The sequence below is a fragment of the Vicia villosa genome, linkage group LG7, assembly GCF_029867415.1.
Source record: "Vicia villosa cultivar HV-30 ecotype Madison, WI linkage group LG7, Vvil1.0, whole genome shotgun sequence".
In the NCBI taxonomy this organism is placed as follows: Eukaryota; Viridiplantae; Streptophyta; class Magnoliopsida; order Fabales; family Fabaceae; genus Vicia; species Vicia villosa.
Genome location: NC_081186.1, coordinates 130,608,626 through 130,680,714, shown reverse-complemented (window position 1 = coordinate 130,680,714; position 72,089 = coordinate 130,608,626). Strand labels below are relative to the sequence as shown.

At 35.8% G+C, this 72,089-nt stretch overlaps 1 long non-coding RNA gene across 1 annotated transcript; it reads right to left on the bottom strand.

The window, feature by feature from the left end:
• Positions 1–40,599: 40,599 nt before the first annotated feature.
• LOC131616815 (uncharacterized) lies at positions 40,600–47,082 on the bottom strand. Its single transcript, XR_009288260.1, has 2 exons — positions 46,257–47,082; positions 40,600–41,471 (listed from the first exon to the last, which is right to left on the bottom strand). It is a non-coding gene; the product is annotated as an uncharacterized LOC131616815 (long non-coding RNA).
• Between the last annotated feature and the right edge of the window lie 25,007 nt (positions 47,083–72,089).

The following is a 72,089-nucleotide window of genomic DNA, read 5'->3' as shown; positions in this document are numbered from 1 at the left end:
ACGGGGGGAGTACATATTAGTCCGTGATAAATAATTATATTTTATAATAATAATGTAATCACTGAAAAAGAAAAACTAAATGGTAAAATGAATTATTGAAAAATAATAATAGAAAAAAACGTTAGTTAACTTCAGGGACTAATCCTTTGATCCGATATTGTAGTAGATGATTAAATTTTCTCAAAAAATTTAACATTGATGTGTGGTTAGGATTTATTTTGAATAAAAAATATACGATTATGTTGAAAGAGATCTTTATTATATCATGCAAGTATTCTTCAATATAACATCCATTTTTTTATAATTCTTTTTTTTTTTTAAATCTATAAAAATTTGTACCTATAAAAAATTATAAGGTAAAATGAATGAGTGAAAAAAAAAACTAAGAGAAAATAATAAGAAAAAATGGGATAATTACAGTGACTAATCCCTCAAATCGATGACATTTCTATTAGATGACAAAAAATTCAAAAAAAAATGAAAATTGTTTCGTGATTATGATTGAATTCGAACCTAAGACCTCTAACTAAGGTGAAAGAGATCATTATCATATCATGTAAGTGCTCTTGAATATAACGTTCATCTTTTAATCCACCATTTTTCACGATTAATTTTTTAAAAAAATTGTCTTCAAAATACGTACCTACAAAAAAAACATAAGTTAACTTCAGGGACTAACCCCTTGATTCAATATTGTAGTCGATGATCAAATTTTTTCAAAAAATTTAACATTGATGTGTGGTTAGGATTGATTTTGAATAAAAAATCTACGATGAAGTTGAAAGAGATTTTTATCATCTCATGCAAGTGCTCTTGAATATAACATTGTTTTTAATCTATAAATTTTGTAACTATAAAAATTATAATGTTAAATGAATGAGTGAAAAAAAAAACTAAGAAAATAATAGGAAAAAAACATGAGATAGCTAGAATTATTAATCCCTCAGATGGATGAGATTTTTATTAGATGACAAAACATTTAAAAAAAATGAAAATTGTTTCGTTGTTATGACTGAATGCAAACCTAAGACCTCAGACTAAGGTGAAAGAGATCATTATCATCTCAAATTTGTACCTATAAAAAATCTTAAGGTAAAATGAATGAGTGGAAAAAACTAAAAGAAAATAATAGAAAAAAACATGAGATAACTACAATGATTAATCCCTCAAATCAATGAGAATTCTAAAAGATAACAAAACTTTCAAAAAAATGAACATTGGTTTGTGGTTATGACTGAATTCGAATCTAAGACCTCTTAATATGGTGAAAGAGATCATTATCATCTCTTTTGAGTGCTCTTGAATATAACATTCATATTTTAATCCACTATTTTTCACAATTCATCTTGTTTTTTAAATTGTCATCAAAATGTGTACCTACAAAAATCATAATAAAAAATTAGCAAACAAAAATAAAATCAAAAAACATAAAAGATGTGAACCCAAATAATTAAGATAGTATACAATAGTAAATAATTACGACTGAGCCAATAACAATAAAATCTACTTAATATAAATATAAAGTTGTCATGATGACAACTTTTGACAAAAACCCTAATATTTGCTTATGTGTCATGTTATCATAGCCTCGTGCTTATGTGTCATCATCACAAAATTCTACCATAAAAAATATATCAATTAAATATAATAATAATAAGAATTATATTTAATTTTTACATTAACTCAAATTCTTCCAAATTACTCATGTAATGATAATAACAATATTTTATTATTTAATATTTTGTAACTCTCAAATATATTTCAATTATAAAGTATAAAATATTAGATAATTATATTTATTATTATTAATTTTATGTATCATAACTAAGTAATGAATTGTGACTAATAATCTACTTAATATAAATGTAAAGTTGTCATGATGACAACTTTTGACAAAAACCCTAATATTTGCTTATGTGTCATGTTATCATAGCCTCGTGCTTATGTGTCATCATCACAAAATTCTACCATAAAAAATATATCAATTAAATATAATAATAATAAGAATTATATTTAATTTTTACATTAACTCAAATTCTTCCAAATTACTCATGTAATGATAATAACAATATTTTATTATTTAATATTTTGTAACTCTCAAATATATTCAATTATAAAGTATAAAAATATTAGATAATTATATTTATTATTATTAATTTTATGTATCATAACTAAGTAATGAATTGTGACTAATAATAATAATAATCATAAAACTATGAATAATAATAATAATAATAATAATAATAATAATAATAATATAATTATAATAATAATTATAATAATAATAATCATATTTCTATTCCAATTCTAACTATAATTTAGAAAAATATAACTTATAAAAATTTGCATTCCTATACCAATTTTAATGGTATCTAATAAAATAGAAATAAAAATTATAAAATCTAAATTTAATATATAAGTTTGGGATATAAATTTATAGTAGACTAATTTTAAGTTTTTCACAATAAAATTAATGAACTTTTAAATAATATTTTATTATTTAATATTTTGTAACTCTCAAATATATTCCAGTTATAAAGTATACAAATATTAGATAATTTTTTTATATGTATGTATTTTTAAATTTATATTTTTAATATTATTTTATTATTTAATAATTTGTAAATCTCAAGTATATTCTAATTATAAAGTATAAAAATACTAGATAAAAAAGCTTTTATATTTATATATTTTTAACCTTTATTTGTAATATACCATTTTTTATTTTTTTCTATAATTCTAATTATATGGCATTACATTACGATTAATTTTAAATAAAAAATAACATTAATTTAATATATATATTATATATATTTATATAAACCACAAATAATAATAAAAAATAAAAAAGAATAAAAAATAAATAATAATAAAAAATAGTAATAAATATATTTATTATTATTAATTTTATGTATCATAACTAAGTAATGAATTATGACTAATAATAATAATAATCATAAAACTATGAATAATAATTATCATATTAATTAAAACAATAATGATAATAATAATAATCATATTTCTATTCCAATTCTAACTTTTATTTAGAAAAATATAACTTATAAAAATATTTGCATTCCTATTCCAATTTTAACGGTATCTAATAAAATAGAAATAAAAATCATAAAATTTAAATTTAATATATAAGTTTGGGATATATTTATTTCTTATTTATAAATTTATAGTAGACTAATTTTAAGATTTTCACAATAAAATTAATGAACTTTTAAATTACATTATATAGTTACATAATTCATTTATCAACATTAATAAATTATTATTCTTTAAACGTTACTTTTTTAAAATATTTTTTCTTAATTATCTATTAAATGGTCCATTTTATAAAATCAATCATTATATAACTTTAATCCCCACCGTTTTTATTCTCCTTTCTTTAATTTTTACCGTTTTTTATTCTATAGTTACATAATTCATTTATCATTATTCTTTAAACGTTACTCTTTTTAAAGTTTTTTCTTAACAATCTATTAAATGGTTCGATTTATTAGATAACCACTCATTTATAACTTTAATTCCCAACATTTTTTATTCTATTTTCATTAATTCTCACCATTTTTTATTTTACTGTCTATAATTCTCATTTTAATGGTTATTGAAATTGTAATTAATATATAGTAATAATGGACAGAAATTAAAAAATTAGTATTAAATATGTTAATAATTATTTTATAAAAAAAATAAAAACAAATAGAATGAAGTAAAAGTGAAATGATTTTCTATTTTGTAGAATTTCTTAATTAATAAAATATATTTTTAGTAGAGTTTTATTTTGAGAATATATAATACTCAATTTTACTTATTCATATTTTTTATAATTATAAATTGTTCAATTTTTTAAATTTTCATTAAAAAATGATTTTTTTTAATATTATTTTATAAATGGAAAATGTTAGATTATATAGCATTACATTACAATTAATTTTAAATAAAAAATAACATTTATTTAATATATATTTTATTTATATAAACAACTTTTTAAATTTCTCTCCAATTTTATATACTTTTTTTTAAATAATCTATTTTTCAATTGAATTAAAATTTTATAATACATAATAATACTCAATTTAATTTATCATATTTTATATAGAAAATGATAGGTCATAACTATAATAACGTTACACCTAAAATACCAATAAATTTTATGTTCCTTTGCATTCTCCCACACCTATAAAATTCTACATAAACTCACATTATTATTTACTCAATATCTTTGATATACATTTCACAAATTCATAATTTTCTATGATTTTCACCATGATAACTTTATTATGTTTTTAGTTTCTTTTTCTTTCTATGGTTTTTTAGATAAGTTTATTTTATTATTAAATCTCATATTCAATTATTCGATTTTCATGTATAATATATTGTATATTTTTTGTTGATCAGATATGATTGAGTTCATAGTTGAAGTGAATCTAATTGAGAAGGTTACAATCAGGTATGTAAATATTGATATGATGTTTCGTTTAAGGAATGAAAGATGAATATTAAAGATCATTAGTCTATTTTTTTTTCCAGATAACACTCTTCATCCCACAAAGTTATATTGGAGACCAAAACATGGTTAAAGGAGCTTGAGATGACCTTGAATAAAGAAATTTCTATTATAATTTTATTTATTTTTAATGTTCTACATGTTTATGCTCATTGTGAGTTTTAAATATGTGACTTTAGTTTTATATTTTCACTTTTTTAGTACTCTTCGAGATTGTAGAATAGTTTTTCTTCTATTTCTTACTTTATACACATGTCTTATTTTTTTTAGCGACGTAAAAGACTATTAATTTATTATCTATGTCGATATAGGAAGCTCAAGTCACTATTACATCGATCAATCAAATATTTAACCTCTATTTTTTTAATGATATTAATATGTATATTACAATTTTTAAATTGAGAAATAAGATAGAATATTTTTATTTTATTTAGTTTATTTTAATGGAAGGATTTTAAGGGATCAATGCCATGGTGTAAAAAGTGGATATTTTTATGTGCAAATATATTAAAGATACATACAATATTCTTTAAAAAATATGTTATAGGTAAAGAAATTATTGATTAATGTTTTAAAATATGTTTATTGTATATATTTATCTTATTTTATTTTTCTTTTTTCTTGATTTATTTTGGGTATGGTAGTTTTTCAGTAATTAAAAAAACTTAGTTTTAAAAATAGGATAATAGAGTAAATAAAATAGGATATGGTATTTTGGGTATGGTATTTTGGGTATGGTAGTTTTACACAAAAGAGGATAATTTTAATGTAAAAAATAAAAAATTATTTAAGAAGTTAAAATATTTAAATGTTTAAGAAACACTTAAATTAATATGGTAAGATATAATATGATTTTAAAATAAAATATCTAGAAAATGTATGATTTTTTTTTTTTAGATTTGACAATGAATAAAAAATTTATTAGATTTTGTAAATTATAGAGTAAACACTAAATGAATAATTAAAATTTAGATTGATATACTCTTATATTATGAATTTAATTTAATGATTAATCATAAATAATCTAAATAAATAATTTAATATAATATTTTTTTTATAATATTGCATTATTCACGTAAATATGATATATCTTTTAAATTTAAAAAGCATAACTGAAATTTTTTTATACATAAATTATTAAAGATTCTCATACCATTAAATAATATTTTTTATATTTAATATGATTAAAACATGTTTAATTATATGATTATAATTTTTATACATAAATTATTTAATTAAAAATTATAATCAAACCCGTGTAACGCACGGGCCATATATCTAGTTTAGAATGAAATAAAAGAATGAGCTTATCCGAAGAATAGTGATAACTTATAAAAAAATGAAGGAGTTTATATGGGTTAGGGGAGATGAAAATATTACTCTAATTATTTATTTATTATTATAATGAATTAATTGAATATCAATTATTTAGGCACTCAGAAAGACCATTTATGGAGCAGTGACCAATTCACCGCTACTAAAAAATAATAATACTCCTTCAAATAAAATATTGATGGCTTGGTATAAATTCACATGAGATATAACTTTTCCAAAAATAACTACAATATAAAAGACATAGTAATATGATAGTTATTACTATAATATTATTGTTAAATAGACCTAATAATATATGAGTTTTGGATGATTAATAAGGTTAGTGGATTATATAAGAATTAATAAATTAAAAAATATTATATAAAAATTAAAAAATGTTTTTATTTTATATTGTTAAAGTATTAAAATAAAATATTTGTAAACTTTAAACTGTCATATCAGTTAATCTATAGTTCTATTTTAAAATTATTATTTTTATAATATTTTTGCTACTTCAATTCTTAAATATATTTTTGTTATCTTGTAAGATGAATGTTATATATTTTTCATATATTTTTAATAATTATTAATATAGTTTCAATTTATTAAATTATATATATATATATATATATATATATATTAAATATTATAATAATTATTATTATTTATCTTAATATAGAGTTTGTATAATTAGAGTTTTATTAATAATTATTAATGTAAAATCAATTTTTTTTTAAAAAGTAGAATTATGATTAATATTAGAGTGACATGTGTGAAAGGTTGTCAAGAGTTATTATCATGATGCCACATGGCTAGGGTTGTCATCATGACAACCTTGCATTTATATATAAGATTTATTAATAATTATTAATGTAAAATCAATTTTTAAAAAAAAGTAGAATTATTATTAATATTAGAGTGACATGTGTGAAAGGTTGCCAATAGTTGTTATCATGATGACACATGGCTAGGATTGCCATCATGACAACCTTGCATTTATATATAAGATTAAAATTAAGATAATAATAATAATAATAATAATAATAATAATAATAATAATAATAATAATAATAATAATAATAATAATAATAATAATAATAATAATAATAATAATAATAATTGTCACAAACTAAGAGAATTTTGTTTCATGAATCAAGCCACGTTGGTAATTATCATTGTCCATTATTTACACTATGAGAAAATAAGAAGCTGACACCAATGGATTAATCTATTTACTTAATTTATTAAAACCACTATTCATTTTTAATTCCAACACTAATAAAAAACCCGTGCTATCGCACGAGTTCCATATGGATTTATATTACACGTCTATCAAATCATCATTTAAAAAGTATAAATACATTCTTCAATTGGTTATAATCCACAAAGTTATAAATATACGTTAATAATATCCACCAACTTTAAAGCATTGATTCGTAATTAAAATAAATTGTACAACCGATTCTCTAACTTCATTTATATAAAACAAAAGTAAAAGAAAGATTTAAAAAATAAGGACCTTCATTACGATGAAAAATATACCGCTGTTATAATGAGAAATTAAAAGAACTCTTAGATTAATATACTCGACTAAGAGAGTATTAAGTCTTTAATGTTAATCAAATTTTGTTAAAAAGATTCTACAATTTAGTCAAAATGAATTCTGTAGTAAATTTATATAAAACATCAAAAAAAATTTTAAAAGATGAACATTAAAATAAACAGTCTATAGTTTGTATCTCAAAGATACGTTCACGTCTACCCGTTTTGTATCTCAGAGATACGTTCACATGTACCCGTAGATCTATGCTTGCAGGAACCTTCATTACGATGAACAATCTACCACTGTTAAATTTCTAAATAAAATTAGAAATAAAAATAATTTTAGATTAATATACTTGACCAATAGAATATTAAGTTTTTAATATTAATGCGATTTTGTTAGAAATATTCTACAATTTAATCAAAAATAACTTATATAGTGACTTAATATAAAGCAACATCAAATTAGTGAACTTATATATAGAATTTTTCCATAGAAATGTTAAAATATATATTGCAATGTAATTTAAAGCTTTGGAATCTGATTTTTTTTATATCGATCAATTTTTATTCATCATCATATTTTTTTCATGATTACCATTTTTAAAATGAGTTATTTCAAACACCAAACATTTATTATTGTTTAAAAAATGTAATAATAATAATAATAATAAAATTTTAATAACATATTTTTTTGTCAATTTTAAAATAAATGGTAATTAATAGTTTTAAGCGTATTTAGAAATATAGTATGTAATATTAAGCATTATATATTAATTTTTTAATTTCTTATAAAAATATCAACTTTTTAAGAGTTTAAGATAAAAGGAAAACTTTATATCTAAAATAATCAAATATTAAACTATGTTTTTTCAGAGATATTTTCCTTAAAAAGTGAGAATAGCAGTGACTATTAATAGTTGTGAGAAATACATTAAATTTAATAATTTATGTATAATAAATAAAATTAAAAATAAAAAGTCTTAGATAAAGAAGGCAACTATAAATTTAATTTATGTAATGAAAATATTTTAGAGAGAAAAACTAAGTTATTCATATGCTTTTGCAACGAAAAACTAAATTATTCATTTTTAAAATGAAAAATAGTGAACTTATTCCATATGTTTTAAAATGAAAAATTAAATTATTCATATTTTTAGTAGTTGATTATGACTCATCAAAATAGTGAACTTATATATAGAATTTTTCCATCTTAATTAAAAATGTTAAAATATATATATTCCAATGTAATTAAAAGCTTTGGAATTTGATTTTTTTTATATAGATCAATTTTTATCCATCATCATATTTTTTCATAATTACATTTTTTTAATATGAATTATTTCAAACACTAAACATTTATTATTGTTTAAAAATGTAATAATATTAATAAAGTTTTAATAGCATATTTTTTCTTAAATTTTAAAAGAAATGGTAATTAATAGTTTTAAACCTATTTAGAAATATAGTATGTAAAATTATGAATTATATATTAATTTTTTAATTTCTTACAAAATATCAACCTTTTAAAAGTTTAAGATATAAGGAAAATTTTATATCTAAAACAATCAAATATTAAAATATGTTTTTACAGAAATAGTTTCTTTAAAAAGTGAGAATAGTGACTATTAATAGTTGTGGGAAATACATTAAATATAATAATTTAATAATTTATGTATAATAAATAAGTATGGTAACAAATTGTAAATTTTAAGCAAACAATTAAGTTAATTTAATGCATTTTATTACTTTATATGTATCAGGTTCAAAAATGAGTCTTGTTCCATAAGATATAGAGATCAATATTCTAAGCCTTGTTTTACAATATATGGACACAAATAAAATGGAATTTATAGCTAACTCTTCATATATGCAAAAAGAAATTAGCTACTCAGATTCTCCAATCATTGATTTAATATGCCGACTACATCCATTTACAGAATTGAATATGTAACAACCTTAGAGAATTTTCATCCTTGATTCCTTTAAATATTGAATGTTCATAAGTAATTACCCACTTCTATACAAATATATTACTTCAATTACTTCAAATCTTCTATGGAGTTAGAGATTGTCATTTTTTCACCACTATAAGGAATACCAAGAAAATCAATATCAGTAAATTAACCAATCTTCTCATGGACAAATCATATGGCTTGAATTCTTTTTCCCAGTGTATACAAACTTGGAAGCATGCTTGTAAAACTAAAGATATATAACTTGGAAGCATGCTAAAGTCTCACCAAGTCATCCAAAACCCATGATGTATAGATCAATCAACGACAATATTACTTAAGAATGAACAGCAAAAAAGCAAACTCACCAAATAATTGAGACTATTTGAACTAAAGTTGAACTAATAAAAAACACATTTCTTGATAAATAGTATGAATGCAATGCATAAATATTGATTTGTCATTTACAAAATATGATGTTGTCAAAACACTACTAAATTCCATCTATTTTCAAAACAAAAGTATCATTTACATTAGAAAGATGAAAGGCTTTGTTGTTGTTAGGTTACACTAAGCTACCAAGATCTAAATTGCATAAGAAGATAAAGCATAAGAAATAACTTTTCAGATTTTCATTGATTGCCTCCAACAAGAGGAAACATACAATATATAGTTAGGGTTTAACCTAAGGATTGGGCCATGGGCCAGCATAAGACATAATAAAATACTGAATAGTAATAATAAAATACTACAAAGCATCCCCTAAATTAATAATAAAAGTCTTTGAGCAAAATAGAAGGCTTTTTGTTTCTAATGGGCCGGTTCCTAACAATACTCAATGGGTCCAAAAGAACCTTGTCCTCAAGGTTCATAGTGGGCTGATCCATAATACATTTTTGAACTGGGCCGCCTGGAAATTGTTTTGAGGATGGGGAACCCAAATCCATGGAATTAGTAGCCGTTGGAACTTGTTGGGGAGCTGGGAACGGTAACATCTTGGCTGGTGGCTTGTTGGTGGGGCACGTGTCGCCTAGGGATACGGGGCAAGTGGGGTGCCGTGAAGGAGTGTGGGTTACAGCTGTAGATTCGGTGGATTGTGGAAGCAAAGTAGATTGTGCAGCAGAAGTTAAGTCACGTGAAGACCTAGCGTGTTGGGATGGAGGAAAAGTCTTGATGGCGTGGGGCCGCAGGACACGTGTCGCGCCAGAATGTGTTGTAGGTGCGGCTACAGCTGTACCAGTGTTGGAACTCACAACTTTCAAACTTGCTTTAGCACGTGAAACTGCAGAGTGGTTGGGGAGTTTCAAAGTATCACTTAAAGCCTCATGAGTTAAGTCTGTAGACTTAGATAAATTATTTCTCCTTGTACCGAATGTATCCAAACTCCTCTCTTCTCTCTCTTTTTGTTTCTCTAAACTCTTATCTTCTGCATTCAAAGCAACTTCGTATTCTGCTTCTTGAAAACGCAGATCAGCATCACAAGGCAATGGCCGGAACGTTGAGCTTCCTTCCTCACTAAAGTATGGTCTGAGAAGAGAAACGTGTACAACGGGGTGGATCCTCGAAGATGAAGGAAGATCTAACATGTAAGCAACTTCACCAATTTTTTTTATGATTTTGTATGGCCCAAAAAAACGCTTGGCAAGTTTTTGTGAACTCCTTCGACTAACAGTTTGCTGTCTGTAGGGATGTAAACGTAACAACACCAAGTCGCCGGGATGAAAGGTGAAATCTCTTCTTTTCATATTAGCTTGTTTCTCCATTTGGACTTGGCTTTTCTTTATGTTAGCTTTTAACTGTGTCACGATGGTGTTACGTTCTTGCAGAGATTCCCTCAAGGAGGTGTCATCCACTGTTTCGCACAAATAGTCCGGAATGTTCGGTGGTTCGCGACCATACAAGGCTTTAAAAGGTGTCATCTGGATAGCTGAGTGAAAAGACGTGTTGAACCAGTATTCCGCGAGGTGGAGAAACTTATACCATTTGCGTGGTTGATCACTCGTAAAGCACCGAAGGTAAGTCCCCACTGATCTATTCACTACTTCTGTTTGACCATCGGTCTCGGGGTGATATGCTGTGCTGTATTTCAGGGTAGTCCCTTGGATTTTGAAGAACTCTCTCCAGAAATTACTGAGAAATAAAGGGTCGCGGTCAGAGATGATGGATTTCGGGGTTCCATGAAGACGTGCTACTTCTACCGAGAAACGCATCGCAAGATCTTTGGCTGTAAACTTGGTGGGGAGAGCAAGGAAATGAGAAAACTTCGAGAGACGATCACAGATGACCCATATAACCGTGTGTCCAAAAGAGTTGGGTAAGTGCGTTATAAAATCCATTGTGAGTTCTTCCCAAACTTGATTAGGTGTTGGAAGTGGTTGTAGCAACCCTGTTTTTTTCTGAGTTTGATATTTGTTATGCTGACAAACTGTGCAATACTTGATGAGGTTTTTCACGGCTATTGAGATGCCTGGCCACGAGAAAGCTGCGGAGATGCGAGCAAGGGTTGCCTTAACTCCAGAATGTCCCGCTGCAGGTGTGATATGGTACTCCTTGAGGATGTTAAGTCGCAGCTGAGCAATGTCAGGTATGAAAAGTTTATCCTTGTAGTATAATAAACCATTGGAAAACTTGTAAAGTCCGTGAGCTTCTTTGTCATCTGTTAACTCTGATACTAATGCTTGACCTGCACTATCAGTCCTGTAGAAGTTTCGAAGTGTGTTGATGAAGTTCGGGATTGGGGAAGACAGACTCAGCAACAAGGACTCATCTGAGTGAAATTTCCGGCTCAAAGCATCAGCAACTAAATTGGATTTTCCAGGTTTGTAAAATATGTCAAAATTAAAGCCTTGTAATTTGGATGCCCACTTCTGTTGCTCAGGTGTTTGAATCCTTTGAAGCAACAGATTTCTTAAGCTCTTTTGATCTGTATAGATATGAAATTTTTGTCCTATGAGATATTGACGCCACTTCTTTACTGCTTCTGTAACAGCGAACATTTCCCGCACATAAACGGAAGCCGCTTGCATGCGAGGGCACATTTTTCTGCTGAAGAAAGCAATTGGATGACCATCCTGGGAAAGCACCGCGCCAATAGCAACGCCAGAAGCATCCGTCTCTATAATGAATGTTTTTGTAAAATCTGGTAACGCCAGGACCGGCATGTCGGTCATCTTCTTCTGTAACTGTGTAAAGGCTTCGGCCGCCTCTGTACTCCATAAAAATTTAGTGGAACGTAGCAAATCGGTGAGAGGAGCGGCGAGTGTGGCGTAGTTCTTGACAAATCGTCGATAGAAACCGGTGAGGCCTAAAAAACCCCGGAGAGCCGTGAGAGAACGTGGTGTAGGCCAATCCAACATAGCCTGCACCTTATCTGGATCTGGAGCAACACCTCCCACTGAAATAACATGGCCTAAGTAATGAACTTGATTAACTGCAAAAACACACTTGGGTAACTTAACAACAAAAGTATGTGACTGCAACAAGTCAAAAACAACCTGTAAATGATGTAGATGATCACTGAAATTAGGACTGTAAATTAGAATATCATCAAAGAAAACTAAAACAAATTTACGTAGGTAAGGTCTAAGTAAATCGTTCATAGCTGATTGAAACGTTGAAGGGGCATTAGTGAGCCCAAAGGGCATTACGAGAAACTCGTAATGACCGTCGAAAGTCCGAAAAGCAGTCTTATGCGTGTCCTCCGATGCAACGCGGATCTGATGGTAGCCAGAGCGTAAGTCTAACTTGGAAAAGAATTTTGCATTGCCTAACTCATCGAGTAGTTCATCAATAGTTGGGATGGGAAAACGGTCTTTGATAGTCACTGCGTTTAAGGCACGATAGTCAACACAAAATCTCCAAGTACCATCTTTTTTTTTTACTAGTAAAACAGGTGATGAGAAGGGGCTGTGGCTGGGTATAATGATTCCCTCTTTCAACATATCTTTTATAATAGATGTCATGGCTGTTTTTTGTGAGTGTGGGTATCTATATGGCTTAACATTGATGGGTGGTGTATTTGGGATAAGGGGAATGTGGTGGTCGTGGGGTCTGGCTGGGGGAAGGCCATCAATGGGCTGAAAGATGGAATTGTATTTGTTCAATAAGGTTTGAATTTTCGGGTGGATTCTGGGAATTGTTAGGTCTGAGGGAGGGTTAGATGTGGAGGGACGTGTTGTGACAGAAGTTGGCTGGAAAAGCATAAGGTGGAATGAAGCTACTGAATTAGTGTGAATGAGTTGTTTAAGCTGATGGAAGGTTGTGGGAATAGGGTGGGTGTTGGAATCACCTTTTAGTGTAATATGGTTTGTATCATGGGTAAAAGTTAAGGATGGGATAGAGAAATCGGCTTGTATAGGACCCAAAGTTCTTAACCAAGCCATGCCGAGGACGACGTCAGCTCCTTCTATAGGCAAAAGGTAAAAGGGTAATTTGAAAGTTGTCTTTTGAAGCACAAGTGGAACGTTATTGCAAATTCCCTCGCAATGTATGTGAGAACCATTGCCCACCATGACAGAAAATTGAGTGATTGGAGTGGAAGGGAGGGTTAAGTGTTGTGCTATTCTGGGCTGCATGATGTTATGTGTACTGCCCGTGTCGACGAGGACCATTACAGAAAGTCCATTGATTGACCCTTTAAATTTGAGAGTTTGGGGGGAAAATTGCCCTGTCACTGCCTGAGTTGAAAGTTGGAAATAAGTATCATGTAGGTTCTGTTCAACTGCTGGTTCAACATTTCCATCCTCAAGAAGAGGATCAACCATAGAATCTTCCTCAGCCATAAGTATCAAAAATCTACTAGGAGAGCATTTATGTCCAATCACAAACTTTTCATCACAATTAAAACATAAACCTTGGGCTCTACGCTCTTGAATTTGGGCTTGGGAAAGTTTTTTGATGGGTAGTTTTGATGTAGATGGGGCTGGCTGTGGTTTGGATTGTGGGGTAGGTTGATGGGCAGCAACTTTAGGGTAGGTATTGGTGAAGGGTTTAATGAACTTTGATTTTGCCTCTTTCAATTTAGACTCTATAAGTTTGGCTAAGCCAATAGCTTGTGATATGTTGGTGGGTTTATGAATGGCCATTTCATTGCGGATGTCCGTTGCCAAACCAGAAATGAAACAGTTTAATATGGCATCCGGAGATAGACCAACAACTTGATTTCCTAGCTTCTCAAATTTAGTTTGATAGTCTACTACTGAACCTTCCTGTTTTAATTTGAATAATTCAGCCTGATGGTTCTCAAAAGTAGAAGGCCCAAAACGTAATTCCAAGGCTTTGATGAAAGAGAACCAATCACTTAATAAATGACTTTGGTACATCCATTTAAACCAAGACAAAGCATCACCCTTCATATAAAATGAAATTAATGACAACCTATTTTCAGGGGGTAAATTGTAAAAATTAAAATATTGCTCCGCTTGAAATAACCAATCAAGTGGTTCCGAACCATCAAACATGGGGAGTTCAAGTTTGGGACTACGAGGGGGTGGTAAGGGAGGGATATTGGACAGATTTGGGTAAGAAAGTTGTTGGGGATTGTGGGAAAAAGGAATCTGATGTGAAAAAGGGATGGTATAGGGTTGGGTGGTTGTTAAAACAGTTGGGATGGGTGGGTAGGAAGGGAAAGGTTGAGGCTGATACTGTCTCATGGGTGTAGGTTGAGGGTTTGTGGTAGAGAAATGGGCAGAGTTACGAATGGGGGTGGCTGATGGGGAGGAATTAAAAGGGAAAGGGGCTGTTACTCTAGGGTTAAAAGATGGATTAACAACCATACCTGAGTGACTGGCTGTTCCGTGAACAGTAACGCTAGGGCTGGCTGACGCGTGAACAGTAACGCTAGGGCTGGCTGACGCGTGAACAGTAGCAGAAGTTGCAGCAGCTGTTTGTTGTAACTCCCTTTGTAATTCTCTTTGAAGAGAGATTTTGGTGATGGCAGCCATTAGAGATTCAAACCGAGAATCCTCAAGAGATTTATCATTGTCGAATCGTGTTTGAAGGGTAGATAGCTCGGAAGAGATCCGAGCAAATCGTTCGTCCATTTGTTCTTGAGTTTCTTGCATTGCATTGTTGAGGTGTTGTGTGGAAATTTGAATAGCTTCCTCTAAAATTTCTTTAGAAGAAGGGTTAGGAGGTTTGGGGGGAGCCATGGGAGGGATGAGAGGCAAAAGATGAAAGCACCAATGTTAGGTTACACTAAGCTACCAAGATCTAAATTGCATAAGAAGATAAAGCATAAGAAATAACTTTTCAGATTTTCATTGATTGCCTCCAACAAGAGGAAACATACAATATATAGTTAGGGTTTAACCTAAGGATTGGGCCATGGGCCAGCATAAGACATAATAAAATACTGAATAGTAATAATAAAATACTACAAAGCATCCCCTAAATTAATAATAAAAGTCTTTGAGCAAAATAGAAGGCTTTTTGTTTCTAATGGGCCGGTTCCTAACAGTTGTCTTGAGTAATTTCATCTCATTTGGGATTAAGAGCATCATAATTAGCCTTAAGAACACCATAATCTCTTTCCTATTGTTTTGTCCTGATTTCAATACTGAGAGGAATGTTCTGTCGCTAGACTCTCCCAATCATGCACCTGCTTCGCTTAAGTATTCTCAAAAGTTACGGATTTGGATACAAAAGTCGGAGCAAAAGGACCAAATTAATATGAAGTCTGATTTTTGTCTTCAGGACCAAGCCCACTATCGTTTTCCATCATCTTTTGCTTCTTAAGATTATGGCTGAAGTCTCCGCCGATGAACAAACCGATTCTATTCCTCGTGAAGCTAATGTTTGTCACATCATTTCCAAATGCCCGCTTTTTACAACTAACATTGTAACAACCATATATCTATTTATTTTTTGGTAGTTATATACAGTAACAAATCCAACATGAGGTTATAAAGACAACATTTAATAAGTTGAATATCAAACAAAGCAAACAACGAAATAAGGTATATATAAGTTAAAGTAATCAATGCATCAAAATATAGGGAAAGAATGAACTTCAGCTTGAGGAAAAAAATGTCATCACACTGCATGCATACATGGGTAAAATATTTGAGCGGCCGTCAATTCATCTTGCACCGCCCCATAATTTGACTACACCTAAAATTTGGAAAAGCCAAACATAAAACAACATCTCAAATTATTCAGTGGATCGTATTTGCTATCCTTCATAGCTAAAAACCTGATAATCCTTTTAAGATTGTTCTTCTGGGATATATCTAACAAAAAAGGCCAATACTCATCAGCTATAGCATTAATCTCTTTTGAGGACCACAAAAAATCATCTTTTTCTCCTTCCAGATCCATTTCAACCACTTTCCAAATTTCAATCAAGTAGTGGGCAATAACCTCAATTTTTTTAAATCTCCACCCATTTTTTTTATTAAGCTTAGCAAATTAGTTCGCACTCCGTACAATGCGATACCAAAAGGGGGCTTTCCAGTAGCCTTCCGGCGAGCTGCCGTGCGTGCGATTTTGTGTTCTCGGAGGATCTCGAAGGCGCCTAGAAAGGTATCTTGTACTCTCTCAATTTCGGTTTAAACTCCTGGCTTTAGGGCTCAGGGACCTTGTTGAGAAGGTACTGTTCGATATCATTTTAGGGCTTTTTGGGTCTGCCGGTTGTAGCGCTCTGCACGGTTTTCTCCTTCTTTCGTTTGCTTCATCTGGGTTAGATTGCTTCGTTTTTTTGGCTTCTTTTGGATTCATTGCTCTGTCGGATACTTGCTGGGAGTTTACTGGGTTAGCTTGCTTCGTTTTGTTAGCTTGCTTTGTCTGATGAGGGATCGAAGGTTTGTTCAGCAAGAGAATGGGTGGATGAAGGTTTCGCGTTTTCGACAAGCTGGGGGGATTTACTCAGATGGGATGTCTTTCCGTTGGGTGGATGGAATCGAAACCGGCCCAATTTTGCTAAGGCTGTGACGTCGTTTTATGTTTCAGAATTCCCAGACGTCTCTTGCGCGAAAGATTTGTTTGATCTTTTTGGTTGTATTGGGAACGTCGTGGAGGTGGCGATTTCGTCTAGAAGGAACAAATTTGGTAAACGATTTGGGTTTGCCAGATTTGTGGAGGTAGAATACGGTCGGATACTCGCGGTGAGATTGGATAATGTGGTGATTGGGGATAAGAAAATTCACGTTAATCTCCCTCATTTTGAGAGGAACCAAGGGGGTTTCGTGAGACACCCTGTTGGACTTTTTCACTCTAAAAGAGTTGATATCCAGCAGCCTCCCGTAAAGAAGGTTAATAGTTGTTTTGGAGCTAGGAAACCACTCAATCGTTCGTTCGCCAATGTTGTCGAGGGAGTCTCTACGAAGGATTCATCTGTGCAAGATCACATGAACTCAATTGACGGGTCTGCTGTGGCGAGGGAAGTTTGCTTCAATACTTCGGATTTGCACAGGAGAAAGTTTGAAAAAGCTTTTATAGGGAGAGTGGCTATTTCGGGAACGGCGTGATCAGTGGTTTTCACACGTATTTTTACCGCTATTTTTAGTTGTCTTTGAAGTATTTTATTTTATGTTTTAATTCATTATTCGTCATTTTATGCTTTGGTTGTGTGTTATAGTGTTTGTAGGCTCAGGTAAATGAAATGGGAGAAATCGAGGTGGAAAAGTGAAAAATTGAAGAAAAGTGAATAAACTGGCAAAACGCGTTCCCAGACGCGTGTGGAAGAAGAAAAATGCAATTTGCTGCCAAAACGCGTCCCCACACGCGTGTGGAAGTGAAAAGTGCCATCTGCTGCCCAGACGCGTCCCGGGACGCGTCCCGTCTGCCCCAAACGCGTCCCCACACGCGTCCCAGAAGCCAGAAATACAAAGGAAAATGCCTGTCTGCCCAAACGCGTCCCGGGACGCGTCCCGTCTGCCCCAAACGCATTCCCACACGCGTCCCGGAAGCCAGAAATACAAAGGAAAATGCCTGTCTGCCCAAACGCGTTCCGGGACGCGTCCCGTCTGCCCAAACGCGTTCCGGGACGCGTCCCGTCTGCCCAAACGCGTCCCCACACGCGTTTGCACGTGATTTTTGGGCCGGTTTTGCTGAAAAGCCCAGAATGACAGTAATAAAAGAAGGAGATTGCGTTTGGACAGGGGTTCGACGAATTTGGGAGCGAAAATACACTGTAGAAGGCTGGAGAACTCAGATTCTATGCAAGGATTGAAGATTTCTATGAGCTTTTGCCATTGAAGATTGGATTTCCTTCATTTATCTGTAATGTCTACAATTTACACTATGGTTTTTGTTATTTTCATGAGTAGCTAAACCCCCCATTGCTAGGGGGGTGACCCTGATTCTGATTGTGATGAATTTATTCAATTGATGCAATAACTATTTTACTTTTCATATTTGTTAATTTGTTCTTCATCCGTTAATAATGCTTTATCCGTCGGAAAAACGGATTCTGAATATGAATGAATAGTGTAGCTGGACGGCATATTATTTGTGGACACGATTAAGAACATATAATATTTATATCACCTAGGACTAGGGATATCATATTGTAACCGGAATTTCTTGTTATTGGAATGCTTGATCATAACCGTAATTGTCTATGGACATAGTAATTAGGTTGTGAGGTCAAAGATCTTTTCACTAAGGCCTTAGGATTAGATACTCTAAAGAACCGGTAATTAACTATGAAAAGCATGTTATTGTATTAAGACAGAAAATTCGTTGCATGAAGAATCATTCACCGTCCCTAGCAATCTACTCATCTCTGTTCATCGTTCTATTATTCTGTTTATTTACTTTATTTGCAAAACCAATCAAAACAACCTTTTGAACTTTTGTTTAATTGAAACACTGATAAAACTCTATATCGTCAAGCGGTCCTTGAGATTCGATACTTGGGATTTTCCCATTACTACTACATCGGCAAAAATAGTACACTTGCTATTTTCCTATCAAGTTTTTGGCGCCGTTGCCGGGGACTGCCGAAGATTATAGAGTTCTAGATTTATTTCAATTAAATTTTTGTTGCTCTGCGACTAAAATTTTATTTTCTGCACTTTTTATTTATTTTTCCTAATTCTAATATTTGTCTAATCTGTGTATGCGAGGTAAGGCCTCAGCTGAATTTCTTTTTGACGCAGAAATCGAAAGAACTTTGCACGCAAGGCGAAGACAAGCTCGGTTGGCTAAACTGGAACCTGAAGAGGAAATTGTGTCAATTCATTCCGATTCAGAGTCTGAAAGTGAAGAAGAAACCATGGGTGAAAATCCTCCTCCTCCTGAGAGACTCCTTGGTGACTATGGTGCTGCAAACACACCGGGGGGAAGACAAACAATTGTCAACCAACCGGTAAATGCTGCAAATTTTCAACTACATCCAAGCACAATCAATCAGCTTGAAAGGAAACCTTTCACCGGAAAGGTAAATGAAGATGCAAACAAGCACCTGCAGAGATTTCTGACCATGAGCACAACTCTAAAAATTGAAGGGCATACAGAAGAAGCAAAGAAGCTGAGAATGTTCCCGTTCACTTTAGCCGAAGAAGCAGAAGAGTGGTTTTATTCTCTTCCAGCAGGCAGTATCACATCATGGGAAGAAATGGAGAAGGCTTTCTTGAATGAGTATTTCCCCGCCTCGGTCTTTATAAGAAAGAGGTATGACATTTTGAACTTCAAGCAGAAGGAGGGTGAGCCCTTAGGAGATGCTTACAAAAGATTCAAAAGAATTCTAGTAGCATGTCCCACTCATAATATGGACAAGACTGAACAGATGCAAGTATTTGTCAATGGGCTCAGAATGAAAACAAAGCAGTTAATCGACACAGCAGCTGGAGGCTCAACAAATTTCACAACAGCCTCTGGTATCATCAAGATCATTGAAGCTATAGCTGCAAATGAGCATTTGGAGCTGTATGATAGGTGTGCCAGTAAACCAGAAGGAATCATTGACCTCAAGCTGGAAACCTCAAAAATTCGAGTTGAAGATGCGATATCGGCTGAAGTTGAAAAAAGATTGAAGGCTATGAATATAGGTATACAACGGGTGGCTCAAGTGCAACAAGCTCAACCTGTAATATGTGAAATTTGCAATGGTCCTCATCAAACTGTATGTTGTGTTGCAACTCCCAAGCAAATTGAAGAAATCAAATTCCTGAGGCAAAATAATCCTTATTCTAACACCTATAATCCTGGGTGGAAGAATCATCCCAACTTCGCTTGGAAAGATCAACAACAACAACAACAAGGCCCTCAGAAGGCGGAGTGGGAAGTAGCTATCGAGAGATTGGCTGGACAATGCTCTCAGTTTCAAGAAGAGACAAGAAACAACCATAGGAACACCACAGCTTCAATAAAAAATCTAGAGGTTCAGGTGGGTCAAATAGCACAGCATATCACTCTACAGGCACAAGGTAACTTTCCGAGTGCAACTGTGAAAAATCTGAAAGATCAAGAGAAGATTAATGCTGTTACAACAAGGAGCAAAAGGGTGGCTGAATCAGAAAAAGAGAAAGAGGAAATAGATGACCCTATGGTAATAGAGGTGGATCTAGAAATAAGAGAGAATTCGAAAGAGCCAGAAGTTGTGATACCACCGGTTAAACCAGTTGAAGAAAAAAAGAAAGATGCTGAACCGGCGATCAAACTACCTTTCCCTTCCAGAGTGACAAAGAAGAAGTCAAAAGAGAAAGACTTCGAGAAGTTCACTAAATTGTTCAAAAGGCTAGAGGTAAATCTACCATTCTTTGAAGCACTTGAGCACATGCCCTTGTATAGGAAATTTATGAAGGAGGTGATGGCGAAAAAGAGATCAGTGGAAGGAGAACAAAAGATTGCAACTGAGAAGTGCGGTTTAGTCTCGTCAGCAAGAAAGATCCCAATAAAGAGGAAAGACCCGGGAGCGGTGGCAATACCATGCACTATCAATAACATAACTTTTAAAAAGGTACTCCTCGATTCTGGTTCTAGTGTGAGTTTAATGCCTTTGTCAATCTTTAAAAAGCTTGAGTTGCAAAAGATTAGTGAGAGTAAGACACAGTTAAGGTTCGCCGACCACACCATCAAGAAATCATATGGGGTAGCAGAAGATGTATTGGTGGAAGTGGATAAGTTTGTATTCCCCGTGGACTTCCACGTCATGGACATTCCGGAAGACGAAGAAACTCCTATCCTTCTTGGGAGGCCATTTTTGTCGACAGGTCGCTGCAACCTCGACATTGAAAAGGGGACACTAACGCTGAGATCTTTTGATGAAGAAGTAACCTTGAAGATGTTAGGAGTTAAGAAACATAGGGCGGTTGTGAATGATCAAAATTCTGGTGGTATGACAGAAAGTGAAAAAAAAGACAAAAAGCCTGAGCAGCTCCAAGAAAAAGTTTCAAGCATAGCATCTCGGGTAGAAACAACTCATGAAGCTATCAAAAGTCCGAAGAAGGCTAAGAAAGTCAAGAAGAATGTGGTAAGTGAATTGAAGGGAAAAGTTGTCCATGCCTTTCATCTTCATGAGTTTTTGGTTGCGGAGGTGAAAAGCAACCAGGTGTGGAATAGAAAATACCCTCCATAATAAAGGGTAATGGACCGTCGAGCCATGCGACGTTAAACGAAGCGCTTCGTGGGAGGCAACCCACAGTTTTAATAATTAATTTCTCTGTTTGTTTGTTTTATTTTCAGGAAATAAAAGGGGCATTTCAAGTGGAAGCTATGGAGTGCAGTACCCTCTGGGAGACACCTCTCTCGGGCTTGTTCTAAAACATTGAGGTCAATGTTTTGTTCAAGTTTGGGGGAGGTTTTACTCTTTGCATTTTTAATTTATTTTGCTGCTATAATATGTGTAAGACTTACAAAATCATTCTCCCAAATTTTAACCGAAATTTTTAAATTTTGAAGAGTTTGGATCTTAAAGAGCGATCGGGAATAGTATATAGAGATGAAGGGAGGATTGGTTGAGGACAGGAAGTTCGGAATAATGTGACAAGAAGAGGTTTGGTTAAACACCCTTGGTTCCTTAAATGAAATACGAGTCCAACGTGTAGATTTGCACCATAGTACTTGTATCCTGAGAAGTACTCCTCGAGTAGTTTATTGATACAGTCTGGCATAATTCAGATTCACATGCATGATGATTGGTTGAAAAAAAATAAAGGATATAAGGTTGGCACCAAATGATGAAAAGGCGGTAAAAGGCAACCGGCTCGCTAAGTTGGGTAACCCTTACCCGGTTATTCAATCCAAAGGAGGTTGATCCCCAAACGTCGTCCAAAAGGACAATATACAACTGTAAAGTTTGAAAATTTCATCGGTAATAAGAAAGTAGCAAATGCTGCTCGTTTGGTGCCAGAGAAAAGAAAATATAAAGTCTTGATCTGTCTCATGCATGTGATGATTATTATGAGAAATACAGTGCCGTAATGTGATTGTCCGAATGAAAGAGGAGGAAAATCGGAAAGAGACTTAAGTGCAAAGCATAGTTGGAGAGGTATCGAAAAGGGGAACTTAAGGTTTAAAGTGGGAGCAGAAACTCGTCGCGTCATGTGAATGCCGGACCAACTGTTTCTTGATCAATAAAACTGGATATCTCACGTATGAATACCGAGGTGCCTTGAAGGTCATTAACTCTTGTAATTGTCGCTTGAGGTCAAGCAACGGTTTAAGTTTGGGGGAGTTTGATCAGTGGTTTTCACACGTATTTTTACCGCTATTTTTAGTTGTCTTTGAAGTATTTTATTTTATGTTTTAATTCATTATTCGTCATTTTATGCTTTGGTTGTGTGTTATAGTGTTTGTAGGCTCAGGTAAATGAAATGGGAGAAATCGAGGTGGAAAAGTGAAAAATTGAAGAAAAGTGAATAAACTGGCAAAACGCGTTCCCAGACGCGTGTGGAAGAAGAAAAATGCAATTTGCTGCCAAAACGCGTCCCCACACGCGTGTGGAAGTGAAAAGTGCCATCTGCTGCCCAGACGCGTCCCGGGACGCGTCCCGTCTGCCCCAAACGCGTCCCCACACGCGTCCCAGAAGCCAGAAATACAAAGGAAAATGCCTGTCTGCCCAAACGCGTCCCGGGACGCGTCCCGTCTGCCCCAAACGCATTCCCACACGCGTCCCGGAAGCCAGAAATACAAAGGAAAATGCCTGTCTGCCCAAACGCGTTCCGGGACGCGTCCCGTCTGCCCAAACGCGTTCCGGGACGCGTCCCGTCTGCCCAAACGCGTCCCCACACGCGTTTGCACGTGATTTTTGGGCCGGTTTTGCTGAAAAGCCCAGAATGACAGTAATAAAAGAAGGAGATTGCGTTTGGACAGGGGTTCGACGAATTTGGGAGCGAAAATACACTGTAGAAGGCTGGAGAACTCAGATTCTATGCAAGGATTGAAGATTTCTATGAGCTTTTGCCATTGAAGATTGGATTTCCTTCATTTATCTGTAATGTCTACAATTTACACTATGGTTTTTGTTATTTTCATGAGTAGCTAAACCCCCCATTGCTAGGGGGGTGACCCTGATTCTGATTGTGATGAATTTATTCAATTGATGCAATAACTATTTTACTTTTCATATTTGTTAATTTGTTCTTCATCCGTTAATAATGCTTTATCCGTCGGAAAAACGGATTCTGAATATGAATGAATAGTGTAGCTGGACGGCATATTATTTGTGGACACGATTAAGAACATATAATATTTATATCACCTAGGACTAGGGATATCATATTGTAACCGGAATTTCTTGTTATTGGAATGCTTGATCATAACCGTAATTGTCTATGGACATAGTAATTAGGTTGTGAGGTCAAAGATCTTTTCACTAAGGCCTTAGGATTAGATACTCTAAAGAACCGGTAATTAACTATGAAAAGCATGTTATTGTATTAAGACAGAAAATTCGTTGCATGAAGAATCATTCACCGTCCCTAGCAATCTACTCATCTCTGTTCATCGTTCTATTATTCTGTTTATTTACTTTATTTGCAAAACCAATCAAAACAACCTTTTGAACTTTTGTTTAATTGAAACACTGATAAAACTCTATATCGTCAAGCGGTCCTTGAGATTCGATACTTGGGATTTTCCCATTACTACTACATAGGCAAAAATAGTACACTTGCTATTTTCCTATCACGGCGTACAACATTCAAACTTATATGGAGATGGAAGGTGTGTTTGCCGTAAAAGCAACGCCGATGGGAGGTAATACTTGTCTTCTCGAGGAATCGGAAGAAGGCTTTATTCTGGATCTAATAGGGGAGGGACATGATTGGTGGCGGAGTTGGTTCAGCGATGTCAGGAAGTGGGAGGAGGGCTTGATCGAGGAATACAGGGAGGTGTGGCTGAGAGTTTACGGCATACCTGTTCATGCTTGGCACTTAGATTTTTTCGTGGCTTTGGCTGAGTCGTGGGGCTCTTTCGTGTGTATAGACGAGAGAACGGCTAAGGGTTGCGCTTTCGACGTAGCCAGGATATTAGTTAAGGTGCAGTTGTCATTTCTCACACCTAATGTTGTCAGCGTTATCATCGATGGGAAGAAATTCTGCTTAACGATTAGGGAGGACCAGTGGGGCATTTCGTTTGAATCCGCAGGTATTTCTAAAAAACCTTCTTCTGCTGATCCTTCCTCGGATTCGGAGGATTTATGGAATGATGATATTAGCCTTAGGAATTTTGACCGAAACACTGATATTTCTGATGATAGTATTGAAAATTTCTCGGACAACGTGGTTAGGGGGAAATTCTGAGGAACTCTTCAGCTCCAGGTTCTGTGGCTGCCGAGCCTCCCAAGACGCAGAAGGTCGTTGTAGATCGCGTGGCTGGGAATTCGGGTTGCAGCGAAGCTGGGGAGTTTGACAATACCCTGTTGAAGGTTCGAAAAAGTAGCGATTTTTCCGGACAGGAGATGGAAAAAGCAGTACCGCAACATCTAACACCGGTTTCCGTTGATACTGGATCAGCACCAGAACAACATCGGATTTTGTCTGCTCCGATTCTGTCTTCACCCGTCTCTGTTTGTTCAGGAACAGACGCCGCTGTGTCCAGCAAGCACGGAGGTTCGGGCTCAGACGGTTTGCCCAGCAAGGTTGGATGTTCGCTTGCACTGGCTGAGTCAATCCCTGGGGCGATGTTCTGCAAGAGATTGAGACTGAAACTGTTAAACGGCATGGTAGGAAAAAATAAAGGAAGAAAAAAAATCAAAACTGAGCCGGTTTGTGTGAGTTCTACTCCGGACATGAAGGGTTCTGTTTTGAGTCCCACCAAAAGACTTGTTGCGTGTAATTCCTTGGAGGTGAACAGTAGCTTTAATAGTGGTTATAATTCGGTGTGTTATGGCGATCAATACAATGAATCCGATATATGTAGAAACAACGGAAGACAATGTAGATTAATGGGCGTGGATATTGGGGGGAAATTATGCTCGGCTATTGTTGCGCTTGGTGTTGTGAATGCGGAGGGAAGGAATAATCTCATTGATAGGATCGAAACATTGGAGATGGGGGGAGTTAAAAAAGGGGAGGTAAGGAAGGAGAATAAGGAATGTGTCCAATGATTATAGGATCTATGAATATTAGGGGGGTGAATGCTCTTAAAAGAAGGAGGATTAGCTCGTTGATTAAAAAAGGTAATGCGGATTTGTTTTTAATTCAAGAAATTAAGGTTGTTAACATGGATAGTAATTTGGCCAAGTCTTTTTGGTATTCTCCGGAGGTGGGATTTTCCTACTCTAATTCCTTAGGTAGGTCGGGAGGATTAATCATCTTATGGAACAACAAAGTGGAGGTTGTTAATAGCTTTAAAGGAGAGGGTTACTTGGGAATTAAAGCGCGTTGGGAAAATAACTATTATTATGTGGTTAATGTTTATTCGCCTTGTTTGTTGATCAAAAAAATAGAATTATGGAAGAAGTTGCTCGAGTTGAAGGAGACATTCAAGGATGGGGAGTGGATCATGGGAGGGGATTTCAATGCGATTAAAAACACTAGAGAAAGAAAGGGGCGAGCGGTGAACGTGAATAAAAGAGAAGTGGAGCTTTTTTCGGAGTTTATTGATAAAAGTGCTTTGGTGGACATTCCTTGCAATGGAAAAAAAGTTCTCTTGGTTTAGCGGTGACGGGAAGTCGATGAGTAGAATCGATCGCTTTGTTGTTTCTAACGAAGTGGTGTCTAGATGGGAGGTTACGGGACAATTCCTTGGTGATAGGGATATTTCGGATCATTGCCCGATTTGGATTTTGAAGGATCAACGGAATTGGGGACCAAAACCATTTAAATTCAACAACGAATGGTTTAGTTTTGATTCCTTTATTCCTTTTGTGGAGAACGAGTGGAAAAGTATGACGGTGGAAGGAAGAGGTGATTATGTGTGTCATACCCCAAAATTTGCCCATACTATTTCTCTTATACAAATTCAAATCAATACATAAAGCTCCAAGACACATTCTCCTATACAAGGCTCAGAAACTAGGGTTTGGTTTGTTCAAAGGAAAATCAATGAATCAATGGCTCCGAGGCATCCCATATGGCTCAAAGTATCTTACATTACCTCTATGACAAGTATCAAGTCTCAGCTTAAAAGATTGATCACTCAAATGTTCAGAAAGTCAACAATCGACTAGGTTGACCTAAAAGTCAACTGTGGTCAAAGTACAGTCAAAACTCCTGACTTTTTGTCAAGATCCTAATATTGAAGTATCATTCACCATCTGATCAAGTATTGATCATGGTTCATCAAGGAAAGATCAAAAATCAACAAATCAAAAGGTTTCTAAATTAGGGTTTGTATAGGAGAAAGTCAATTGAACTTTGACCAGCCATAACTCTCACATGGAACATCAGAAATTTTCCATCCAAAGCTTATTTTTAAGGAAATTTGATTCTCTACAACTTTGTCTCTCACATACCAAGTCTAAAAATGCTTCATTTGAGAGATATGGACCAAAACATTATAGGTCCTTTTCAAAAGTCAACCAAAAGTCATTTTTTTCAAAAGAACACACAAGGAGCATGGAAAACTATTTTGATATGAGACCAAAAACACTAGTTAGAGGACTCTTTAAGGGAAAAAATGTGAAGCAAAAGGCTTCAAAATGGATTTCTTTGCAAATGGGCCCAATATTTCATGATCCAATCTTGCTATACAAGTCATCTAGAAGCTTCAATCTTTATGCCACGAATTTTTTATTATTATTTGATTTTTTAGTGAATTTTATTCATTAAAAATTAATGAAAATCAAAGATTTAAAGAAATTATGGAGAGATTTGATTTAATCTTAGTTTCCAATCTTATTTAATCATCAATTGGGCAATATATTTGAATCAAATTCGTGGAAACAAGATTGGTGAAATTGAATGGAGATTGGACATATTTAGAAAGATTTACAAATCAATTTCTCTACAAATTTTAATTTTGGATTCAAGGAAGATCCAATCAAAATCTGTAACCTAAAGCCATCACATATATATATATATATATATATATATATATGGATGCTACTCAGACCTAAAGGAGGGATTTTGACAAGGTTTTGCAGCAAAAAAAACACCAAGAACAAAGCTTGTTTTTTGCATAAAAAACTCAATTCGGTTTCAAAGATTGGTGGAGATTCAAAGAGTTTTAAGCACTACTACACGTTCCTTAGACGTTTGTGAAGCTGTATCAATCATCATTAAGCCTTGAAGCCTCGAGAATCACGTGTACATAGCCACGGTTTGTGATGAAATTTTTGATTTCGGACTCACGCATATACGTATCACGAATGGTAACGAGTGTGTGGAGCCGAGAATGAGAACGTGGGATCGATTCTCACCCACGACAATACAATTTTTATCAACTAAACTTGCTATTCAGAGATAGATCCAACGCGCCTCATGCGCAGGTCTCCACCGTGCACCCTCAGACGTGGACCATCAGATCTCTCCAAGATTGGATCCTACGCATCTGAAGAGAGAGGCTCACCATACACCCTCAAGATTAAACCACACATGATTCCAACTAAGTCCCCTTAATTTTATTTTATTTTCTTTTGATTTTCACATATTTTCTTTTTTTTTTTTTGTTTAAAATTTAAATACTTTTATTCCTTTTTTAAACTTAACCTTTTTCTTATATACATGAATAAATTTATATTAATGTTTTAATTAACTAATATTTGATTTTAGTAAATACTTAATGTAATTTTAGTTAATTGAAAACTAATTTAATTGATTAAAAAAACTAGGATTAATTAATTTAGGTTAAATTCAAATCAATTTAGGGTTCATAAAATTATTCCAATTGGATTATCCGATTTTTAGGTAAGTGACGTTTGTCATACCCCAATTTTTGACCTAAGATACCACCTCATATCATCTGCATATGCATCATTTGCATCACTAACAAATTGCATAACTTGTGTTTTCTACTTGTGACTCAACAAGGTTTAAACAAGAAATCACTCATCAGTACAAATAACAATTAGGGTTTTGCTCTCCCTTCATCTAAAGTGAATCATCTTCATCAACAATCAACATTTGGTCCTCAAAGATTCATTCAACAAGCTCGGAGACTTTGAATCAACCAGATTAGGGTTTTGACTGAAGATAGCACACCCCTGACTTTTGCTCAGGATTTGACCTAATGACTTGGGACATGACCTCAAGACCCCAAGTACATCATTTTGACCTAATCTATTGGCTCAAGACATCCCCTACACAGGGACTGATCAACAGTGAAATTTCAAATCATCATATTAGGGTTTTTGAACTATCAGGGACTGAAATCAGGGATTACATTTGAGAAACCCTAAAAAGCTCCAAGGTATCATTCAAAGGTTTCCATCATCTTCAAATAATCCCTATGACAATATCCAATGGAAATTGTACCTCAATTCAAGATCCACAGTCATCAATCTCATCAGGTCGACAATTAGGGTTTTTGACCTAATTCACCTGAACCACTGACTTTCTAATCAGAACATGGTGCCACAACTTAAACTATGGCTCAAGGTCCTCCAATAACTCAACATGATCCATTCATACCATTCACTTGGTGAGGATAGTTTGGTTCATTTGAAATCTCCAGAAACGCGATTCGTCTGAAAAAAGTCAACTGTACAAGATCACCATTGACTTTTTGGAAATTTTGGTCAACCATAACTTTTGAAGTTTCAAATCATCAATATATGATATATGAAGTCATTTGATCAAGGAAAATCAAGAAAATCAATCAAGAATCAAAAAGTCAAAAGTTTGACTTTCATACTTAGAAAATTTTCTAAGTGTTTTTCAATGGTTTTTTCCAAACTTTGGAAGGGAATAACTCAAAATTTCACCTACAAACTGAAAAAAAACTTCCAACATGAAAGTTGTAGATTTTGATCCAATAAACAACTTTGTCACATAAAATGTTTTTCCAAAAGATCAACCATTTAAGAGATATGGAGCTTCAAAGTTGGTATCTTTTGAAAAATACACTTAAAATCTCACTTTCTTCAAAGTTCATGGCTCTTTTTCACCCATTTCCTTAAAGGTCTTGAAGAAACTTTCAACTAGGGCTTTGAAGTACATAACATGAGCTTTCCAAAATGTCCAAGAGCATGAAAAAATATTGAGTGGAGCCATGGTTTTGAATTTTGTCATTAGAGGTCATTATGCATGAAATTTCAAACCATTTTCACTAAGTTTCAACACTATATGACCTATAATGCAAGTAATGATGCATCAATGCAATAATTGAGAGATATTTTCTGATTTGAAGATCAGAATGGAAGGAGATAAGAAGCTTGGAAGTTTAACCATGGTTAAGTCATTTTAACCATTTGCATTTAATGTAAAAGATTCCATTCTATCTCTTAAGCCAAATCATCACTCTTGGATCCACTTGCAAAGGCTTTGTATTCAGAAAGCTTGGCCTATAAATAGAGGTTATTTCCACTCTTCAAATCACACCAAAACCTCACAAATCATAGGTTTTCTCTCTTCTTTCTTAATTTGCAAGTTTCATGAGTTTCAAAGAGGAGAAAGTGCAATTTCCATCTCTTGCAAGTTTTGAGCAAAGTGTTGCTTCTAACACTTCCTAAACATCATATGGAAGTTGTTTGATCCACTCATACACCCCAAAATACCCCAAAACTCAGAATCACTCTTCAACCTCCAAATATGCATAACACTAGCCTTATCATGCCAAAATCAGTTCCAGGCCAATTCTGTCCAAGCTAATCATCCAAACACATTCCATATACCATATGTGAGCTATCCCAACCATCATCCATGACCTGTAACCTCTGAATCTTCAAATTCGATTCACTCTTGAAGCTATTGCAGATCGGGTACCATGACTATGCTCAGATGAATTCAGGTTGTTCCAAGCATCCAGACACCTTCCATAATCATCATTGAAGCTATCCAGATCATTACAAAGCATCTGTAACACCTCCAGCTCAAAATTCAATTCTCAGTTTGGTCGTTTTTGAGGTAGGTGCACTTGAACTTCAAACTCTATCATACATGCATCATAAATGAAATATTGCTTTGCCATCTTGTTTCTGCATGTGTATGGATCATTAACCCTCAATCAATTGCTAATTATCTTGCACATATACGATTTCATGATCAATCTCAGAATTAGGGTTCTTCGTGTTCATCAGAAAATCAATGGCCTTAGAGTGAAAATAAATGAAATTAAATGGTACCATCATGTTCCTTGTGAAAAACCGAGTGAGTTAGACTATCCACTTGATCAAAACAATCCAGTTTCAGAAATTTTCAAAATCAAATAGGGTTGGTGTTCTTGGCGCGTTTTTTGTTCAGAAAATTCAAATTCTTGTTTTTTTATATAATTAAATGGACGCGTGTATATTACAAGCCACAAGCGTGGCTCAGTTGGCTTTTGTTTTGAGAAACAACCTCCAGGTCGTGGGTTCAACACCCTTAGGGACCAAAACCTCTTTTTTTATCACTTATTTCTTTCATTTTTTTAACAACTTCACTTAATTAATTAACCAATCAAATAAATTCCTTTTCACTTCATTTTTTACACACTTCTCTATTTAATATATATATATATATATATTTTATGAATATCCAAAAAAATCACAAAAGAAATATTTATTTAATGTGTTTTTATTAAGTTTAAAGTGACTTGTTTTTAAATGTTTTTAATACTTTAAAAATATTTTCTTTCACTTAATTTTCAAAACTTAATCACTTGTAAATATTTTGTGATCAAAACCTAATCACTTAGGTCTTAATTAAGCATAAAATTTGTTTTTATCTTAATTAAGTTGACTTTTGTCAAAATTCAAACTGTTTTAAAACAAACGATCAAAGTTTTTCAAAACAATAAACCATTTCTTTTTGGTTTTCTTTTCAAGAAACTCTTGATCAAATCTTTTTGGATTGATCAATTGATTTTCAAAACAATGGGCCTCTCGAATATTAGAGAGTATAAGTCCCATTCCTTTTTCTTTGTACAGTTTTTCTTTAAACAGAAAACTTCTTTCAAAACTTTTCAAACTATTTTCAAAACAACAAACTTAACAAATCAATCAACCATGTTTTATAAAATAAAACATGGGCCTCCATGTAGGTATAAGTCCCAAGCCCCTTTGTAAATACTTGTTTACATGTATACAAGAGGATCATCCTTACAGGTATATTTCCTTCATAAACCCCATTGTATACACACACCTTGTTATATATAAATGTTCATACTTGTTCATATTTGTTCATGTACTTGTTCATATTTGTTCGTACTTGTTCATATTTGTGATCGTGTTATATATACTTGTTCAACTTAGTACAACACTAGGTTCCCCATAGCCTCCTATTGGGCTTCGTGCAAAGAATCTCCCTTAGTTTAGGTTAGGACATAGAGTATGGTTTCCCGGTGAAATCGCTCTAAGAGCTCAAACCAACTATACCACGCCTCCTCTTGGGCTTCGTACAAACGACTTGTCCCTCCCATAGCCTCCTCTTGGGCTTACAATGCAAGGACCCTCGATTGTCCCTCCCATAGCCTCCTCTTGGGCTTACAATGCAAGGACCCTCGGATAGCCTCCTCTTGGGCTTCGTACAAGGACCCACGGGCTTCTTATAAGCATCCCCAACATCCAAAACATATACCCTAGGAGATTAGACATTTATCATCTCTATGATAGGAGTATCTCATCTATATCATCACAAACAATCAATCAATCAAATTTCTCTTTTGCCACAAGGCTGGCTAATCAATCAAACCTTTTGCCACCAGGATGGCTGATTAATCAAAGTTTTTGCCACAAGGCTGGCTTCTTCGAAACTTTTGCCACAAGGCTGGCTGATTAATCAAAACTTTTTGTCACAAGGCTGACTTCATTAAAAGTTTTTGCCACAAGGCTGGCTAATCAAACTTGTTTTTGCCACAAGACTGGCTAAACAAAAAAACATCTTTATCATTCTAAGCGCCATAAGTGGCACAGCCCAAGGCTTATAATGAAAAGATTTCAAAAAAAACAAACAGATGTATGTGATGATATAGATTAGATACATCGAACATTTAGATGACATTTGTCTCTTATCCTTTTCTTCCACTAGCATAAGTGGGAACTACGATTGCTCTGACTTTCTCAACATCCCTTTGAGAATACATAGGCACAAGGTCGTATCCTTGGCGAGCAAAACTTCTCCCTCAAACCACTCAAACCTTAGCACCCGTAGACCCCGAGCTACAGATGCTCTGATTCCCTCTAAGGGATATGTATGCAGAGGATCGCGATGATCTTTGCGAGCATAATCAAACAAACACCTTAGTTTCCCACCTATCTCACAACAGAACCTCTCAATAACATAGAATGAAAAACATAACAAAGAAGCCTATAGAGTACTATAGATACGTTGGGTGCTAATACCTTCCCTTCGTATAACCAACCCTCTTACCCAAGATCTCTCCCCCACTTTTAAGGTTATTGCAGCTTTTTTCCTTTTCCTACTTTGGAAATAATAAAAAGTTTGGTCGTGACAAAAACAAAGAAAAATCTTTTTCTTGAGCACTCGAGCCCAAAGAAGGCATCAGGTGTCTCATCCCACAAACGATGATTTTTCCCCGCGACAACGTTCATTAACTTAATATCTTTTTCCATAAAACCTCATTCCCTAAAAATCCTAAAAAATCAGGGTTTACGAAGATCACACCTACACTAAAAATTTGTGCATTTTTTCAGGGTTAACCAAGATCTTCCGATTACGTGCCACGTCAATTGACAAGCTAAGTTCTGATTCTTTATTGATTAAAATTTATTCATTTATTTTTGCCTTATAACTTAAATTAGGATTTGATTCTAACTGTTAATGAACTCCTCCTACACTTACCCTTCTGTTTATTCTTCCTTTGCCAATTTTCAGGGTTAATCAACCGGTCAAAGCTCAAATGTTCGGTAACCTTAAAACTCATTCTGTTTTTTATTTTTCTTCTTTTAATTATTACTTATGTCAAACCCACTGGATTCTTATTCCCTTCCCCTATTATTATGTACCTGCTTCTAGTCTGTATTGATTGGCCTTGAAGGCACTTAAACTGCTTTATACTTTCTGCTATGGTTAGTAATTCTAGGGAGTGCAAGCCTGTAATTAACCTAGAATAACTAATTATAAGATAAATTTCTGAATCAAATCACGTGATTGGTGCACACACGCACACTCTTGGGGTAACCTCCCTGTTGCCCGTTGCTTGTTGCCTGTTGCCTTGTGTATTTTTTGCAGAATAGCCATGTCCCTCGAATATGAGGATACCTCAGCCATGTTGCCTCGATAAATACAAAGGTCATAAGACCCTAATGATGCTGCCTTCGATACACCAATATGACCTCGACCCTCGGAAGTTGCCTACGAAAAGGCTGAGGTATCCTCTGGCTGCCTACGAAAGGCTATTCTGGTTCTTCCCTCAGACTACCTGCCTCTCTATGGCATGGGACAGTCTTATGGCGAACGAACTCTTGATGACCCTTCAACCTCCAAATGAAAGGCTTCCTGCCCTCTTATGGCATGGATAGACCCTTTCACCCTGAAAGGCTAAAAGAACATTTTTCATCCAACCAGGTAATTTCCCCTAATTGCTTTGCCTTGCTCTAAAACCTTTTTCATATTCTTTCTCATAAACCTTCAAAATGGCTATGCTCATTTACGAGCTAAAGTCCATATTCTTTTCTTCTACATTTCTGAAAACAAAGAGCAAAGCAATTAAGAGCCCATGGAAAACCATGGATGCAAAGGGTGCCTTAAACCTTCCCTTTGCATAATTACCCCCCGAACCCTATTTTTATTTAAAAGGTTTTTCCTGTTCTTTTAGCCTTTCTGATTTAATTTGGATAAAATAAAAGTCGGTGGCGACTCATGCTTAACCGCGACATTTCGATATAGTCAGTTCACCGTATTACAATGTGTTAAAGGAAAAACTTAGGCTTCTAAAAGATAAGTTAAGAATTTGGAACAAGGAAGTGTTTGGTAGAATTAACTTGGAGATGGAGGATGGATCTTGCATGATGAACTTGGCCGATGACAAACTCGTCTCCGATTATTTTATTAACTTCGATAGCACTATGGAGTTTAGAAAGGAAGCTTGTAGTAAGTTTTGGAGGAATTTAAGGATAAAAGAGAACATGTTATTACAAAATTCTAGATTGAGTTGGATTAAGGAAGGAGACTCCAATAGCGGTTTCTTCCATAAGGTGATGAAACAAAGAAGAAGGAACAATCATTTAGGTCCGATCCTTTCCACAGAAGGAATGGAGGAGTCGGTAGAGGAGGTTAGGGAGGCGGTGTTCAATCGCTTCGAGGAAAAATTTGTTGAAACGGAGGATAGTAGACCTTTTTTGGAGGGCATTCCGTTCAAATCTTTAAGTAAGGAAGAGGCGGATGATTTGGAGAGACCTTTTCTACACGATGAGATTAAAGAGGCGGTGTGGGAGTGTGGAGGAGATAAAAGTCCGGGGCCGGATGGGTATTCCTTTCTCTTCATTAAAAGATGTTGGCACTTTATTAAAGAAGATTTCTTCAATTTCTTCAATTATTTTTTTGGAGGGAGTTCTTTATCAAAGGTAATCACTTCATCTTTCTTGACTTTAATTCCAAAGAAGCATAATCCTTTGGGATTGGATGACTATAGGCCCATTTGCTTGGTGGGATGCATTTATAAAGTGGCGACCAAACTTTTGGCGGGAAGACTAAAAAAGGTGCTAAACTCCATCATATCTTCTTGTCAAACCGCTTTTGTCCCCGGTAGACAATTGCTTGATGGGGTGATAGTGGCGAACGAGGTGGTTGATTATGCTAGGAAGACGGGTAATAATTGTTCTCTTTTCAAAGTTGACTTCGAAAAGGCGTACGATAAGGTGAGTTGGTCTTTCTTAAAATTTATGTTCAAAGCGATGGGGTTCGGTATGAGATGGATGAAGTGGATGGATTTATTGGTGTTTAAGAGCGATATGTCGGTTCTTGTGAATGGTAGTCCCTCGAAAGAGTTTGGTGTTTATAGAGGGTTGAGACAAGGATACCCCCTTTCTCCTTTTCTTTTCGTTTTGGTGGCGGAAGCTCTCACGGGTTTGGTGAGAAAATCTATGGAGATAGGGGAGTTCCAAAGTTTTGTTATCGAAGGTTCGTGTAGCGTGGATATCCTTCAATTTGCGGACGACACTTTATTGGTGGGGGATGGTAGTTGGAAGCATATTCGGGCGGTTAAGGCGGTTCTTAGAGCGTTTGAACTTGTGTCGGGCCTTGGAATAAATTATAATAAGAGTAAATTGATAGGTATCAATTCTAACTATCAATTCTTGGAAGCGGCGTCTTTCTTTTTGTCTTGTAAAGTTGAGGAAAACAAGTTCATCTTCTTAGGCATTCCCATTGGTCACAATCCTAGGTTGGATTCTACTTGGGATCCTCTTTTGAACAAGACGAAGGCTAGATTGGAGGGTTGGACTAATCGTTTCTTGAATTTTGGAGGTAGGATTACTCTCTTGAAGTAGGTTCTTAGCTCTCTCTCCATTTTCACTATGTTTTTCTATAAAATGCCGTTGAAAGTGGTGAAAAAATTCAATATTTTGCAAAGTAAGTTTCTTTGGGGAGGTTTGGAGGAGAAAAGAAAGATTCATTGGGTTCGGTGGAAAGATTTATCGCTTCCCATGGAGAAAGGGGGTTTAGGAGTGAAGGATATCGCTTTGTTCAATATTTCTCTTCTAAACAAGTGGAGGTGGCGAATATTACAAGGTCGAAATTCTCTTTGGCTAGATGTTTTGAAAGCTCGTTATGGTGATTTATCGTCCATTATGTTGGTTGATGGTAAGGTTAGTGATCGGTAAAATAGCAAGTGTACTATTTTGCCTCTGTATTAATAATAGGGAAATTCCCCGAATGTCGATCTCAAGGACTACACGTTAATATCGAGTTTCAGTAGTGGTTCAATTAAACAAAAACTATATTTGGAGTTTTGATTTGCAATTATAAATTAACAATAAATAAAAATGACTAAGTGGTTTTAACAAATATGAGAGCATGCTAGGGTAAAGTGTATGTTTTGCCCTGTAATAACCTTGGATTTAGATCTCTTCAACAAGTTCATAACCTTTAATTACCGCCCTTTAGATTATTTTCCCCTAAGTCCTTAGTGGGAAAACCTTTGAACATTCATCCTAAATCCTAAGTCCTAAGAGAATTATGATGAAATCAAGCCTTTATGTTATCAAGAGTTAACCGGTAACTATAGGGTATCCCTAGTCCTAGGTGATATCTACTATAGTCTAATCGTACAAAAACCTTAACAACCGCTGTCCAGCTGGTTGTTAACCGTAAATCAATCTTGTTGGTCCGACAAAGAAAGCATAAAAATCTTGTACAATTAAATTAAATAAGAAAATAAGTCTATTGATGAACTCAGGAATTCAAAATCATTGCATAATCAAATCAGGGACACCCCCTAGCATTAGGGTTTAGTTACTCATATTGTTCAAAGAAAACAAAATATAAAATAGAGACATTACAAGAATTGAGATGAAAGTTGATCTTGAATCGCTTCCATTCATGAAAACCTTCTTCTCTCCCAAACCCTTGTTTTCTCCAATCTTCAATCGTGTCTTCTCCTCGCCAAAAAGTCCTCTAATTCATCGTTAAAACTCTTCGAAATAGTGCATACTCACTTAGGTTGGTTGGAAGTACCCAAAACGCCCCCATAGCTTAACCCATGGAAAAAATATGAAAAAATAATAAAATCAGCGTCACATGCTGACACGGGCCATGTCAGACAACACGGGCACCCGTGTCAGACTTCTGTCATCTTATAACTTGTTTTTTTTCTCCCAGGCCTCCGGAGACGGGCACCCGTGTCAGGTAACACGGCCCGTATCAGACCATAACTTCAGAATTTGGCTTTGAGTTCTTCATCAAAGTTGTAGCCCTTTTCGTTAGCAAAATTCTGCCACTGGAACCGCGTCAATCGGAGTTACGAAGCTCTAGTTATGATCAAAATACTACACGCCTGTCACAATGAGAAACATGCTGAAAATTTCTAGATCTCACACTTGCTAACACGGGCCGTATCAGCCCCCTGACTTTCAGCTCTGTTGCATTTTCTTGGCCACACTTCATCCTAACACGGCCAGTTTCAGGTGACATAGGTGGTTGTGTCAAGCCTCATGTAGCATGATTTTTCACTTCCTTCGAAACTCCCCTTTTTGTACTTTTTTGCATTGATTTGGCTCGATTTATTCCTTTGAGCCTGCAAACAGTAAAATACACAACCAAAGCATAAAATATAGAAGAATGAAGTAAAACACTTGACAATATAAAGCAAAGACGACTAAAATCAACGGTAAATAAACGTATAAAAACCACTGATCAAACTCCCCTAAACTTAAACTGTTGCTTGACCTCAAGCGACAATTACAAGAGAAAATGACCTTCCAGGCACACCGGTGTTCATACGTGAGATATCCGTTTGTATTGATCAAGAAACAATTGGTCCGATATTCACATGACGCGATGAGTTTTCTACTAGAACATTAAACCTTAAGCTCCCCTTTCGGATACCTCTCCAACTATGCTTTGCACTTAAGTCTCTTTCCGATTTTTCTCCTCTTTCATTCGGACAATCACATTAAGGCACTGCATTTCTTATAATGATCATCACATGCATGAGACGAATCAAGGCTTTTTATTTTCTTTTTCTGGCACCAAACGAGCAACATTTGCTACTTTTAATTACCGATGAAATTTTCAAACTTTGCAGTTATATATTGTCCTTTTTGGACGACGTTTGGGGATCAACCTCCTTTGGGCTGAATAACCGGGTGAGGGTTACCCAACTTAGCGAGTCGGTTGCCTTTTACCGCCTTTTCATCATCTGGTGCCAACTTTATCAATTTTTTTCTCAACCAGTCATCATGCATGTGAATCTCAATTATACCAGACTGTATCAATAAACTACTCGAGGAGTACTTCTCAGGAGACAAGTACTATGGTGCAAATCTACATGTTAGACTCGTATTTCTTTTAGAGAACCAAGGGTGTTTAAACAAACCTCTTCTTGTCACATTATTCCGAACTTCCTGTCCTCAAACAATCCTCCCTTCATCTCTATATATTTTTCCCGACCGCTCTTTAAGATCAAAACTTTTCAACAAAAATTAAAATTTCGGTCAAAATTTGGGAAGAACTCAATGTTTGGTTTTACACATCATAACAAAAACGTAAAAAGAAAAATGCAAGAGTAAATCCTCCCCCAAACTTGAACTAAACATTGGCCCCAATGTTTCAGAACAAGCCCGAGAGGGGTGACTCACAGAGGGTAGTGCAACTCTAACTGCAGCTTCCTAGCATTCACCAGAAAGTCCCCCTTTTTATTTCCTGAAACAAAAACAAGCAAACACAAAAAGAAAACTAAGTTGTTAAAAGCATGGGTTGCCTCCCACGAAGCGCTTCGTTTAACGTCGCATGTCTCGACGATCCATTCCACTTGTTAGGGTGGCATATATGACACCAAGAACACATCATCTTTTTTCTTTCTTTTGTTTGGTAGCAATCCCATGAACTTAAAGTATTGATGATGTTGTTGCCAAATCCATTTTAGCTTGATTTTATTGAAAAAGGCATAAATGTCTTCCAGTACTTTGTTAATTTCTTGTCTTTCATCTGCCTTGTTGTAAAAATAGTTTTTGGGGATACTCTCTTGTTGAAGATTTTCTTGTTGGGTGACCACATCTTCACAAATTGTTAAATTTGTGGTTTTATCCAAAACTCGATCATCTTCAAGTTTCCTTATTTCTTCTTCCCCATATTTCTTTTTTACTTCAAATTCTTCTATTCTTACTACATCCTCTTCATTTGATATTATGCATTTTTCTTCTGGTTCCACATATTCTTCTTCCAACTCTAACTTTCTCCAAATAAACCTATCTGGAAAAAAGTTAGCTTCCTTACATTCATTCATAAGGATTCTTACCTCTCTCTTATATGCTTTAAAAATTTTAGTCGCCTCTTCCAAGGTGACTCCTGAATCAGGCGACCAACATGCAGGAGATACAGGTGGCAATGTATCAAAACAATACATAGCTACAAAACTCAGACAATTTGTTAGTAGCAAAGTATAGAAGAATTCATGAAGCAAAAATAATCAGATTTTTTTTTTCTTTTCTTTTTTTTTATAATAAAATCAAATTCAAATAAACAAAAACTGAAAAAAAAAAATTTAAGTTGACAAGCAACAAAATTTCAATTGAACTGAAATTAAAACTCTATATTTTGGCAATCCCCGGCAACGGCGCCAAAAACTTGATCGGTAAAATAGCAAGTGTACTATTTTGCCTCTGTAGTAATAATAGGGAAATTCCCCGAATGTCGATCTCAAGGACTACAAGTTAATATCGAGTTTCAATAGTGGTTCAATTAAACAAAAACTATATTTGGAGTTTTGATTTGCAATTATAAATTAACAATAAATAAAAATGACAGAAAATTGACTAAGTGGTTTTAACAAATATGAGAGCATGCTAGGGTAAAGTTTATGTTTTGCCCTGTAATAACCTTGGATTTAGATCTCTTCAACAAGTTCATAACCTTTAATTACCGCCTTTAGATTATTTTCCCCTAAGTCCTTAGTGGGAAAACCTTTGAACATTCATCCTAAATCCTAAGTCCTTAGAGAATTATGATGAAATCAAGCCTTTATGTTATCAAGAGTTAACCGGTAACTATAGGGTATCCCTAGTCCTAGGTGATATCTACTATAGTCTAATCGTGCAAAAACATTAACAACCACTGTCCAGCTGGTTGTTAACCGTAAATCAATCTTGTTGGTCCGACAAAGAAAGCATACAAATCTTGTACAATTAAATTAAATAAGAAAATAAGTCTATTGTTGAACTCAGGAACTCAAAATCATTACATAATCAAATCAGGGACACCCCCTAGCATTAGGGTTTAGTTACTCATATTGTTCAAAGAAAACAAAATATAAAATAGAGACATTACAAGAAATGAGATGAAAGTTGATCTTGAATCGCTTCCATTCATGAAAACCTTCTTCTCTCCCAAACCCTTGTTTTCTCCAATCTTCAATCGTGTCTTCTCCTCGCCAAAAAGTCCTCTAATTCATCGTTAAAACTCTTCTAAATAGTGCATACTCACTTAGGTTGGTTGGAAGTACCCAAAACGCCCCCATAGCTTAACCCATGGAAAAAATATGAAAAAATCATAAAATCAGCATCACATGCTGACACGGGCTGTGTCAGACAACACGGGCACCCGTGTCAGACTTTTGTCATCTTAACACTTGATTTTTTTTCTCCCAGGCCTCTTGACACGTGTGCCCGTGTCAGGTAACACGGCCCGTGTCAGACCATAACTTCATAATTTGGCTTTGAGTTCTTCATCAAAGTTGTAGCCCTTTTCGTTAGCGAAATTTTGCCACCGGAACCGCGTCAATCGGAGTTACAAAGCTCTAGTTATGATCAAAATACTACACGCCTGTCACAATGAGAAACATGCTGAAAATTTCTAGATCTCACACTTGCTAACACGGGCCGTATCAGCCCCCTGACTTTCAACTCTGTTGCATTTTCTTGGCCACACTTCATCCTAACACGGCCAGTTTCAGGTGACACAGGTGGTTGTGTCAAGCCTCATGTAGCATGATTTTTCAATTCCTTAGAAACTCCCCTTTTTGTACTTTTTTGCATTGATTTTTCTCGATTTATTCCTTTGAGCCTGCAAACAGTAAAATACACAACCAAAGCATAAAATATAGAAGAATGAAGTAAAACACTTGACAATATAAAGCAAAGACGACTAAAATCAACGGTAAATAAACGTATAAAAACCACTGATCAAACTCCCCCAAACTTAAACTATTGCTTGACCTCAAGCGACATCTACAAGAGAAAATGACCTTCCAGGCACACCGGTGTTCATACGTGAGATATCCATTTGTATTGATCAAGAAATAATTGTTCCGGTATTCACATGACGCCATGAGTTTCTGCTAGAACATTAAACCTTAAGCTCCCCTTTCGGATACCTCTCCAACTATGCTTTGCACTTAAGTCTCTTTCCGATTTTCCTCCTCTTTCATTCGGACAATCACATTAAGGCACTGCATTTCTTATAATGATCATCACATGCATGAGACAAATCAAGGCTTTTTATTTTCTTTTTCTGGCACCAAACGAGCAACATTTGCTACTTTTAATTACCGATGAAATTTTCAAACTTTGCAGTTATATATTGTCCTTTTTCTACGACGTTTGGGGATCAACCTCCTTTGGGCTGAATAACCGGGTGAGGGTTACCCAACTTAGCGAGCCGGTTGCCTTTTACCGCCTTTTCATCATCTGGTGCCAACTTTATCAACTTTTTTTCTCATCCAGTCATCATGCATGTGAATCTCAATTATACCAGACTGTATCAATAAACTACTCGAGGAGTACTTCTCAGGAGACAAGTACTATGGTGCAAATCTACATGTTAGACTCGTATTTCTTTTAGGGAACTGTCATACCCCAAAATTTGCCCACTATATTTCAAGATAATTGGGATCAGATAGTCTCCACAGGCTCATACAATCTTTGGCTGAAGGCATGATTACTTCTCTCCTAAGCAATTAACCCACAACTAGGGTTTTGCTTCTCTCCAAGTAAAATCAACTTCTGATGCCTCAAGTGGACTTCATAGCATCTCATATGATTCAAAGCATCCTCATACCAAGTCTCGGGCCTCGATTCATAAGATTGCTCAGACAACTGCTCGAATGATCAATAGTCGACTATTTTGATCTGAAAAAGGTCCAAAATCATCAAAAGAGGAAGTTACTTTTAAGGTGAAAGTCGACTGAACTTTGACTGATCATAACTCTCACATGGTTCATCAAAAATTGCCCGACCAAAGCCTATTCTCAAGGAAATTCAATTTTCTACAACTTTGATGTTGGGCCTAAGGTCAAGAAATGCTTCCGCATAAGAGATATAGGCCAAAACATTACAGGTCCTCCTAGAAACTCGCAAAAAGCAGTTTTCTCGCACGAGCCATATCATCAATATAAAATCTCCAAATGCAAAAAAGCTTCCAAAGTAGCTTGTAGAGGACATCCTGAGCTTTCTAAAAAGTACAAGAACACATTCGTATGATAAAAAATGAGGGAGATATGATCGGTACAAGTTGGTCGATTTTCAAGAAGAGTGTGAAAACCTAAATGGCCAAATTCAAAGTTTTGAGTAATGGGCCATATTTTTTCAATCATCCACGAAAATACAAACTTATTAAAAGCCCAAGAACCATTTGATAAGCTTTTTTTTATGTTTATTACATTTATTTTGATTTTATTTATTTAAAATCAATATAAATCAAATAAAATCAAAATAAATTAAAATCAAATCATGTAAAAGGTTTCTATTCACAAAAACATGTCCAAATACATTCCATAACCCCAATGACACGTGAAAAACTATGGAAAATAGATTGGAGCTTGATATAGAAAGTTTTCATATATTTTCAAATAAAAATCTTTTTCAATGAATCCAATTCTTTTCTTTCCAAATGTTTTAACCCTAATGCATCTCATATATATATAGATAACAATTGCAGCCCCTGTAGGGACAAAAACCCTAGCCACCACAAGTGCTACACGTTTTCAAAAACTTCAAGAAACTAATTTTTTTTTGCACTCATAGTTGCAGCCTTCTCCAAAAGCAAATAGCCGGCACAATCTCTTTATCAGGTAATTTAGGTCGATAATAGACCATTACCAAAAGTCCCTAACGTACGGAATGGTGTTCCCATGTTCATATTATTCCATGCATTCTTATTTTCGTTTATATTGTTTTTGTGCATATGAACCAAATCTAACATCTCCTATGAGTTTGTGATGATGTTTAAGAGGACATGGAATCATTGAAACCAAGCTTTCTCGTAAGAATATGAAGGTGCCATGGTTAGGGCACGTTTACCATTCACGTGCGTTTTCCATGTTAGAGACCGGGCCATGCAAAAATAACGCCACCATTGTGTTTTTCGGCCCTCTTTCAGTAATTCTGGATTGCCTTTTTGTTTTGATTGGTTGAATTTCGCAGGTTTGAGAAATTGTAAGCATTTGCTACGAAATATATATGCAGGATTCGTAGCAAATCTACATGTATTCTGTAGCTAAATTATACGCAGGTTTTAAAAGGGAAAGGGTTGAAGAAGGTATGCGTGTCATTAGGTGGTTGGCCGGTCAAAAAGTCAGCGCGTGAGAGCCCTTTGATTCGCGTGTTTAATATTTAATTTTCTGTGTCCATTTGATATACAACTTGACATTATAGCAGGCTTGGTAATGAACCAAGGACATGGACAGCTAAAGCGTGGGTTCGATCCTCACGCTGGTCATTTTTTCTCTTATTTTCTTAATACATAGAAAATTCTAGATCGTGTGCACTTCGGTCCATGCGCAGCCTTGATGCACCTGCAGATCTAACCCTTAAATTGCAATGGACACGGATCTGACGAGCTGAAACAGAGACCCACCGTAGGCACACTGAGAGGAGACGCAGGGGATCCGGCTCCTGTTTCTTCATTTGTTTTGTTGTTCTTTTATTCTTTTTTCTTTCTTGTTTGTTTTTTTGTTTTTGTTTGTTCTTTTTTTTATCAATTAATTTATTAACCCATAATTAAAAATCATAAAAAAGGTTTAATTAATATCTAGAATTTAAAATAAATTAGTAAATTAGGTTTGATAATTTTAAATATAGCTTTTATTTTCTTTATAATTTAATTAAATAGGTTTAAGTTAGTTAAGAATTTAAATAACTTAGTGTTGACAACCGGATCGAACATCAACTAGATTTAAAAAATCAATGAAGTCGCCATCGATTGTTTATTTATCCCAAGAGACGGGAAAGGAAAACATCGAGTAAAACCTATAAGAGAAAACAAAAGAAAGGTCTTACGACCAAGAGAAAAGGGTAAGGATGTCGGTTACGCAAGGAGAAGGGATTAGCACTCCTCACGTCCGTCGTACTCGACGGGATCCGCTCTTGTTAGTCTAAATCTAAGGGTGTTATCTAAAAGCTAAAGGGAACGCACAAAGAAAGAAAAGAAAATAAACACGGGGAAAGAAAGAAATATTTACAAAGATGTGCTCGTTTGGGCCCCGCGACCCAATGCCTACGTATCCCTTTAAGGAATCAGAGCGGCCGTAGTTCAGCTTACAAGTTTTTATATGTTTTTGTGTTTTTTAAACGAACAATGTTAAACGTCGCATTCCACTGCTGCTCGACCTTTGGAGACTTATACAATTGTCGTGGAAAGAAATTAACATGTTCTTAAAGAGAAAAGAAAATGAGATTGGTTGGTGTTTTTTGATGTAGATAATGGTGAATTAAATCCCAATGAAAGGATACTCACCCTTCTCTACTTTTTTATAGTCTGAAATTATTAAGTAAATTAGGTGTTTTTTGGTTGGGTATTTTTTAAAGGGAAATGTGGATAGTGGTGAATTAAATCCCAATGCAAGGATACTCACCCTTCTCCACTTTTGATAATTATTAAGTATTTTAAAGGTTGAAAAGAAAAAAAGAAAACTAAAACTAAACGAAAAGGGAATTCTAAATCCTAAAATTATACTAATTCTACCTAATATTGAAATTAAAAGACTAAACTAATATTTTTGAATTTTAATAATAAGAAGTAAAATCTAACAAACCTAAATTCTAACACATATTTTTATATTTTATAATTAAGTGAAAGTAAAAGAGACAAATATTAAAACAATTTATAAAAAAAAACACAAACATATAAATGGGATGAAGAAATAGTAAACAGGCGGTGCAGCTCAATAGCATCATACAAACAAAAAACGTTGGGCCTAGAATCTCTTCAGCCCAAGACATCGAAAAAGAACCACCAGTCTGAGGGGAGGTTTCACGCAGGATTAGGGTGTGAACATGAAAATTGGTTGGGCCAAGTAATGCTGGTTCGGCCTAACTAAAATACCAATAACAATTGAGAAGAGAAAAGTGGGGTGAATGAGTAAAAACGTGAACCGGGCTGGTGAATTTACTTAAGCCCAAATTGATTATTTGGGAGAAAACCCTAGAACTAATGAAGGAACAAAATTGCCTCCCTCAAACTCTCAAACGGCAGCCCCTTCTTCCTCTCTCCCCTGTTTCACGTTGAAAATTATACTCCCTCCCCTGCACTTTCAAATCGAAAATCTCTCTCTCGATCAACAACAACCATTAAAACAACACTCAAAGAAAACTCTCCTCACAAAAGGCTCTATTCTTTCTAATTTCAACCTCTCAATCTCAAATCAAATACCACAAATATGTTTCAACTATGGTCTCAAATAGATTTCACGCTCAACACACCAAACAAAATCGTGACAAGAACAGAAATAAACTCTCATCTCTCAAGCTCAGATTCAAACAACCACAACAATTTAAATATATTCAAATAACAAGATGTCAAGGCAACATACGGATTCAGTCAAACATGAATGCAAAAATAAGATATAGTTACCAATCCGAAAGTTATCGGAGGCCCAAAATCCAAAGGGTAAGCTTCACTTCTTCTTGTGACTTGTTATTCGGTTGTCTCGGTCAGTGTTGTTGCTGAGCGTAGTGATTCTGAATGATGGTATTCGCGATGAAATTGTTGCTGTGAAGGATCAGAAGCTGTTGTTGTATTGATGACTATGAGCGTGATACCGATGTTATGGAGTCGCGATGTTACGCTTGAATGAAGGATGGTAGCTCGGTTTTGAGCAAGCGCGTCGGTGTTTGATCAGTGGAAAGTTATGGTAGAATTTTTGTAAGTTGGAAAAAAACTGTGTATGGAGACATGAAGCTGAAGGAATTTTACGGTTATGATTCAACTTTTGCAGCTTCTGTTTGAGTCATTTGCAGGTGAATGGTTTGAAAGTTTATGAAGGATTCATGTTTCTGGACCGTGAATGAAGGTAAGTTGGATGAATCATTGTGAATGGTTTCTAAAAACTTGGGAGGAAGATTGATTTGGATAAATTTCTTGCAGAGCTTTTTTACTTCGTTTCTTCCTCCCCTTGCTTGTGTATGAGTGTGTTCTTTTATAGCACAATGAGAGTGAGGGTAAATAAGAAATTTGAGTGAGGATTGGGATAAGATCAAAGGGGACAAGAGCTGTTATATTGTACAATTTGGTGGCTGATTCAGTGTAGTGGAATTGGTTCTTTGCAGAATTTTTGAAAATGGTAGTGAGGAAGGACAAGGTGGTGGAGAAACCGTGTACCATTGGGTGTGCTAGCTGCAGGTTTTGTCAAATTTTGTCATGTAGTGTGAACTTGTGTATTTTTGTAAGGAAAGCGTGTACTGTGTTGGAGAGGAAGAGAAGATGATTTATTTTTGTCTCTTGTGAGCTACTAAAAGTGTGATGAAAATGGGCTCTCCAAATTGACTTTTGACCATGGGCCTTTTTGTTGTTTGCATCTATTAATAAAAAATAACATAGAAACAACAACATAACAACAATAGTATGATAAAAAAAAAAAAAGAATTTATTAACTTTAATTTAAAATTCAACTTATTAAAAAAATTGAATTAAAGATTAAAATTATAAAATCATGCAAAGTTAATAAAAAAAAATACTATTAATTCTAAAATGATGTATGAAATGAATGTATATATTTTTCTTTGAGTTTTCTTGAATGAGATGCAAATATGTTAATGCAAATGATTATGAAGCAATAAATTAGTAAAAATATGATATAATCCGATGAAATGCAATGATGCGAATGAAATGGAATCGTAGGGTAAAAATCAGGGTGCAACACTTAGTAATTAATTTTTTTCAATTTAGGAATTAATCAAGTAATTTTAATTTAATTTAATTAAACCAATAGTTTTATTTTCTCTCGATTTCTCCTCTCATCTCGAAATCCCTTGTATGACGCGTGTTTGTTTATTTTATTGTTCTTTTTGAGTATTAGAATGTATATAGGTGAAAAAATGTAAATATGATAGTGAATCTCTTTACTTTCCCGCACTTTTAATTTCTGTATTTTTATTATATTATGTTAGATGTATGCGTGAATTAGGGTTTATATTATAAGATTGAAAAACAACACGATAGATCACCTTAAAAACAAAATAAATCGAATCCACACACTTGCACGCACTCACCCTTAGGGTACGCCCCTCTTGGTTGCCTTACGAATAAAGGTCGTGTCCCTCGAATATAGAGGTATCTTAGCAAAACGACGACCCTCGAGTAAAAACATCATAAAAGATCATAGTCCCTCGATGTCCCTCAAGGTTGCCTTCGGTAAATGATCTTGTCCCTCAAAAAATGATGATAGTCCCGCTAAAGTGCTAAGGTACCTCTACTTGTTGCCTTCAAACGACCTCGATGACCCTTTGATGACCCGCACGTCCAATATAACAAGGATTTCCTACTTCTATATAGTATGGATAATCCTGGGAATCGTAAAAAGTATAGAAAAGGACCAATTAGTTAGGGTAGTGCTCTTAACCTGCCTAGCTCAATAAAAAATATATTTTCACTACTATTTCAAAAAACTAAGGCTACGCATTTACGCTAAAGTCCTTATGCCCCTTTTCAACTCAAAACAAACAAACACGAGCTAAGCAAGTTAAGAGCCCGTAGATAACTACGGATGAAAAGGGTGCTTGCACCTTCCCTTTTCATAACTTACCCCCCGAGCCCGTTTTCTTTCAAATAAGGTCTTTTTCTGTACTTTTTACCTTTCCTAACATTGGACAAAATAAAAGTCGATGGCGACTCATGCTCACCGCAACATTGTTGCATATAAAAAATAAAAGTCAGTTCACCGAGTTACAGAACTGGCGACTCTGCTGGGGAGTCTTTAAAGAGGGGTTTACCTTAGGGCTTAGATCACTAATGTTTGTTTTGTTTGTTTTACTTTTCATGGTTTCTTGGGAATTAAATGAAGGACGAATCCTATACCCGGATTCAAGTACACTTAAGATAGGAGTGGCATAGTGTCATACCCCAAAATTTGCCCTCCCATATTCCATTCACAATGATGCAAAGCTCAGGGTTCAGTCCCAAAGACCACTCACTCCAAAGTCCAGAAGATCCATAGTCAACTGGTTTGACCTAAAAAGTCAACCACCACCAGAGCATAGTCAAAGCTTCCCAATTTTGGTCAACATCTAATATGTGAAGTACAACCATCATTTGATCAAAGATTGATCATGATTCCATTAATAGAAACTCAGAGATGAACAAATACACAAAGGTTCAAATTAGGGTTTCTTAGGAGAAAGTCAACCCAACTTTGACTGGGCATAACTTTCACATGGAACATCAAAAATTCCCCACTCAAAGCCTATGTTGAAGGAAATTGGATTATCTACAAATTTGTCTCTCACAAGCCAGGGCTAGAAATGATTCATTTGAGAGATACAGTGCAAAAGATTACAGGTCCTTTTCAGGCATCCTCCAAAAGCAGTTTTTTGTCAAAGAGGATATGATCGAGATAAAAGCTCCAAATGAAAAATATGTTCCAAAGTGGCTTATAGAGGACCTCTTGAGGTTTCCAAAAAGTATTAGAACTCCTTCATAGCTCAAAAATTGAGTGAGATATGATGGATCAAAGTTGGTGGATTTTGGGGGACCAAATGTGAAAAAGGAGGTTCAAATTAAGAAATCTTGCAAATGGGCCTATGGTTTTATAGTACAAACTTGGTTCACAAGTTACTAGCATGCCCAAAATGAAATGCCACGAAATTAAACATATTATTTGAATTTTTAGGATTTTTATTTTCATTTTTTAATGATTAAATTAAATGGAAAATCAAATAAATTGGTAGAAGATGTATTTTGAGTGATTTCTATCAACATTAAATGGCAAAAATATATTCAATTTTCGTGCACCACATGATTGGAAGGAGAAGATTGAAATAAGGCCAAAATAGAAAGTTTCCATTTGAAAATAAAATCAATTTTCTCAAGTTGGCAAGATTTGATTCAAAGGGCTTTGGGATAGTTTTGTTGACCTAATTTGATCCCCTATAAGTACATGACACAAGGCATATGAATAAGGGGACGAATTTCTGCAGAGAGAGCCATCATCAAGGACACAAAAAACTCCATATAAACTCGAATTCGGTTTTGGGGAATCAGGGCACTTCAAGAGGTTTTAAGGATTGCAAAAGCTTTCTCAGGAGATTCTGAAGGTGTTTGGATCCCCACGCTTCATCAACACTCCCAGAATAACCTCCAATTGGCCAAGGTACGTTGCTCTGAAACTTGGATCGACTAGGGCAATACATGCGTTATCATAATGTTTTGATGGTATATTTTGAATCATGTTAGTGTTATGATCGTTTCTGGGTGATTCTATGTGAGTTTGCGTGCTGTAATCGTGGTCCTCCATTAGAGGTCGTTTTCGAGTTTTAGGGTTTTGAATTAGGGGTTTCCATTAGGGATAAAATTAGGTTAAACTGAATGCATGGTTGAATTCGCATGACTCTAACGAACGGAATAAGGGTGTCACGAAAAATTTATATGCAAACCTGGGCTATTCGCTATTTTCCATTGATATTTGCTACGAACGAATGCATAGCAAATTCGTAGCTATTCTTGCAGGTTTGTTTGCAGCCTTAATGGGGACGACGATGAGCTGTCGTCACGTGGTTCGCTGGTTTTTGAATCGCGCGCGCTTTTTTTCCCTTGACTGCGTTGTTTTCTTATTTGTTAATCTGAGCGCGTATACTAAACAAGAAGCGTGTTTGATTGAGTTGGTAAACGGAAACGTGTTTGAGCAAAGGGACGAGGGTTCGATCCCTCGCTCCCATATATTTTTATGAAATACCTGTTTAAGAATCCAGTGCATGTACCCTGTGTTAGGATATCATGAACCCTCAAGATCCTACCTTAGATCTCCACTCAGCCTAATCTAGCGCCCCTAATCTGATGGTTTATACCATGTACCCTCAAAGCTGCCATATAGAATCTAAATCCTAATATTCTTAATTAATTTCTATTATTTATTTTGTTTTAATTAAAATATCTTTTAATATATTAATTGTATAATAATTATTTTTTTTAAAAATAAATTATTATATGATATTTATATTAAAAGTTCTAATTTGTTGTTCGCGCCGATTAAATCGATTCATCGCTATGGGCAATAATAATTTTAATTAAAATATTATTTAAATAAATTACAAATCAAATTATATTCGATTAAATGGTTGCAATCATCTTATTGATTGTGATGATTAATCCTCCCTTGTTCTAAATTTAATTTGTTATTATTTGTAATCGAATCAATCGGTTATGAGGGGTAACAATACAAAACAAAATTCACAGAAATAATAAAATACAATAATCCGTTATTAGTGATAATCGAATCAATCGATTTGAATTGGTAATGGTGCAAAACCCCTAATCTTTTGACTATGGTGATCAAACCTATTGATCATTGCGGTTAATAGTGCCATACTAAATCAGGGTTGTACGCCCATATTTCAAAACACTTTTCAAACATCTTTCAAACTTCAAGTTCAAAATACAGATTTTTATCTACGATAGGCTATTCAAAGCCTCCAAACCTTCAAATCAAATTTCAAACCTTAAGGCGTACAACCCTGCCCGAACTACGTAGACTCTGATCCTCCCTAAGGAGGTACGTAGGCACTTGGCAACAAGGCGAGTCCCCCTCTTCAAAATTCTAATCATATCAATACGATTCTGTTTGCCACCTTTCTTTATGAACCCTGCCATGAAACCCCGATCTTTGAAATATTAGCCTTTAGGAAAGGGTTGAGGGTGCCTAACACCTTTCCTCAACCCGATTATAATAACTTACCCTGAATCTCGTATCTGCGTAGGGTTTCCTATTCGCCCTTCAGAATAGGTGGCGACTCGAAGTTTAAATTTTTAGGCAGGTTGCTACAGCTGGCGACTCTGCTGGGGACAACACTATTAGGTTAATTATTATGCTCCTAAGGCTTGAGTGGGTTTAGGTTTGTGGTTTGTGGTTTGTGGTTTAGGGTTTGTGGCGCATTTTAGGGTTGGCAAATTTGCCACATTTAGGGTTTGGGGGAGGTTTATCTTTTAATAACATTAAATCATTTAATTATTTATCTGTTTTATGTTTGTTTATCTGCCTGAAAATATTTGCCTTTATTATTATATATTTGCTCTATTTTTATGTCGGTTAAACCTTAAGTGTGGGGGTTAACTTTGAGACCAAAAGGGGACATGAATCGCCTTACGAGTCTCACTGATAACTCCACTCGGAGTGGGTTAGGTATTTGGAAAGGTCCGAAACGAAGCTTGACTTTGTGGAGGGCTGGACTGGATACTTAGCTGATCTCTCCGGGAACCTACCCCAAAAATTCGAACCTCATGGATAAAATGAGTTGTTCTAAAATCCGAAGAGACAAAAAGTCTCGGAGGCTACGAACGACCCCATGAGACCTTCTAGAATCCCCTATAAAAAGGTTGGCTCCCAAGAGCCGCTACGTCGAACCTATGAACTTATGTGATTGTGTGCTGTATGTATATATATGTGTTGATCATTATTTTTATTATTTCTTTTTCATTCATCATTTATCATGAGCATTCTTGCATCATATTTTATTCAAAAAAAAAGGGGAAAGAAAAAATATCATACATATCATGCATGGCATACACATCATCTTCATGACATTAAGAGAAGATTTCTCTTCTATCTCCAGAGCAAGGGACCATTAGGAAGGATAACCTAACATCCCGACCATATTATCAAACAAGATTTCAGCATAAGAAATCAATGGACCAGCTAGAGCAGAATCAAGCCGCTCTTCGTGAGGAAGTGGATCAACTGAAGGTTAGCATGGAAGAAGTTAAAGGAGGTATGGCTCAGATGCTAGCATTCATGAAGGCCCTCCTGGATAAACAAGAAAAGCAAAAGAGGTTCAGTCTGGGGATACCCTAGTTCAGGATGAGATCCCTAACGACAAAAACCCGCTGCTAGGATTTGTTTCAGGCTTTGGCCCGACTAAGGACAAACCTCAGGCCCGCTCTGTTAGGAGAGCTATCCAATTCCAAGAGGAAGGAGAGACCTCCCAAGAAGGATTTGTCCCCACTCCACAAACGAAAGGGACAACCTGCACAGTTCGCATTCCTGCTAGCAATGTCCCTAGGGATGATGATTACCTGGATCTACAATACGGAGTGCAAGAGGTGGACAATACAAACCAAGCACCTCAGACATAACAGTCTATCCCTAACTCTGGGGAAGACTCCAAGGACAGTGAACAAATCAAGGTGGCTAGAAGAAGGATTTCTTAGATCATTAGTTTTGTTTTCATTCACAATTTCTTTCCGTTTGTTTAAACATTAGTCTTATGACATATGCTATGTTCTTTACAACAATCATTAATGCATTGCTTACGTTTGTCTTGATTCATTCCTAGTGTTCTCACTATATTTAAAACTGTGTTTTTACTCGGTTTTCTTCTTTGTGATATTCAACTCTCGATTAAAGTCGTACACCTTTTGAGGGAGAATGACGAAAACGATACCACAATTTCATACACTACGCTTTCGAACAGACCGTGTTGACGATGTACAGGCATTGTTTCAATTCCTAAATAACGGAGATATAAGGATGTTAATCCCTTGTCAACCCCTTTGAGCCTAAAGAAGTAGGAGTTTTCCTTCGTATAAAATAAAACCCTTAATATATAACCTGGGGTAGGGTAGCTGCTCAGTTAACTTAATTATTCCAAACTGTTCCTTTGAACATAACCACCGATGGTTCTCCGTCATGATTAAACCTGGCAGTCAATATCCGCAAAGAAAAAAAGAGAAAGCAATGCAAAAGCCTGCTGAGTCAAAACCTATTAAGGAGACTTAGGCAACATTGGGGCATCCCGCTGACTGCAGTTTTAAAACGAACAGTTCAGGCAAAAGTTAGGGACAACAAAGTCAAAAAGAGGTCATTACATACCCTCACAAAAGAAAAGAAAGGAGGATGACTGCCTTTGCAGATAAACCTTTGGTTTTTGAACCATCATAAATGCTAATGTCACAATTCCCAAATTCTTTTGGAGACTAAACGCATAGCCAACTGAGCATAGGACTGGAGAACATCACGAAGATGGGGATGGGTACAAATAAACTTTGAGCCTCTATCCTTTGTTTCTTTAAACCGTGAACCAGGCCACGTTACAACCCTTAAAAGTCCTAACTGAAGCATGGTTAGCTCGAAAAGCATGCCGTTACCAAAGGTATCCCGACTCCTTAAGGTCTACTATAAATCTTGAGTTGATATCACTTTCTTACAAAAAAAAACTTTGTTTTATTCAAAAATGTTTTTAAACTTTCAAGACAGACATATGCATTTGCATCTTATGAATTTCATTACAAAGTACAATTGCCTATGCGGATTCAGATGTTTAAACATCAGGGAGAAGTTGCATGGGGCATGGCCAATGGCTAAAAATCCTACTGACTGACGAAGTAGCTTTTAAAAGCTTGTCAAAAGAAGAAACGTCTCTTACGCATGACTGGGATGGCTAATGTGTACACATGGCATAACTCGTCATTATCCCATTTACATGGGGCAATCTAATCAAGATCCTTGGAGTCTCTCAAGGACGCTGAATAGCCCATGGGGCAAGTCCATTACCTGGGGCATGTTGCAAGGGTCACTCAGTATCAGATGGTGTCAATACCACTCTCACATCCTTTCCAGGAACCTGTATAGGATATTTCTCAATCTGTCCATATAGTCTTCTTTAAAACATGTTCAAATACTTTTCACCCTTTCTAGGAGCCTTTTTCAGACAGTCTTTTAAAGACCCACCTTCTTATCCTTTCTATTTTTTCAAACCCTTTCAGACAGTCTTTTCTAAGACATATTCCTTTCCAAGAACCTTTTCTAGGTAGTCTTCTGTAAGACATCTCTTAACTTTTTCAGTTAGTCTTTTAAGACATATTCAAACTTCTCTTACGCTTCCAAAAAACCTTGTCAAACTTTGTTTAAAGTACAGAGTCTTTTCTAAGACAGTTCACCATTATTTCTAGAGTAGTCTTCTTCAAGATGTTTTCCCTGAGTTTTGTTTAAAACCTCGCGTTCTTAAAAACAGTCTTTATCCTCTATAGGAATATTTCTGACCCTTTGCACAACACATCCCTTCGAGCTTTTGTTTAAAGCTCAGTCTTATTTAAGACAAGTTCCCGTTTCTTTCCAAGGACCTCTTCAGGTAATCTTATAAAAGACATCGTCTCATTCTGAGTACTCAGCAAATCGCTATCCGTCAGGCGCTACCGAAACGCGTGACTCACTCTGAAAAGCATCTGCTTCACATCCAACACTTACAATCAAGAATCCTATTGACTAGGGGCATTCTCTTTCAAGAATTCAAACACCGGGGCAATACATATTCAGGCAAGACATGGTGAAATTTGAGTTCTCTCTAAAGGTCCTTCCTTCAGGTTAAAGGGCACGTCTCTCAAAATTTTTGATATTCGGGGAGTCACACTAGTATCATACAAGGAGCATTGTTGCATAATTGATCTTCCCACGCCTATACTATTTACATCCCGCAGTGTGGGATCGGCATACATGCATAATTCTCATTTATTTTGAGAATCTCATTACATGACACATGCATCATAACATTGCATAAAACTAACACTGCCTTTTCAGGGTCACTTCATAATCAAGAGGATATTATCATCAAATTACAGCGCAAATACGATCGTATCAACGATTCAATCTCAACATATACAAGTCTAGTACCTCATTCCAAGTCTTTCTTCAAAGACAATCCAGAAGCAACCAAAGAATTTCTTACCTCTCCAGGTAGTCTTGTCCAAGACAATTATCCTAATCTTTCCAAGCAGTCTTGTTTGAGACATATCCTAAACCTTTCTAGGTAGTTTTGTTTAAAACGTATCATATCCTTTATATGAACCTTTCTAGGCAGTTTTGTTTAAAACGTTTCACGACCTTTATAGGAACCTCTCTAGGTAGTTTTGTTTAAAACGCTTCATGTCCTTTATAGGAACCTTTCCAGGTAGTTTTGTTTAAAACGTATCGTACCCTTTATAGGAACCTTTCTAGGTAGTTTTGTTTAAAACGTATCGTACCCTTTATAGGAATCTTTCTAGATAGTTTTGTTTAAAACACATCGTTCACTTTATAGGAATCTTTCTAGATAGTTTTGTTTAAAACGTATCGCTCCCTTTATAGGAACCTCTCTAGGTAAATCTTGTTTAAGATATATCGTATCCTATCTAGGAGCCTTTCCAAGTGAGTCTTGTGTAAGACGTATTACATCCTTTTCAAAAAAAACCTTTTCTAGGTTAGTCTTGTGTAGGACATATCATACCTTTCTAGGTAATACTGTTTAAGACGTTTTCATTTCCTTTCCAGGAACCTCTTTAGGTTAATCTTGTTTAAGACATCCCATCTCCGTCTAAAAACCTCTCCAAGTGAATCTTGTTTAAGACACATCTCAGCCTATCTAGGACAGTCTTGTTAAAGACACACCATGCCTTTCTAGGTAGCTTTCTTAAAATATTTATCCAATCTTTTCTAAGATACACCTAGTTCTTTTATAGAACTCCTCAGTTAGTCTTCTCCAAGGCATTCTTCCTAAGCATTGTTCAAAGCCTAAGCTTCTCCGCGTCAACCTTCAATACACCCTATTCAGGAATCTCTTCAGGTAGTCTTATGTAAGACATTACTCTCTCTCCTCAAGATACAGTCAAATAATCCAGGGCTGAAAAGCATATGCTTCAGACAAGTACCTTACCAGGCGAATGGATGGCATCTATAAGCCCATCTCCCACAGATCTCCTTCCCTACGCAAGCAAATTTCAGGGCATTTTAGTGTCCAATCGTCTTCTACCTCTTCAGGTTCAAGAAGATTGAACAGGGGCAGCTGTCATACCCCAAAATTTGCCCTCCCATATTCCATTCACAATGATGCAAAGCTCAGGGTTCAGTCCCAAAGACCACTCACTCCAAAGTCCAGAAGATCCATAGTCAACTGGTTTGACCTAAAAAGTCAACCACCACCAGAGCATAGTCAAAGCTTCCCAATTTTGGTCAACATCTAGTATGTGAAGTACAACCATCATTTGATCAAAGATTGATCATGATTCCATTAATAGAAACTCAGAGATGAACAAATACACAAAGGTTCAAATTAGGGTTTCTTAGGAGAAAGTCAACCCAACTTTGACTGGGCATAACTTTCACATGGAACATCAAAAATTCCCCACTCAAAGCCTATGTTGAAGGAAATTGGATTATCTACAAATTTGTCTCTCACAAGCCAGGGCTAGAAATGATTCATTTGAGAGATACAGTGCAAAAGATTACAGGTCCTTTTCAGGCATCCTCCAAAAGCAGTTTTTTGTCAAAGAGGATATGATCGAGATAAAAGCTCCAAATGAAAAATATGTTCCAAAGTGACTTATAGAGGACCTCTTGAGGTTTCCAAAAAGTATTAGAACTCCTTCATAGCTCAAAAATTGAGTGAGATATGATGGATCAAAGTTGGTGGATTTTGGGGGACCAAATGTGAAAAAAGAGGTTCAAATTAAGAAATCTTGCAAATGGGCCTATGGTTTTATAGTACAAACTTGGTTCACAAGTTACTAGCATGCCCAAAATGAAATGCCATGAAATTAAACATATTATTTGAATTTTTAGGATTTTTATTTTCATTTTTTAATGATTAAATTAAATGGAAAATCAAATAAATTGGTAGAAGATGTATTTTGAGTGATTTCTATCAACATTAAATGGAAAAAATATATTAAATTTTCGTGCACCACATGATTGGAAGGAGAAGATTGAAATAAGGCCAAAATAGAAAGTTTCCATTTGAAAATAAAATCAATTTTCTCAAGTTGGCAAGATTTGATTCAAAGGGCTTTGGGATAGTTTTGTTGACCTAATTTGATCCCCTATAAGTACATGACACAAGGCATATGAATAAGGGGACGAATTTCTGCAGAGAGAGCCATCATCAAGGACACAAAAAACTCCATATAAACTCGAATTCGGTTTTGGGGAATCAGGGCACTTCAAGAGGTTTTAAGGATTGCAAAAGCTTTCTCAGGAGATTCTGAAGGTGTTTGGATCCCCCACGCTTCATCAACACTCCCAGAATAACCTCCAATTGGCCAAGGTACGTTGCTCTGAAACTTGGATCGACTAGGGCAATACATGCGTTATCATAATGTTTTGATGGTATATTTTGAATCATGTTAGTGTTATGATCGTTTCTGGGTGATTCTATGTGAGTTTGCGTGCTGTAATCGTGGTCCTCCATTAGAGGTCGTTTTCGAGTTTTAGGGTTTTGAATTAGGGGTTTCCATTAGGGATAAAATTAGGTTAAACTGAATGCATGGTTGAATTCGCATGACTCTAACGAACGGAATAAGGGTGTCACGAAAAATTTATATGCAAACCTGGGCTATTCGCTATTTTCCATTGATATTTGCTACGAACGAATGCATAGCAAATTCGTAGCTATTCTTGCAGGTTTGTTTGCAGCCTTAATGGGGACGACGATGAGCTGTCGTCACGTGGTTCGCTGGTTTTTGAATCGCGCGCGCTTTTTTTCCCTTGACTGCGTTGTTTTCTTATTTGTTAATCTGAGCGCGTATACTAAACAAGAAGCGCGTTTGATTGAGTTGGTAAACGGAAACGTGTTTGAGCAAAGGGACGAGGGTTCGATCCCTCGCTCCCATATACTTTTATGAAATACCTGTTTAAGAATCCAGTGCATGTACCCTGCGTTAGGATATCATGAACCCTCAAGATCCTACCTTAGATCTCCACTCAGCCTAATCTAGCGCCCCTAATCTGATGGTTTATACCATGTACCCTCAAAGCTGCCATATAGAATCTAAATCCTAATATTCTTAATTAATTTCTATTATTTATTTTGTTTTAATTAAAATATCTTTTAATATATTAATTGTATAATAATTATTTTTTTTTTAAAAATAAATTATTATATGATATTTATATTAAAAGTTCTAATTTGTTGTTCGCGCCGATTAAATCGATTCATCGCTATGGGCAATGATAATTTTAATTAAAATATTATTTAAATAAATTACAAATCAAATTATATTCGATTAAATGGTTGCAATCATCTTATTGATTGTGATGATTAATCCTCCCTTGTTCTAAATTTAATTTGTTATTATTTGTAATCGAATCAATCGGTTATGAGGGGTAACAATACAAAACAAAATTCACAGAAATAATAAAATACAATAATCCGTTATTAGTGATAATCGAATCAATCGATTTGAATTGGTAATGGTGCAAAACCCCTAATCTTTTGACTATGGTGATCAAACCTATTGATCATTGCGGTTAATAGTGCCATACTAAATCAGGGTTGTACGCCCATATTTCAAAACACTTTTCAAACATCTTTCAAACTTCAAGTTCAAAATACAGATTTTTATCTACGATAGGCTATTCAAAGCCTCCAAACCTTCAAATCAAATTTCAAACCTTAAGGCGTACAACCCTGCCCGAACTACGTAGACTCTGATCCTCCCTAAGGAGGTACGTAGGCACTTGGCAACAAGGCGAGTCCCCCTCTTCAAAATTCTAATCATATCAATACGATTCTGTTTGCCACCTTTCTTTATGAACCCTGCCATGAAACCCTGATCTTTGAAATATTAGCCTTTAGGAAAGGGTTGAGGGTGCCTAACACCTTCCCTCAACCCGATTATAATAACTTACCCTGAATCTCGTATCTGCGTAGGGTTTCCTATTCGCCCTTCGGAATAGGTGGCGACTCGAAGTTTAAATTTTTAGGCAGGTTGCTACACATAGTCATGGCGACCTCTTTCACATATGTGGAAGATGAGTCAATATGAAGTTCACGCTTGAGTTAGGACTCCATAGATATATGCACACTTTTCTCAAATGAGGGAGGTCTATGTATGTAACTTTGGGTGCGCCGGAGCTCAAGGACCTTTAGTTACCCTTTAACCCATCTTGGCCTTTAGGAACATAGTGGGGGGACTACTCTTGACAAATGTTGAGAACTAGTCGCTACCCGATGCCACAATTCAGATAGGTCCTCTCTCAAAGTATCATTGCATGGTACAAATGCATCATGTCCGAGGGTGCTTTAGAAGGGTTGACAATTCTGAGTAACTGGTAGAACCCGTTGCTGAAATCTCTTTATCCATAGAAGTACCTTTGGGGAAGGGTAGTCACCTGGTCATACTTCATAAAAGCCTTTAAACTTAAGGACTCTTGTGTGACTTGTTTGTTATCTAACCCTTCGATCTCCTTGCAGGTTTTTTAGGACTCCTTTGTCCTTACTATCTGACGCTTTGCCTGATGCATTGCATCCGCATAACATCATGACATCATAACATTGCATGTTTACTAACTCTTTCAAGGATCTTAGGGATTTAGGGCGCACAATTTCAGGTGCTCTTATCAAGGACTCAATTCCTATCTAGGGGCAAGAGGATTTATTTTCCTCTGGCCACACGTCTTCCAATTCAAAGACACAGTACCTATCAAAGGGCAAGAGGATTTATTTTCCTCTAGCCATACGCCTTCAAATTCAGAGGTATCCCGAATCAGAGGCTATGACCCACTAGACATGGTGAGCTTGATTCTCATAGAAGGACGTCCAAAACGAAAATTCTTCAGACGAAGATGCAACTACATTTAAATATTGCTAACTAAACTCCTAAAGATCCTTGAAAACATTGCATATGCATTCATAACATTGCATCACAGGTTTCCGTCACAGGTTTCTCACCTCCTCGCTGTTTATTTCAGCATCATGAATCTTGAACAATCAGTCAAAGACCTTCAAGCTCAGAATGCCCAGTTCCAAGATCTGATCCTGAACTTGTCCAAGGGGCAAGATGAATTGAAAGCGCTCCTGAACAAGAAGAAGAAAGGCAAGAAGACTCTGAGGAAAAAGCTTAGACCGATATTGCAACTCAGGGAAGCCGAAGACTCTGGAGACAGTGACGAAGATGAGCAAGATAATGATGCTAGTATTAAAACTGAGGCAAAAAGTAACCATGATTCTGCCAAGCCCTCTAAAGCAAAAGAGGACTATCACCGTGAGGATGAACATCCTGATGACAAACACTACGCCAAATTTGGCTTTTAGCAGCACCCCTACGAAAGCGCTTTTAGGAAAAGCGCTGGCATAGGCTTCGCTAAAGACAAAATTAAAAAACACGCTAAAAAAGCGCTCTAATAGTGGGGGGGTATGAAAGCGCTTTTAAGAAGCGCTCTGGTAGGGGGGGGGTTATGAGAGCGCTTTTCAAAAGCGCTCTGGTAGGGGGGGGGGGTACGAAAGCGCTTTACGAAAGCGCTCTGGTAGGTGGGGGGAACGTGGGGGGAACGAAAGCGCTTTTCAAAAGCGCTCTGGTAGGGGTGTTTAATGAGAGCGCTTTTTGTCAAAAGCGCTGGTATAGCCCAGGCTATGAGAGCGCTTTCCAGAAGCGCTTTAGTAGCCTTATTACTAAAATTAAAACCAAAAACACGCTTCTACTGTTTCTCACTTTCTCTCTTTCTTTTTCTCTCTGCACGCGAACCAGAAACCCCAGTACCCCTCACCGTCGTCGGTCCTCCGTCAACCACCATCGCGCGAACTTCTTCTCCTCCGTCCACCACCATCGTTTCGTCTCCGTCTCTTCTCCTCTGGTAGCAACTTGCTTTGCGCCACCCAGGTATCACACTTCTCATAGCTTTTAACAAAACCCTAGATGTATCAATGTATCCTTGTGATTCTGAATTTGATGGAATGCTCTTTTCTTAAGGCCTTTGATAGGGTTTTGAGTTCTGTTGAACTGTGAAATGGTGGCTGTTGGATTGTTTGGGGTCTGCTTGTATGGTTTTCACAAAATATAAATTTAACCTCTTCTTATCTTTTGAGTTCTGTTCCATAGAGAGGCTCTTATTCTTAATTTGTGGTCTCCATTTATGTCCTTAGCCTCTTCTTATCTTAGTACAATTGAAATTGTGAGTCTCTTGTTATCTTAGTAGAATTGAAATTGTGAGTAAAGTTTCTTGACTGTTGTATAAGATAGTGGAGGAGGTGCAATATTTCTCTACCAATGATGATATATGTAGTGGATTTTGAGGCATGTCGGTATATACATACGTGTAAAGGTATATAACTAGCTAGTGGCATAACCGATGCCCATCATATATTTGGGCATAAAACTGAATATAAATTATATAATAACAACAACAATAACCCTAGCTAGTACATACATAGCTATATAGATTTTGGAATTTGATAAAATATATATTATATACTTTTATTTATATATAATAACTCTATGATATATATGTTGTGTGTGTATGAGATTGAGAGTGATGGTATATATATATTGTACAATAAATTGGCTTGTTCAAGGATGCCAAGTACTGTAAAGTATGAGAATGACAGCACATAGAGAAAATTAAATAATAAATAATATATAATAATAGTAATAATATATACCTTATGAGAGTTGAATTAATGAGGAAGAGAGAAGGTAAAGAATGAAACAAGAGTGAGTTAATGTATATAGACAAGGATGATTCATAATAGATTGTACATGCATGGTTTGACTTCCATTTGACTTGTATAGATTGTTAGCTTATTAATAGTGTACTAATGTGCTTTAGTTTGTTTGATACAGGTTCAATGGCTTCAGATAGAGATGCTCCACCTGAAAACCCACCTGAAAACTTACAAGAAAACTCACAAGAAAGAGTTGCTTCGGATACAAATGCTCCACCTGATACTGAAGCAAAAGAGGTTGCACGAGGCATCACTATTATGAGGAGTATCATACGACATAGAGACCAAGGATTAGTATACCGATTGGAATGGAATTCTGATAAACAACCAATTGGTCCTAATTCTGCAAAGTTGACAAGTTATATTGGTACACTTGTCCGTATGCATATTCCGGTCTCCATAGCTACCTGGAAATCGAAAACGAAAAATTTAGAATTGGAGGAGAAAAAACAAGCGATTTGGGAAGAGCTTCAGGTATATATCATATATGGTTAATTGTTGTTATTATCTTGACGATAAATTGTTTAAATTATTTATACTAACACACTATGCGTACGTTTTTTTGCAGAGGACTTTTGAGATACCAGATGAACGTAAAAGCTACATACTTAGTTTGGCCGGCAAGAGATATAGAGGGTGGAAAAGTTTTTTGACAAACACCTATCTTAAGGATAAAGATGGAAAATTTCTTGAAGATGCACCGGGACGGCCAACAAAGTATGCGACCTTCATTGATGAAGCAGATTGGGCTGAGTTTGTAAAGCAAAGAGATGAAGCTTTTCAGAAAAAGAGTGCCACGAATAGGGAGAGAGCATCCAAACCCGCGTATCCATACAAAAAAGGGCGTTTGGGATATGCACGCTTAGAGGATAAAATTGTAAGTAAATAGAAATTCGATTTAATTAATTGTCTACATGTGCATGTTTTAATTGACGATTTTATCGTTTGTGTCAATGCATAGTTGGAGGAGACTAAAAGTGAGGAAGCTTCACTTCCTGTACATGTGTTGTGGAAGGAAGCTCGTGTGGGCAAGAATCACGCTGTCGATCCCGATGTTCAGAGAGTTTATACTGAATGTGTAAGTATAATACTGTGTCTTTAATTAAATCAAATGTTTTTTAATATATAAATGACTTTTTATCTCCACTAATAATTATTTAAATGTAAATGAATTACAGGAGACCTTGTCGCAATCGGCATCCACCGGTGAGGAGAGCGTACTTAGTAGAGTACTAGATGCTCCCGAGTATCCCGGTCGGGTGAGGGGTAAGGGTCATGGTGTGACTCCAACCTCTTTTTACAAGAGTCCTAGGAGAAGAAATCCTTCAAATGAAGAAGTGTTGCAAAAGTTGGCGGAATTGCAAGCACAAGTCTCTGAATTGCAAAGAGATAAAGAAGTGTATATGAGAGAAAAGTGCAACACTTCATCGGTGAAAGAAACTAGTGATAAGGCTAGTATCAACTATCAAAGGAAATTTCCCGAGGTAATTATAATTTTTTTTCCTTTTAAATTGTTCTATTTTATTAATGATAATGACTTTATATTTACTTTTGGTTTAGGGCATTTCATCTTGCCAACTATACTTATCGGAACCGAATTATCGACTAGTTGGCAAGGGAAAAGTGCACAACACTTCGGGAGATTTACTTCACCACAGACCGCTCCCGGATGGACACCTGAAAGTATCGGTGGATGTTGTATTAGATCGTGATGCGATTCTACCGGTACCTGACATGGTCTCAGAGACGACATTGCTGCGAGATGCAATAGGATCGTTTGTTGCATGGCCCTCGGAGCTCATTACCATTAGTGATGAGGTAAATTGAAAACGATTATGAATCATTTAGTTTTCGAATGTCAATTCTAAACCGTTTATTAATTATGTTTTACATTTTATTTTTAGACTGCTCCTATAAAACCCGCAATTAAGGGTAAAGGGATTTTACAGGAGGAGGAGTCTGTTGCATCGCTAAAAGAGGTACATTTAAAGTGTTAATATATAATCTGAATCAAAATATGCATGATTTTATATTTTACCTAACTTATATGATTTTTAGGCATCCGCTCGGGAGTCACAACAAGTGACGCAGCAGGTTCGTAGTGTACCACCCAGTGGTCCTCCGAAGCAAGCGGCAAGAAAAGGCGGTGCTTTTGTGCCTCGATACCGGGCGACACTCGCAACAATGGTTGATATGTCCGATATGAAGGATGGTGCTTTACGGGAAATCGATATGGATGAAAGTGTCTTCGGTATTGAGTTCAAGTCACATATTACAATTGATGACTTGCAAGAGATTTTTAACCAAGATCAACTAGGCGTCAGTAATATGCATTCATACATCCGGTAATATTCACTCATCCGATATATTATTTAATTAGTCCCACAATATAATTTATTTACACTTTTCAATGAAAAGAATCTAATGTTTATTATGTTTTTATTTAAGGTTGTTGTATGACAGAGTGTTGCGCGGGACTGCATTGTCTAACAGATTCCGGTTCGTGTCTTCCGCCCATTGCAGCGGAATGGAAATTGTTTCGGATCCGGAATCTGTTAGACAGCGCTTAGTCGATAGATTCATGTCCACCGGCAATACAGAATGTCTGCATCTTTGGGCGTATAATACCCGACCAGTAGGGTTAGTTTCTCATTCTTTATTCATCTAATCTCTGTTTCTTTAGTGTATAGCAATATTTTCATATAACCTATTGTTTTAATTTATAGAGCACACTTATTAGTGACTAGGCCCACCTATGAGAGCGCTTTTTCCAGAAGCGCTCTCATAGGGGGGCCTACCAGAGCGCTTTTCCAAAAGCGCTTTTGTATGCTGCGTAATTTTTTAATTTTTTTTGCTTTTTTACTGGTCTTTGCCAGCGCTTTTACTAAGAAGCGCTCTTAAAGAGGGGTCTACCAGAGCGCTTTTTCCAGGAAAGCGCTCTTATAGGGGGTCCTACAAGAGCGCTTTTCCAAAAGCGCTTTTGTATGCTGCGTAATTTTTTAATTTTTTTTGCTTTTTTACTGGTCTTTGCCAGCGCTTTTACTAAGAAGCGCTCTTAAAGAGGGGTCTACCAGAGCGCTTTTTCCAGGAAAGCGCTCTTATAGGGGGTCCTACAAGAGCGCTTTTTCCAGGAAAGCGCTCTTAAAGGGGGGGTCTACCAGAGCGCTTTTAAAAGCGCTTTCGTAGCCTACGCCAGCGCTGGCTTTGGCAGCGCTTTAAAGCGCTGTTAAAGGCCAAAAAAAGCGCTGTGAAAGCCCTTGTACGGCGTAGTGAAATACAAGTTGCTGGAGGAACGCGGGAAAGCCATGGAAATTCAGAACGTACCTGGACTAGACTTTGAAGAACTAGGACTCATCTCAGGGGTTGTCATTCCTCCGAAATTCAAGACTCCGAACTTTGCTAAGTACGATGGAGTTTCCTGTCCCAAGCTGCATTTGAAATCATATGTGAGGAAGATTCAACCTCATACTGGAGATAAGAAGCTATGGATCCACTTTTTCCAAGAGAGCCTATCTGGAACTCAACTTGAGTGGTACTATCAACTGGAGGGTACCAACATTCGTACTTGGGAGGACTTGATTGTTGCTTTCTACATGCAATACCAATACAATGCTGATCTTGCGCCGACTCGCATGCAATTACAAAGCATGTCCATGGGACCTAATGAAAGCTTCAAAGAATATGCTCAGAAGTGGAGAGACCTGGCTGGCAGAGTTCAACCTCCTTTGGCGGATAGAGAGTTGGTTGATACATTCATGAACACGCTGACTGGTCCCTTCTATAGTCACTTACTTGGGAGCTCGTCTTCTGGATTCACAGATTTAATCTTAACTGGGGAACGCGTTGAATGTGGTATCCGAAGCGGAAAGATTCAAGTAGCTACAAGTTCCAAGAAGCCATATAATGGGAAGAATGAATCCAACACCGTTGGAGCAGTCCTGTACTCGGGTCAAGTGCCAACGCAACAACAACGCAATAATCAGCGCAAGCAGAGTGCACCTAAAAGACAATTCACCAAGATCAACATGACTTTGGCCGAAGTGTTACCACGGTTGCTGAAGGAAGGGATGATTGTATTGAAGGATCCTCCTCTGAAGCCTAATACTTCATCTCATCAATATAATCCCAATGCAAGATGTGCTTATCACTCAGACAGCATTGGACATGACACAAATGATTGCTGGCCATTGAAGAACAAAATCCAAGACATGATCGATGCTGGTGAAATTGAGTTTGATCCTCCTAAGACTCATGTGCCCAATCATGACAAGACTATTTAACCTCTATAAGGAGGACTTTTAGATCATCAGTGTTTACTCACATTCGCAATTTCTATTCTTTTTGTTTAAACATTTGAATTATGCTGGACATTATTTATTTTAAGTAAATCATCATCAATACATCACTTATGTTTGTCTTGAATTATTTCTTCTCTTATTACTACAATAAAACTTTGTTTTACCTTGTTGTCCTTTATGATATTCAACTCCCGTTAAAACTGTGAGCCTTTCAAGGGAGGATGACGAAAACGATACCGCAACTTCATACAGTATGCTTTTGAACAGACTGTGCTGACGATGTACATGAATTGTTTCAATTCCTAAACAGTGGAGATATAAGGATGATATTCCCTCGTCAACCCCTTTGAGCCTAAGAAGTGGAAGCTTTCTTTCTCGTACAGATTAAAACCTTGATCATAACCTGGGGCAGGGTAGTTACTCAGTTAACTCAATTATACTAACTGTTGTTTACACAAATAATGATGGGTTCTCGCAACCATTAAGTCAGGCAGTCAACATCTATCAAAAGAAAAATCAGTTAAGTCAAAATCTATGAAGGAGACTTATCAAAATCGAAACATCTCGCTGACTGTAATCTCAAAATAAACAGTTCAGGCAAAAGTTAAAGATAACAAAGTCAAAAAAGAGGTCACTAAAAATCCTCGGCAAAAGAAAAAGAATTACAAAAAGAAAATAATGATGACTGCCTTGCGAATAAACTTCTGGGTTTTCGAACCATCATCAATGTCAATGTTACAATTCCAAAGTCTTTTGGAACGTGAATGCACAGTTAGCTGAGCATAGGGCTGGAGAACATCACGAAGATTGGGATGGGTACAAATATACTTTGAGCCATTATCCTTTGTTTCTTAAACCCGTGAACCAAACCACGTTACAACCCTTGAAAGTCCTAACCGAAGCATGGTTAGTTTGAAAGCGTACTGATACCAAAGGTATCCTGACTCCTTAAGGTCTACTACAAAGCCTGAGTTGATATCATCTTTTTACAAATATCGCTTTCCTATATCTTTTGTTTTACTAAAAATGTTTTAAAACTTCAAGACAGATGTATGCATTGCATTTTTATGAGTGGCATTATAAAACAATTCTGCTACATAATTTCAAATCTTTAACATCAGAAAGAATATGCATAGGGTATGACTAATGACTAAAAGTTCTCCCAATAAGTTTAAATTGTAGAGATGTCTCATACGCTTGATTCAGTCATCTAAACAGCTTGTATATACAAGAGGCATAACATATTATTACCCCATCTACCAAGGGCAATCTGGTCACAATTCATAGAATCTCTCAAAGACGCCAAACTATCGGAAAGGCTAGGCTATCACTGGGGGCATGCTGCATTAGTCACAAATCTCAGCAAGAGCCTTCAGCTACCAGCATCAGATGGTGTCAGCATCTATCTCACCTTCGAAGTTCTAATTCTAATCTCAAGCATCAAGCATACAAGGTTACTGAATCCAGGGGCAGCTAGACTCCCAGGTTAAAAAATGTTTTCCAATAACAAGTACCTGAAGACAAGGGGCAACAAAAACATCTCTGTGAATCTTCCCCATAAAGTTATTTTCACAATATATCCCCACAAAGTAATCCTCGAAAAAATCATCGTCAAATAAACTCTTCCCAACAGGGGCTCGGTTCCCCGATAGAGCTTATGTCTCCAATACCGCCGGTTCTCCAAAACAATCTTCTTCTTCAATAGGGTGTGTTCAAACTCACCATTCCCATTAGAAGTTGACACTCACAGTCAAGCTCGATCACATTCTACATCAGAAGATTATTATTCTCTCTTGTCCCTAGGATATATCAGGATCAAATCATTCAAGCTACTCGCATCCCCAAGCAAAGATTAAAAATCCCCAGCTGGATATCCTCGAACGGAAGACAGGAATTCATAATCACCCTGTCAATATCTCCCGTATTATACAGAGATTTACTTTCTCAAACTCGCGGTTTCTACACGGAGATATCAATATGCTTCGACTGTATAGTCCATCTCTGCATCATTCATAATACATACATAACGTGCATCATCCTCATTTATTTCGAGAACCTCATTCACATTACACATGCATCATGACATTGCATAAAAAACTAATCTCATCTTTCAGGTCGACCAATCGGTCATGCAACTATCGTCAACAAAATTAAATGCAGCCTAAAGTATGGCTCTTTCAGATATGGTCTAATGAATGACTCGTTCTAACATCCTTCATCAGATATGGTCTAATGTATGTCTCATTCTAATGTTCTCCTTCAGATATGGTTTAATGAATAACTCGTTCTGATGTCCTACTTCCAGATATGGTCTAATGTACGACTCATTCTGGTATCCTTCATCAGATATGGTCTAATGTATGGCTCGTTCTGATGTTCTCCTTCAGATATGGTTTAATGAATAACTCGTTCTGATTTCCTACTTCAAGATATGGTCTAATGTACGACTCGTTCTGGTATCCTTCATCAAATATGGTCTAATGTATGTCTCGTCCTGATGTTCTCCTTCAGATATGGTTTAATGAATAACTCGTTTTGATGTCCTACTTCCAGATATGGTCTAATGTATGACTCGTTCTGGTATTCCTATTCAGATATGGTCTAATGAATGACTCGTTCTGGATCTCTCTACCGGATATGGTCTATTGAATGACTCGTTCCGATATTCTCCTTCAGATAGAGTCTAACGAATGACTCACTCTCTCAAATGAAGTATATTAAATGGTTCACTCTTCAAAGGAAGTCTAATGTACAACTCACTCTTTCGGATGTAGTCTAATGTACGGCTCTTTCCGACAGTTCCTTCAGGTTCCAACAAACACTTATCAATGCTTCAAGCTCGGATATAGTCTAATGTACGACTCATTCTGACTTTCATATTATTAATAGCTGGATGGCATCTTTTAAGCCCATCTCTGAAAAGTCCCTATATTGTCAAGGGCAAATTTCTCGGTATTCTAGTGTTCAATATCCTTCAACCTTCAGATTCCGACTGGCACCCGAGCCAATCTACATACTCAGGTTTAAGAAAATTGAACAGGGGCAGCTGTCATACTCCAAAATTTGCCCACTATATTTCAAGATAGTTGGGATCAGATAGTCTCCACAGGCTCATACAATCTTTGGCTGAAGGCATGATTACTTCTCTCCTAAGCAATTAACCCACAACTAGGGTTTTACTTCTCTCCAAGTAAAATCAACTTCTGATGCCTCAAGTGGACTTCATAGCATCTCATATGATTCAAAGAATCCTCATACCAAGTCTCAGGCCTCGATTCATAAGATTGCTCGGACAATTGCTCGAATGATCAATAGTCGACTATTTTGATCTGAAAAAGGTCCAAAATCATCAAAAGAGGAAGTTACTTTTAAGGTGAAAGTCGACTGAACTTTGACTGATCATAACTCTCACATGGTTCATCAAAAATTGCCCGACCAAAGCCTATTCTCAAGGAAATTCAATTTTCTACAACTTTGATGTTGGGCCTAAGGTCAAGAAATGCTTCCGCATAAGAGATATAGGCCAAAACATTACAGGTCCTCCTAGAAACTCGCAAAAAGCAGTTTTCTCGCACGAGCCATATCATCAATATAAAATCTCCAAATGCAAAAAAGCTTCCAAAGTAGCTTGTAGAGGACATCCTGAGCTTTCTAAAAAGTACAAGAACACATTCGTATGATAAAAAATGAGGGAGATATGATCGGTACAAGTTGGTCGATTTTCAAGAAGAGTGTGAAAACCTAAATGGCCAAATTCAAAGTTTTGAGTAATGGGCCATATTTTTTCAATCATCCACGAAAATACAAACTTAATAAAATCCCAAGAACCATTTGATAAGCTTTTTTTTATGTTTATTACATTTATTTTGGTTTTATTTATTTAAAATCAATATAAATCAAATAAAATCAAAATAAATTAAAATCAAATCATGTAAAAGGTTTCTATTCACAAAAACATGTCCAAATACATTCCATAACCCCAATGACACGTGAAAAACTATGGAAAATAGATTGGAGCTTGATATAGAAAGTTTTCATATATTTTCAAATAAAAATCTTTTTCAATGAATCCAATTCTTTTCTTTCCAAATGTTTTAACCCTAATGCATCTCATATATATAGATAACAATTGCAGCCCCTGTAGGGACGAAAACCCTAGCCACCACAAGTGCTACACGTTTTCAAAAACTTCAAGAAACTAATTTTTTTTTGCACCCATAGTTGCAGCCTTCTCCAAAAGCAAATAGCCGGCACAATCTCTTTATCAGGTAATTTAGGTCGATAATAGACCATTAGCACAAGTCCCTAACGTACGGAATGGTGTTCCCATGTTCATATTATTCCATGCATTCTTATTTTCGTTTATATTGTTTTTGTGCATATGAACCAAATCTAACATCTCCTATGAGTTTGTGATGATGTTTAAGAGGACATGGAATCATTGAAACCAAGCTTTCTCGTAAGAATATGAAGGTGCCATGGTTAGGGCACGTTTACCATTCACGTGCGTTTTCCATGTTAGAGACCGGGCCATGCAAAAATAACGCCACCATTGTGTTTTTCGGCCCTCTTTTAGTAATTCTGGATTGCCTTTTTGTTTTGATTGGTTGAATTTCGCAGGTTTGAGAAATTGTAAGCATTTGCTACGAAATATATATGCAGGATTCGTAGCAAATCTACATGTATTCTGTAGCTAAATTATACGCAGGATTTAAAAGGGAAAAGGTTGAAGAAGGTACGCGTGTCATTAGGTGGTTGGCCGGTCAAAAAGTCAGCGCATGAGAGCCCTTTGATTCGCGTGTTTAATATTTAATTTTCTGTGTCCATTTGATATACAACTTGACATTATAGCAGGCTTGGTAATGAACCAAGGACATGGACAGCTAAAGCGTGGGTTCGATCCTCACTCTGTCATTTTTTCTCTTATTTTCTTAATACATAGTAAATTCCAGATCGTGTGCACTTCGGTCCATGCGCAACCTTGATACACCTGCAGATCTAACCCTTAAATTGCAATGGACACGGATCTGATGAGCTGAAACAGAGACCCACCGTAGGCACACTAAGAGGAGACGCAGGGGATCCGGCTCCTGTTTCTTCATTTGTTTTGTTGTTCTTTTATTCTTTTTTCTTTCTTTCTTGTTTGTTTTTTTTTTGTTTTTGTTTGTTCTTTTTTTTATCAATTAATTTATTAACCCATAACTAAAAATCATAAAAAAGGTTTAATTAATCTCTAGAATTTAAAATAAATTAGTGAATTAGGTTTGATAATTTTAAATATAGCTTTTATTTTCTTTATAATTTAATTAAATAGGTTTAAGTTAGTTAAGAATTTAAATAACTTAGTAATTAATTTTTTCAATTTAGGAATTAATCAAGTAATTTTAATTTAATTTAATTAAACCACTAGTTTTATTTTCTCTCGATTTCTCCTCTCATCTCGAAATCCCTTGTATGACGCGTGTTTGTTTATTTTATTGTTACTTTTTGAGTAT